The sequence below is a fragment of the Triticum aestivum genome, chromosome 1A (assembly GCF_018294505.1).
Source record: "Triticum aestivum cultivar Chinese Spring chromosome 1A, IWGSC CS RefSeq v2.1, whole genome shotgun sequence".
Lineage (NCBI taxonomy): Eukaryota > Viridiplantae > Streptophyta > Magnoliopsida > Poales > Poaceae > Triticum > Triticum aestivum.
Genome location: NC_057794.1, coordinates 487,753,692 through 487,821,703, shown reverse-complemented (window position 1 = coordinate 487,821,703; position 68,012 = coordinate 487,753,692). Strand labels below are relative to the sequence as shown.

The 68,012-nt window shown below is 44.9% G+C and overlaps 1 long non-coding RNA gene across 1 annotated transcript; it reads left to right on the top strand.

Moving 5' to 3' along the window:
- The first annotated feature begins 40,343 nt into the window (after positions 1 to 40,343).
- On the top strand, positions 40,344 to 40,835 carry LOC123153824 (uncharacterized). Its single transcript, XR_006476583.1, has 3 exons — positions 40,344 to 40,426; positions 40,585 to 40,662; positions 40,747 to 40,835. It is a non-coding gene; the product is annotated as an uncharacterized lncRNA (long non-coding RNA).
- The last annotated feature ends 27,177 nt before the right edge of the window (positions 40,836 to 68,012 follow it).

Here is a 68,012-nt window from a genome sequence, read left to right as displayed (position 1 = left end):
GCCCCCACCCTCGTGGACAGGTGGAGGCCCCCCTGACGTGGATCTTCCTTCCAATATTTTTTATATATTCCAAAATAATTCTCCGTTGATTTTCATGTCATTCTGAGAACTTTTATTTCTGCACAAAAATAACACCATGGTAATTCTGCTGAAAACAGCGTCAGTACGGGTTAGTTCCATTCAAATCATGCAAGTTAGAGTCCAAAACAAGGGCAAAAGTGTTTGGAAAAGTAGATACGACGGAGACGTATCAACTCCCCCAAGCTTAAACCTTTGCTTGTCCTCAAGCAATTTAGTTGATAAACTGAAAGTGATAAAGAAAAACTTTTACAAACTCTGTTTGCATCTTGTTGTTGTAAATATGTAAAGCCAACATTCAAGTTTTCAGCAAAGATTATGAACTAACCATATTCGCAATAACATTTAGGTCTCATGCTTACTCATATCAATGACATAATCAAGTAGCGAGCAATAATAATAAATCTCGGATGACAACACTTTCTCAAAACAATCATGATATGATATAACAGGATGGTATCTCGCTAGCCCTTTCTGAGACCGCAAAACATAAATGTAGAGCACCTTTAAAGATCAAGGACTGACTAAACATTGTAATTCATGGTAAAAGAGATCTAGTCAAGTCATACTCAATGTAAACTAACAGTAATGGATGCAAATGACAGCGGTGCTCTCCAACCGGTGCTTTTTAATAAGAGGATGATGACTCAGCATAAAAGTAAATAGATAGGCCCTTCGCAGAGGGAAGCATGGGTTTGCAGAGGTGCCAGAGCTCGGTTTTGAAATAGATGTGAATAATATTTTGAGCGGTATACTTTCATTGTCAACATAACAACCGAGAGATGGCGATATCTTCCATGCTACACACATTATAGGCGGTTCCCAAACAGAATGGTAAAGTTTATACTCCCCCTCCACCAACAAACATCAATACATGGCTTGCTCGAAACAACGAGTGCCTCCAACTAACAACAGTCCCGGGGGAGTTTTGTTTGCAATTATTTTGATTTGATTTTCATAAAGCATGGGACTGGGCATCCCGGTGACCAGCCATTTTCTCGTGTGTGAGGAGCGGAGTCCACTCCTCTTGAGAATAACCCGCCTAACATGGAAGATACAGACAACCCTAGTTGATAGATGAGCTATTCGAGCATACAAAACAGAATGTTTATTTGAAGGTTTAGAGTTTGGCACATACAAATTTACTTGGAACGGCAGGTAGATACCGTATATAGGTAGGTATGGTGGACTCATATGGAACAACTTTGGGGTTTATGGAATTGGATGCACAAGAAGTATTCCCGCTTAGTACAGGTGAAGGCTAGCAAAAGACTCGGAAGCGACCAGCTAGAGAGCGACAACAGTCATGAACATGCATTAAAATTAATCAACACCGAATGCAAGCATGAGTAGGATATAATGCACCATGAACATAAATATCGTAGAGGCTATGTTGATTTTGTTTCAATTACATGAGTGAACATGTGCCAAGTCAAGCCACTCGAATCGTTCAAAAGAGGATACCACCCTATCATACCACATCACAACCATTTTAATAGCATGTTGGCACGCAAGGTAAACCATTATAAGCTCCTAGCTAATTAAGCATGGCATAAGCAACTGTAATCTCTAATTGTCATTGCAAACATGTTTATTCATAATAGGCTAAACCAGGAACGATGAACTAATCATATTTACAAAAACAAGAGAGGGCGAGTTCATACCAGGTTTTCTCATCTCAATAAGTTCATCATATAATCATCATTGTTGCCTTTTGCTTGCACGACCGAATAGTGTGGATAATAATAATAGTGCACGTGCATTGGACTAAGTTGGAATCTGCAAGCATTCAATTCAAGAGAGAAGACAAGGTAATATGGGCTCTTTGTTAGATCAGCAATAATGCATATGAGAGCCACTCAACATTTTAATTATGGTCTTCTCCTCTCGACCCCCAAAGAACAAGAAAAGAAATAAAACTATTTACACGGGAAAGCTCCCAACAAGCAAAAGAAGAACGAGAAATATTTTTGGGTTTTCTTTTTAATTACTACTACAAGCATGGAAAGTAAACTAATTAAAAGCTACAACTATTTTTTTGTTTTTCTTAAGGTTTATTAAACACACAAGAAGAAAGCATAAAAAAGGAAAATAAACTGGCATGGATGATATAATGAAAAAGTATGAGCACTGACACCTAGCATGAGTGTGTGAGCATGAATGTAATGTCGGTGAGAGATACGTACTCCCCCAAGCTTAGGCTTTTGGCCTAAGTTGGTCTATGGCCACGGCTGGCCTGGCGGATATCCAAAGTAATAGTTGGGGTCGTACTGTGAAGAAGCCTCGGATTGCCACTGGTTGGCAATCACCTCTGGATCCCACTGGTAATCAGACTGTCATGGAGGATCAAATTGTGGTTCCGGCTCTGGCTCTGTAGCTGATGTAGGGTTCCGGTAGACGTGAATGGCCACCAACGGAACAAGGTACTTGCCTGCAGATAAATCAAACAAGGAAGGAGCAGGCAAGGTAATAGTGTTAGGATGATTTTTACCAAATATTAATTTGTACTTAAGCGCATTTTCCCCATTCTTAACAATAAAATCATGTGCTACCATACTCTTATAATCTAAATAAACAGGAGGCAGCAACTTCTCTTCCTTCTCATAATGCCTAATAGTTATGTTAAAGTGTACAGCGAGGCGTGAGGCAAAGATGCCTCCAAGGACGGGGCCCTTAGTACGGTTAATATTTAACCGCTTTGCAACAATAGCGCCCATACTGAATGTGTCATCACGAAATAAGGCATGGCACAAAATAACAATATCAGGGGCACTCAGGTTTCCACAGTTTCCGCGCCCAATTAAGCATCTACTAGCAAATATAGCAAAGTTACATAGAACAAGAAAGTGTATGCTAGTAATTCGTGCGTCGGAAACCTTCCTCGTTTCCACTACAGTAATGGTATCAATAAACCCATCCATATCATCACGATGTGGTTCCTCTATGCTGCCCTTGAAAGGGATCAAACAAACCCGACAAAAATCACGAAGTGACATCTCCTTATGCTCATCACAAATAAATAAAATTCCACCGTAGGTGGTGAGCTCCTAGCATGGAAATGAAAGTTTTGCACAAAGATATTGGTGAGTAAGAGATACTGTTCGCGTTGGTCCTGGAGGAAGGCGGTGAGGCCTGCATTCTCAGCCAGTTCATAGAAATCATCATAAATCCCGGCTGCTCTCAAGAAATGATCACAAGGCCATTCACATGGCCGAACACCCGCGGTGCGAGGAAGATTATATTTGGGCCTCTTATCCTCCTCAATTTGCTTATACTTCGAGCTTCGGCTCGATGAGCCCCTCAAAAATCTCTTCATATTTTTCTGGAAATTTCTGAAATTTTTAGTAACTTCAAAATAAAAGTGAACCAAACTCAACAAGATTGATAGTAACTACTCCTACAAGTGCCTAGAGGCAATATCATGCATCAAAACTACTTTTGACCATATAAATTTGACATGCAAGCTCAAGAACAGGGTCATCTAAGCAGCAAAAATATTCAATGAATAAAGCACTAGAACAAAAACTAATTGGACCATTGGAGGAGTCACATACCAAGGAACAATCCCCCAAAGCAGTTTTTTGAAAGGAGCTTTGAGCAAGGAGATCAAAAATGGCAGCAAAATGAGCCTGGACTCGGGTTTGAGATGGTTAGTGATGTTTGTGGGAGGAAGAAGGAGTATGTGGTAGATGGAATAAGTAGAGGGGAGCCACCGTGGGCCCACGAGACAGGGGGTAGAGCACGCCCTCCACCCTCATGGACAGGTGCTTGCTCCCCCCTACTATGTTCTTAGTGCCAGATATTATCAAATATTCTAGAAAAAAATCATATTTAAGTTTCAGGGCATTTGGAGAACTTTTATTTTCGGGGTATTTTTTATTGCACGGATAATTCAGAAAACAGACAGAAAATACTATTTTTGCTTTATTTAATATAAATAACAGAAAGTAAAAAGAGGGTACAAAGAGTTGTGTTTTCTAAATTCATCCATCTCATGCTCATCAAAAGGAATCCACTAACAAGGTTGATCAGGTCTTGTTAACAAACTCATTCCGAATAACATGGAATCGGAGAATTTTCGAATAAGTAGGTTACCTCAACGGGGATATGCACATTCCCAACAATAAGAATATCATATTTCTTCTTGACAGTAGGAATAGGAAATTCAAAACCTCCAAAAATAATCGATGGAATTTTTCCAATAGAGTTTATACTATGAACTTGAGGTTGCTTCCTCGGAAAGTGTACCGTATGCTCATTGCCATTAACATGAAAAGTGACATTGCCTTTGGTGCAATCAATAACAGCCCCTACAGTATTCAAAAAGGGTCTTCCAGGAATAATAGACATACTATCGTCCTCGGGAATATCAAGGATAACAAAGTCCATTAAAATAGTAACGTTTGCAACCACAACATGCACATCCTCACAAATACTGACATGTATAGCAGTTGATTTATCAGCCATTTGCAAAGATATTTTAGTAGGTGTAAACTTATTCAAATCAAGTCTACTATATAAAGAGAGAGTCATAACACTAACACCGGCTCCAAGATCACATAAAGCAGTTTTAACATAGTTTCTTTTAATGGAGCATGGTATAGTTGGTACTCCTGGATCTCCAAGTTTCTTCGGAATTCCGCCCTTAAAAGTATAATTAGCAAGCATGTTGGAAATTTCAGCTTCCGGTATCTTTCTTTTATTTGTAAAAACTTCTTTCATATACTTAGCATAAGGATTCATTTTGAGCATATCAGTCAAACGCATATGCAAGAAGATAGGTCTAATCATTTCAGCAAAGCGCTCAAAATCGTCATCATCCTTTTTCTTGGATGGTTTAGGAGGAAAAGGCATGGGTTTCTGAACCCATGGTTCTCTTTCTTTATCGTGCTTCCTAGAAACAAAGTCTCTCTTGTCATAACGTTGATTCTTTGATTGTGGGTTATCAAGATCAACAACAGGTTCAATCTCTACTTCATTGTCATTACTAGGTTGAGCATCAACATGAACATCATTATTAACATTATCACCAGGTTCATGCTCATTACCAGATTGTGTTTCAGCATTAGAAATAGAAATATCATTAGGATTCTCAGGTGTGTCAACAACAGGTTCGCTAGAAGCATGCAAAGTCCTATCATTTTCCTTTTTCTTCCTTTTAGAAGGACTAGGTGCATAAATATTATTTCTCTGAGAATCTTGCTCAATTATCTTAGGATGGCCCTCAGGATACAAAGGTTCCTGAGTCATTTTACCACCTCTAGTCATAACTCTAACAGCATTATCATTTTTCTTACTATTCAATTCATTGAGCAAATCATTCTGAGCTTTGAGTACTTGTTCTACTTGAGTGGTAACCATAGAAGCATGTTTACTAATAAGTTTTAGTTCACCTTTAACATTAGCCATATAATCACTCAAGTGTTCAATCATATAAGCATTGCGTTTTAATTCTCTACCAAAATAAGCATTGAAGTCTTCTTGCTTAACCATAAAGTTATCAAACTCATCCAAACATTGGCTAGCAAACTTAGTAGGAGGGATTTCACCTTTATCATATCCATAGAGAGAATTTACCTTTACTACCTATGTCGGGTTATCAAGACCATGTACTTCTTCAACAGGCGGTAAATTAAGACCATGTATTTCTTCAATAGGAGTAACATCTTTAGCTTTAATACCTTTTTCTTTCATAGATTTCTTTGCCTCTTGCATATCTTCAGGATTGAGAAATAGAATACCCCTTTTCTTCGGAGTTGGCTTAGGAGTTGGTTCAGGAATTGGATTAGGAAGTGTCCAATTATTTTCATTGGTCAACATATTATTCAATAGAATTTCAGCTTCATCTGGTGTTCTTTCCCTGAAAACACAACCAACACAACTATCCAGGTGGTCTCTGGAAGCATCGGTTAGTCCATTATAGAAGATATCAAGTATTTCATTTTTCTTAAGAGGATGTTCAGGCAAAGCATTAACTAATTGGAGAAGCCCCCCAAGCTTGTGGGAGACTCTCTTCTTCGATTTGCACAAAATTATATATTTCCCTTAAAGCATCTTGTTTCTTATGAGCGGGGAAATATTTAGCAGAGAAGTAATAAATCATATCCTGGGGACTACACACACAACCAGGATCAAGAGAATTAAACCATATCTTAGCATCACCCTTTAATGAGAATGGAAATAATTTAAGGATATAATAATAGCGAGTTTTCTCATCATTAGTGAACAGGGTGGCTATATCATTTAATTTAGTAAGATGTGCCACAACAGTTTCAGATTCATAGCCATAGAAAGGATCAGATTCAACTAAAGTAATGATCTCAGGATCAATAGAGAAATCATAATCCTTATCAGTAACAAAGATAGGTGAAGTAGCATAAGCAGGATCATATTTCATTCTAGCATTCAAAGTTTTTTGTTTCAGCTTAGCTAATAATTTCTTAAGATCACTCCTATCATTGCAAGCAAGAAAGTCTCTAGCAGTTTCTTCATCCATAACATAACCTTCCGGAACAACATGCAATTCATATCTAGGGGGAGAATCTTCATCATCACTTTCATCAATATTATCAGTTTCAATAATTTCATTTTCTCTAGCCCTAGCAAGTTGTTCATCAAGAAATTCACCAAGTGGCACAGTAGTATCAAGCATAGAAGTAGTTTCATCATAAGTATCATGCATAGCAGAAGTGGCATCATCAATAACATGCGACATATCAAAATTAATAGCAGAATCAGGTTCAGGTGTCGCAAGCTTACTCAAAATAGAAGGTGAATCAAGTGCAGAGCTAGATGGCAGTTCCTTACCTCCCCTCGTAGTTGAGGGATAAATATTGGTTCTTGAATCTTTCAAGTTCTTCATATTGATAAGCAGATATAAATCCCAAATGACTCAAATAATAGAGCTATGCTCCCCGGCAACGGTGCCAGAAAATAGTCTTGATAACCCACAAGTATAGGGGATCGCAACAGTTTTCGAGGGTAGAGTATTCAACGGTGCCCAAATTTATCGATTCGACACAAGGGGAGCCAAAGAATATTCTCAAGTATTAGTAGCTGAGTTGTCAATTCAACCACACCTAGAAACTTAATATATGCAGCAAACTATTTAGTAGCAAAGTAATATGATAGTAGTGGTAACGGTAGTAGAAGGTAACAGTAGCAAAAGTAATATTTTTGGTGTTTTGTAGTGATGATAACAATAGAAATTGTCGGTGGGAACGACGCCTATGGGATCACAAGAATCCCAACTGTGGTTAGCGGGGCGCGGGGTCGTGAGAAGAGCGGATCAAACAGATAGCACATGGTTCGTTTATCCAGGTTCGGGCCGCGAGGATGCATAAAACCCTACTCCTGCTTTGGTGGATTGTATATCTGTGTTCTTGAGCTAGCTATGGGGTGTGAGGAGCTCCAAAAAGCCGAATCCTTCCCCTGGTTGCCTCGGGCCTCTTTTTATAGAAAAAGGGGTTGCCACAGTGGCACACAGGAGGTGAAAGGGTACAGTGCTGCGAGGTTATCCATCGCATCACATGGCAAGGCGCATTTAATGCGTCTTACTTAGGTGTCCTTGCTTTATCGGGGACGGGGGAGAAACCTGTCTCGTCCGTTGCTGCTCCTTCTTGTGTTGACACGCGCCCTGGCCAGCGACGCCTGCGATGCCATGTAGGTAGGCAGGCAGCTGAGGTGGCGCAGTGGTGGGTCTTCACGAAGATCTGCATGCCGCCACGCAGGTGCCTGCCCAGCTGGTTGGGTCGGCAGCTGCATGCATGCGGTGGTGGAGGTTTAGTCGGCGTGGGCCTGATGGTGGCCCAGCGGGTGTCCTCAGTAAGGGCCTTGCCGGGGCCTCGGCAAGGGTCTTGCCAACGCGCCTGCTGTCATCCCCGGCAAGGCGCTTGCCGGGGGCCTTATGGTCTTCCTCGGCTGGGATCCTGCCAAGGGTTGTCGTCTCCTTAGTGCGTATCTGATCTTGAATGTCTTCACAAAGATCTGCATGCCGCCACAGGGATGTCTCCCGAATCCTTGCCCTTTGGGGGCAGTGGACTCAAGGGTGATTTGCTCCGTAGGCGCGGGACGAGTCGCCGTGGCAAGGGTCTTGCCAGGGCTGCTAGAACTGTCCCCCGGAAAGGATCTTGCCTGGGGAGTCCACTTCGTCCCCTTTGCTCTTCGTGGTCTTGGCCTTGGTGTCGTTCTAGTTCTCTTGAGCTTTGGTCTTACCCTGGCTCACGTCCCTTGCCTTGCTTGGTGTGGTGGTATCGCGGCTCAGACTGCCCATGCAGAGTTATAGGGGTACAAAAAGTGTACCCCTCTTTTTGTACACCGACAGGAGCCCCCGGGCCTGGGCCACACATAAGCGCATCGCGTTGTTGGGCTAGGCCCAAAAACGGTGCGCGGACAGGCGGGGCAGTTTTTACCACGGTAAGATTCTTTGCGCGCTGCGCTTCCCACGATTCCCGCGCGTGGCGCAGCATGGGGAGGCGCGTGTGACGTGGGCGGCATGCGTGGGGTTGGTTCCCGCAGGCATGCGTCACATCGTAGTAAAGGGGCGGTTCGCGCCTTCCCCATAAACGGAGGGAGGCGTGGAGGCGCGGCCCATTTACTGAATGGGGCTGAGGCGCGATCTTCAAGGTCTCCACTCCCCATGATCACGGGGTGGGGAGTGGTCACCTCACCCGTCCCCTCGGTTCTGCATGTCCGCCATGTGTCTCCCATGCGCCTGGGGTGGCAAACAGTGGAGGCGGGAAACCGGGCCGTCGCTGGTTGGGGCGGCGGGTCGGTCCTGGCTCCCTGCGCCTTCCATATCTTGGTTGGCCGAGCGGGGCGGCCGAGCCCCAACCCCAATCCTTTATAAAGAGCGGGTGGGGGGATGGCGTCCCGCATTCTTTCATCTTCTTCTTCCTTCAGCTTCTGCTCCTCCCTTCCATCCGTCATGGAGAGAAGGAATCCCGGTCCTTCAACAATGGCGGCGAGGGTCGCCGCTCGACAACGCGTCCCTCCTTCTCCTGCGCCTGCGGTGGCAGAGCCAGCCGCGAGCGGAAGGGGGAGGGGGCGAGGCCGTGGGCGAGGCCGGGGTGCTCGGGGAAGAGGAGGACGGGGTGGTGCGCCGGCCTCGCCTCCGCCAGCAGCTCCTCCTCCAATGGAGGGCCATGTTGGGGATGACCCTTGTGAGTTCTTCGTCAGGCTGCGCCAGCCGCCGCGCCGTCGCCTTCGTCTCCCGACTCCATTTGCGCGGGAGATGGAGCTGGATCCGCCGGAGTCGTTGCGGCTGCACATGAGGGGCGGCGGGGTCAGTGGCACGCGGGTCCGCGTCGACTCCCCTGCCCCTCACGTGATGTATCTTCGTCAGGGATGGAAGACGTTTGCTCATATCCACCGCTTGACGGAGGGGCTCACTCTCCATTTTAAGCTGATGGAGGGTGGCCTTCTGATAGAGGCAAAGGTGTCCCGATGTTTCGATGAGATGGTGGCTATCATTTTCTCTGGGAGTCGACCTTGACGATCCGACTATGAATGTGTGAGACGTCGCGGCTTAGCAATCGCTAAACCAACTTCCGTGGGTTATTGACCACGCCGGAGCACGATCAACTTGACCACGAGGGTCTGTTTCCTGCGAGCAAACAAAGAACAAGCAAGAAACTGAGATTGCAATCTGGATATTGCGAATATAAGATGAAAGCTTTATTGATCAAGGTGGGGTTCTGTGACGTCTTGGTCTGGTCGTTGGATACAAACGAAGTACGCGAAGTTGCAGCTATGGCAAATTTTAATCTAAACAAAACCCAAAGCCTAAACGATGCCCTAAGGGTTGTATATATGGAGGAGAGAGGGGGAATTTCGTGGCCCTTGGTGGAGGGGTCCGAAACCAACCCTAACTCTTGTTTCCCCACACATACGAACTCTAAAAATAGCCTATACTTAAGTACTTCGAAAATACATGGGCATGGCCCAATAATAAGGTGACGCAGCACCTAAAATAGCCTCTGGACGAAATTTATGAAGTGGCATCTTGTATATTTCGTCCCATGCTTCATGCACTCATTATGGTGCCTTCAGAGTCCTGGAATCATCACTTGTAACTCCGTTCTTGTTCCCCTTGCGCATGCCATCATCTCCATGCTTGAACTTGCTCCAAGGTTCATCTTTCTTGTCCAAGCTAGGCCCTTCATTTGTAAGCAAAACAAATGTATCCAATTTAGGCAGCATCATATTCTCATGAACATTAGAATCATTACCAAGAAACGAAAGTACCTGATAATTCAATTGGCGTGCGCGAGCTCTAGTAATCGGTCCAGTATGTATAGCAGCAGGGGCTGTGGGTGTAACAATGGTATTGATGTCCTCATCACCTTCTCTCCGTCAAGGTCTTCGGGCTCTTTGGGACCCATGCAAGGTGCTGCGTGGAGAGCTCTTCTGATAGTGAAGACTCCTCCTCGGGCGGGAGTGACGAGGAGGACAGCGGCAGCGACGACGAGGGTAGTAGGCGGCAGGATGACGGGTCCGACTAGGTGTCGGGTGCCGCTCCGTGCGGCACCGGCAACCCCATCATCCATGTCGCCAGCTCTCTGAACTTCTCGGGGTCGTCTCCTTGGGCGGCTGGTGTTGGGAGGCTGCGGAAGAGGAAGAGGGCGGGCGGCAAGGCCGTCAAGTCGGAGTACGCGGGCACCAACGCCTTCGACGCATGCTGACGTCCTGCCGCCTCGTCTTCGAGCTCTGCTTCCGGCGCCGCCATCACCATCCAGCCTTTGGACGGCCACCAAGATGTTCTCTTGGTGTCTTCTGCCACCCATAGCTCGCCTAGGCTCTCCTTTTGTCCCTTTCGCCTCCTTGACCTGCCTCCTAAGGAGAGGGACAAGAAAGGGATTACGGGCACCTTATCTCTTTTTAGTTTGTAAGCCCCTTTGTTGAATTTAAAACTTGTAATCCCATCATTCATGTTTTTCATTCCCTATGGACTGTACCTGAGTGGAATGTTTTTTTAATGAAAAAGGGATGCTTGCCAGGTCATTTATTTGCGGGTGGAACCCACGACAAGGAGTAAATCCTTGATATCTTCAAGATAAACATTTCCTTGCCCGGCAATAGGCCTTGCCGTCTCCCCACTTCGCTCGACCTTCCTCACGCCTTTGGCAGAGGCAGGGATGAGGCGGGTTCAGGCTCCTTGTTTCATCCTTTCGCTGCCGCAACTACGACCAAACTTGGCCCCAGGAACGAGCCCTAGGGCCTAGAGTTATGGGAGCATGGTAGCTTAGGGGAAAACGAGGTTTCACATACCTCAGTCCATAATGGAATGCATGATAAGGGATGAAGAACTTATCTGAAGCTGCAGTCCCCGGCAACCCTGGTTCACCGTGGGTGAATCTTTGCTCTTGCATCCCCCGGCAATACTGGCTTGCCGGGGGCTAGATGCCGGTCTGTTCCTCTCTTTTTTTTCTCCCCAAGTGGTTTGACACGGATATCTGTGTGTCCTGTGAACCAAAGAAGACAAAAGAAAGACAAAGAGACTCACACTCGACCTCTAAGCTAGGGGTTAGTCGCCGCTAAGCACTATCAACCCTAACCAAGGACGAGACTCGACCTAGCATGCATGCTATAACTTAGGGCGCCAGCGCTTCATTTATTTATGCTCAGGGTCTGCGCCTGGCTTTGTACAAAGGGTTACATGCGTCATCGACAAGGCTCGTACAAAAGGTGGCTTGCCGGGGGGGCCCGGCAAGCCGCGCCTCATGGGTAAAACTTGCAAAGATGCTCAATGTTCCAGGAGTTACTCACCTAAACGGCATCTTCGGTCTCCAGGCGGACTGCGCCGGGCCTGGTGACTCGTATTACCCGATAAGGGCCTTCCCACTTTGGCATCAACTTGTAGGAATTCTTGGCCGATTGAACGCGCCGAAGAACAAGGTCGCCTTCCTCAAAGCTTCGGGCATGAAACTTGCGGCTATGGTAGCGGCGCAAGGCTTGCTGGTAGCGCGCTGCTCTCACAGCCGCCTGAAGACGATCTTCCTCAAGGAGCGTTGCGTCATCTTGCCGCAGTTGCTCTTGCTCAAGATCGTCATAAGCGAGTACTCGAGGTGACCTGTATATGAGTTCCTTGGGGAGAACTGATTCTGCCCCGTATACCAGGGCAAAGGGTGTCTGGCCGGTGGCTCGATTTGGTGTCGTTCTGATTGACCAAAGAACCACCGACAATTCATCAATCCAGCGCCTTCCACTCTTGTGCAGTCTGTCAAAGGTCTTTGTCCTCAGGCCTCGTAGTACTTCAACATTTGCCCTCTTAGCTTGACCATTGCTTTGTGGGTGAGCAACGGAAGCGAAACAGACCTTGCTGCCGAGGTCTTGAATATATTGCATGAAGGTGTGGCTTGTGAACTGTGTGCCGTTGTCGGCGATAACCCTATTGGGTACACCAAAACGGCACACCAGTCCTTTGAAGAACTTGACGACTGACTGTGATGTGACCTTCCTCACTGCTTCCACTTCTGGCCACTTTGTGAACTTGTTGATTGCAACATACAAGTACTCAAAGCCCACGACAGCATGGGGGAAAGGGCCCAGTATGTTGAGCCCCCACACCGAGAAAGGCCAGGAGAGAGGAATGGTTTGAAGGGCTTGAGCTGGCTGATGAAGCTTCTTTGAATGGAACTGACACGCTTCACACCTGGTGACTAGTGTCGTTGCATCCTGGAGGGCGGTGGGCCAGAAGAAGCCTTGCCGAAATGCTTTGCCGGCAAGGGCCCTTGACCCGATGTGGGATCCACATATGCCTCCATGTATCTCCGCCAACAGCCCCAGTCCTTCCTCTCGAGGGATACACTTCAATTTCAAGCCGTTCGACCTCTTTCTGTACAGGACGTCATCAACAAACTGGTACATAGTAGAGCGACGGGCTACTTTTTCCGCTTCTTCCTGCTCCTCAGGAAGTTCCCCTGTTTGGAGGAATCAGACGGTATGCTGTGCCCACGCTGGAGCCTGGGGCTCGACGGCGAGGACTAAAGGCATTTCCTCTGCTATCGAAGCGGCTGTCTCCATGGCAAGAGCTTGATGCTCTGTCGGAGCTAGCCGTCCCGTGGCGGGCTCAGTGTCTCCGGCAACATCTGAAAGTGCATTATATCGACTAGAGGGGGGGTGAATAGGCGATTTTTATGAAAGTCTTCAAAACATGGAAGTTTCAAAGACAAACAATTGAAATAAACCTATTACCATGCAGCGGAAGGTAGACTACACTAGGCAAACCATAGTCAAGTATTCAATGGAGTGAGAGCACAATGACTAATGGCAGCAATGTAGTAAGGATCAGGTAGGAAGATATTATGAAGCCAAACAGAACACACAGTCACTCAGTGAAGACAAAAGATAGTGCAAACATATAATGACTTCACAAGGAGTAACAGTAAGTAAGGGGAAGGGAAGGATGAAACCAGTGACTCGTTGGAGACAATGATTTGTTGGACCAGTTCCAGTTGTTGTGACAACTGTACGTCTGGTTAGGGCGGCTAGGTATTTAAACCTGAGGACACACAGTCCCGGACACCCAGTCCTGAACACGCAGCTCAGGACACCCAGTCCTCACCATATTCCCCTTGAGCTAAGGTCACACAGACCTCGCCCAATCACTTTGGTAAGTCTTCGAGGTAGACTCCCAAACCTTCACAGACTTCGTTCACCGACGATCCGCAATGTCTCTTGGATGCTCAGAACGCGACGCCTAACCGGCTGGAGGATTCACAGTCCTCAAGTGTAATAAGTCTTCAGATCACACAGACAAGAAGACTTAAGTGATGCCTAATTCTCTTTGGCTCTAGGTGGTTAGGGCTTTATCCTCGCAAGGAATTCTCTCTCAAAGGCTTCGAGGTGGGTTGCTCTCAAACGACAAAAGCCATACACTAACTCTGAGCAGCCAACCATTTATGGTTGTAGGGGGTGGGCTATTTATAGCCACTAGGCAACCCGACTTGATTTGTCCGAAATGACCCTGGGTCACTAAGGAACTGACACGTGTTCCAATGGTCAGATTTCAAACTCACACGACAACTTTACTTGGGCTACAAGCAAAGCTGACTTGTCCGACTCTGGACAAGATTCGCTCTCATAGTCTTCACTCGAAGACATAGGTTTTGGTTAAGCATCACTTTAGTCATTCTGACTGGTTCTCTTGGACCCCACTTAACAGTATGGTGGTTCCTATGACTCAACAAAGAAGAAAAAAGAACTACGAAAGATCTAAGTCTTCGAGCTCCATAGGCTTCATGCGATGTCTTCTCTTGTCATAGTCTTCAATGTGAATATCTTCATATACCACCTTTGACATCAATGTCTTCATACATTTTTAGGGGTCATCTCTGGTAGGAAAACCGAATCAATGAGGGACTTCTACCTGTGTTATCCTGCAATTCTCACAAACACATTAGTCCCTCAACTAGGTTTGTCGTCAATACTCCAAAACCAACTAGGGGTGGCACTAGATGCACTTACAATCTCCCCCCTTTTGGTGATTGATGACAAACTAGTTGAATTTTCAACGGGGAATATAATATGTGAAATTGTAAAGGATAAGGAATTGTCTTCATAAGTTGCAAGGGCTCCCCCTGAAGATGTGCATATAAGTAATTTGCTTTTGGAATGCAAATGCACATGGCAGGTTGTGCTTGTGGAGATCCTCTTCAACTTATGATGACAATCCACTATGCATGTGAAGGTATGTGAATATAATGACATGCATAATGGAAAATGGACGTCTGCAAAATGATCTAAGTGCGGAATTTATCGTCGCACATGCGGAATTTATCATCGCATCACAAAGTGGCAAATAAGTAGCAGACGACCATCGAGTTTAAGTGTTACAACTCAAAGAACCAAATGTATCAAAACAAGAGTTGTAAACACGAAGCAAAATATGAAGCACCCGCCCATATGGACCCGCTTGAAGACTATCAAACTCATATGCTTCTCCCCCTTTTGTCAGTAAGGACCAAAAAGGTTTGAATACATAGAGCATCTACTCGTTCCCATGAAGAGTAGGTGAAGCAGCAGGGTCGTCGGTGGTGTTCGACGGTGCAGAAGAACTTGGAGTAGTGTCAAAGCATGCTGAAGGAGGTGGCGGTGAAGTAGCATCGTCTTCATCCTCGATCACTCTGGCATTCACAGTTGCAGCAGAGGAAGAGAACTCAGAGTCTTCAAGAGATGGAGTTCGTCGCAGCACTACCCTTCGAGGAGGTGTGGAGTCAAACTTGAAGCGCTCAGAGAAGCCATCCTCTTGAAGATCATCTTCAGAGCACATCAGCGTCAGCCCTTTCCATGTGCGTCGAGAGGTTTCATGGGCAACAAAGGCATTCTTGGTGGCAAGATTGCAAATGCGATTAACATCCACCAAGAGGCTTTGCATTTGACGCTTCAGCCAGTCATGATGCCTATCCTGTTTCTGATGAAGAGCCACAAGAAGCTCTTGGTCATTGAGAACACGAGTGCGCTTCTTGGGTCGTAGGGCAATTGTGCTATTAGTGGCTTCAGTGAGAGCAGGATGCGATGCACGTGTAGTGCCAGCCAAAGGATACACACGAGTGACTGCTTCAACTCCTTCAATGTTCTGAGAAAAACTTTGTTGCTCTGCATTCTGAAGACTTAGAGGTTCCTTGGCAGGCTCAGGATAGATGGCTTCAATAGACATATCCACATCAGGCAGAAAGATCCGATGATTGCGAGAAGATGGCTGATATGAGATAGCGGAGTGAAGTTTGATCAGCCGCATTACCCATGGGGCATAGAACTTCAAGCCAAAAAGATCAGAGCCTGATGCAGCAAGTTGGTGAATGAAGAAGTCATGTGCATTGAAGCATTTGCCATGAAGAATATAGAAGACCAAAGTCTTCATTGCACCTTCCAGCTTGGCATGTGGAGAGTGCCCTTTGATGGGCCAGAGAGTTCGCCTTATGATGTGATAAATAGTCCTTGGCAGATACTCTAGGTCTTCAACAAAGAACTCTTTGGGATATGCAGCATCTTGGGGCAATGGCTTCATCATACTGAGCATCTGACTCATGTTAGGTTCAGGCTTCTGAAAGATGCTCTCCACAGCTTCACTGTGAAGTTGACAGCCAGATTCGTAGAGATCGCCAGGAGTGGGTAGACCAGTGAGCTCAATGATGTCAATGGCTTTGGCTTCGTGATGAATATTTCCTGTCATCCACTCCAGGACCCAAGTCTTCGGATCTCTGTTATACCCGTGGATGTGAAGTATGGCATAGAATTGGAGCAGCAACTCTTCATTCCAATGCTCTTGGTCGGTGACGAACGACAGCAGTCCAACCTCTTTGAAGCAATCTAGAGCTTCTTCCAGATAGGGCAGACCAGCTATTGCTTCAATGTCAAGACGCTTGTGTGGGAAGATGCGACCTTGATTGTATAGAATGCAGGAGTAATAGCTTCGCTGCGGATAGCTCCAGAACCGATCAGATGATATTCTTTCCCTTGAGTAGGGGTTCCTGGAGCTATTGAAGAATGTGTTGTCTGTTCTGAAGCCATTGACATTGAAGGATCCAGGTGCTGATGCAGGACCTGGAAACCTGGGCAATCCTGGGATTGGCTTCTGTACCTGAGGCCTGTGCTCAACATGATAGTCGAACTGAGGACCGGCAGCAGGCGCAGGAACAGAAGCAGTGGGATCAGTGGCTTCGCTGACTTCTGGTGCTTGGGTTGGTGAAGGCTCCACATTAGCTTCAGCCATGACAGCGTCAGTGGCTTCATTGGTGTTGATGATGGCAGCCTCAAGATTTTCAACCTCCACTTGACGAGCTGGAGGGTCGGTTACAGTCACATTCTCCTCGAGAACCGCTTCTTGGTGGGACAGGGGAGTAGCAGCTTGTGGGGCTTCTTCTTCATCGGCTGATGCAGCCGGAATGTCTTCAGCAGCTTTAGCTTCAGACTCAGAGACTGGAGGCCTTGGTCCTTTGCGAAGCCTACGCAACACTGGCGACGCCTGTGGAGTTGGAGTTGGCTGGGCCTCAAAGTCTTCTTCCTCTTGTGGGCGATCAGCCCATGAAGTATCCCGAGCAATTGGCGTCAGAGGACGACTAATGATGAGTTCGCTGTGCGTTAGCACAGGCGATGATACCTGTTGGTGCTCGAGCTGAGGAAGGACCGCATCATCTTCAACATGGTCATGGTGACCAATGTCTTCAGCACCAATAGGATCAGCTGCTGGAAAGTCTTCAGCTTCATGAGCCTCTGTGAAAGCAGGCTCATGGACCGTCAGTTGACGTTCTTGCGGTTTAGCGTCAGGGTGAACCATGGAGATGGGTTCAACAATCAAGGGCTCTGTGGGAGCATCCCGTTCCTTCTTGGTCTTCCTCTTTTTCTTGGAGGGGGCAGTAGCAGAGGTTTCAGGATGTTTCCTCTTCCTGGCTTCAGCCTCAGCAGTCCTCGTCTTCTTCAGCTCTGAAGCGGTTGACCGGGCCTTTGGCTTCGAGCCAGTCATGCTAGTTGGGAAGACAATGGGATCTGCTTCCTGCCTTGGTGCGTTGGGTTCGGCCACAATGGGCTTCTTCTTCTGCTTAGCAGCCATCTTGGGATCAATGCCCGGACACCCAAGGGCCATGCGCTTCTCAGCTTCGTTGTAGCCTTGCACACACTTGTCAGCCAGGCTCTTCATGCGCTCCCGAGAACCCTGAGCTTCTGTGCGTTTCTTGAGAAAGGCTTCTTTGAGCTCGTGCAGCATAATCTTGAAGTTTTTCACCTCTTGCACATTGAGTTTGGCCATATGCTTCTTGAACTGAGCCTTTTCATAGTCAATCTTTTGCTTCAGTTCGACGATGCGCTGAGCGAGAGCTAGCTCTAAAGCAATGGCGCCATGGAAGGCGACACTGAGGCCAATGGGTAGTTGCAGATCTTCGAAGCTGATGTTTGGCGTGTCAAACCACTCATCAATGAAGTTGTGGATGACTGTCACGTCAAAGAGATGCAGATCATTGAAGATTTCTGCTTCTTCTTTGCTCTTGATGAGTTGCTCAAGAGCGTCATCTGCAAGATCTTCATCACTAGACAGATCAATGGCATCGTTGCGTAGAATGGCAGCAACTGTCAGCTCTTGGCCGGTGTGTGGCAGAGGCATCTTGACCTTCTGGGGCTTGGAGATGCGTGACAAATCTTCAGACTGCACACTGTCTTCAGGAGGTGCAGTTGCCAGTGGCTTCGCCCGTGAGATTTTTGGTGCAGAGGCAGGCTTTGAAGCTTTTGGCTACTTCAGCTTCTTTGGCTTCAGCGCTGCAGGCGCTTCATCTGATTCAGCGTCATCTGCAGGCTCATTCACTGCTGTCCCTTGAACCACGATGTGAGTGATGAGACCTTCCAAGTTGTAGAAGGGCCCAAGAAGATTGGGTTCAGCTTCGCGAGTTCCATCGGCACGGGGAGCAGAGGGACCAGGGTTGAAATCTAATCCCAAAGACTTCTTGTTCTGCTTCGCTGAGTTCTGGGCAAACTGGAAGTTGCGCTTAAACAGAGTGTTGTCACGACACCATAGCAGGGACGATGGGTCAGCATCCGTAGGCTGTGGTCCACGGACCATGCAGGGATCGAAGCCTTGTTCAATGGCTTCATCTCTGGTCCTGGGTTGAAGATTTTTGTAGAGGATGTCTCCCCATGGTCGCTTGATGGCATTTTTTTCAGCATATTCCTTTGTCACAAATCTGTACTTGAACCACTATTCAGCCCAATAGCGTCGAATCCATTGGATTCGTGTCTTGCGCTGATTGTAATCCTCTTCAAGATCTGTCTTATACAGCTCTGAGAGGTCATCGGGCAGATCTCTTGATGTTTCTCCTTGATGCTTTCTGCCACCCTTCCTTGCTGATTTCTCTGAAGCCATGAACTTTAAACTGAAAGGCTTCAATATGTTCAAAGGCTTCAAAGGTTTTTGCTTGCTGGACAAACAGGAACTGGCTTCGGGAGAATTTATATGATGCTGTAAGAATTCTGCAAATGAATGCAGACTATGAGAACCAAGGGATTCTCCCACGGACATGTACCTGTGACAGCATTAAGGTGCGAGGGAAGGGGAAGAGGTCATATGCATTCTCAGAAGATTTTGAAGATAAATCAGTTTAGAAGACATTGACCTCATCGTGCGAAGACATTCACTCATAGATAAGGAGTTGGTTCCAGATTTGTACGAATCCAGAGATCAGTGCAAGTGAGGAATCTAACTACTTTGTGAAGCATAAGTGAATATACTAGGCATATTATGAGATGCAGTATGTAAGAGATCCAACTTGTGTGAACAGAAACTGCTTGTGGTAGAATGTGACGAAGCTATAGGATCAAAGGGGCTGTAAAAAGGAAGTTTTATTTACCACACGAAGAACTGCTAGACGGAGTGGAAGAGGAGGCCGAGCAGTTCGATTGTCCGTGCCCTAACTTGGTGACGGCGGAGAAGATGATGTCCGCGGTCGGCGTGAAGACGGTGTCGGAGAGGTTGCGGCAGCGAAGCGCTTCGTCGCCGGTGTCGTCGAGGGCTAGCGGTGGCACTAGGGTTCGTGCGAGAGTGGAAGAAGAGATAATGACTGCGGTGAGGCGTGTATTTATAGGGACAGGGGCGGCTCAGTGTTATTACATAGGTGCCCCTGGCGATTCACATTTGAGGAACACATGGCCATCATGCAGCATGTCGGAGGTTGTTCCACGTCCCACGCACGCCTGGATTGTCGGGTGGTCGTTCCCACTTCTCCGGGTTTCAGGTGAAGGAATGAGCATTGAAAACGGACTTAATGTTTGTCTCTGTATCTTCTGCTGACAAGGACGCAGAGAAGACATTCGACAGTTTCAATAGAATGCATATGATTTGGAGAGATAGAGTTTGAGATAGAAAGCATAGAGAGGTTAGGGTCCGATCACATTCACTTAGTTCAAAAGATTCAACAAGAAGACATAGCTATAAGTGAATGTTGTAGAGGACAGAACACTAGTATATATATATATTCAACATAGTGAAGATAATCATGAAGACATGTTGAGATTGAAGCCAAACCAAATGTGAAGACATAGCAAATGTAATGCCATGAGTGAAACACTTCAAACAGAACCTTTGGTGGTGGCGTTACCCACCGTATAGGAAGTATTAGACCCAGACACGACGCACAATTATCGTGGCGCTCCGAAGTCAAATTCCACATTAATGTATTCACACTTAGAATGTATGTCTTCATTGATTGAAGATATACTTTACTTCGTGTGTTGCACATCTAAGTCATTAATATGCATAACTGTTAGGATGTGTGCCTGATCACAGGACATTTGAGGATTCCAAGATATTTAGCTCACACCGTAACTTGCAAAATCTCTTCTCATCCAAGGGCTTGGTGAAGATATCTGCCAATTGCTCTTCAGTGTTGACGTGTATGATATCAATATCTTCCTTCACAACATGATCTCTGAGAAAGTGATGACGAATTTCAATGTGCTTTTCTTCGAGTGCTGAACTGGGTTGTTGGCAATCTTGATGGCGCTTTCGTTGTCGCAGTAGAGTGGCACTTGCTTCAGATGAATGCCATAGTCCTTGAGTGTTTGATTCATCCATAGAAGCTGAGCGCAGCAAGATCCAGCAGCAATGTATTCAGATTCAGCAGTGGAGAGAGATACACAGTTCTGCTTCTTTGAAGACCAACATACAAGTTATCGTCCCAGAAAATGACATGTGCCTGATGTAGACTTGCGATCCACCTTGTCACCAGCATAATCAGCATCCGAGAATCCAACCAGATCAAACTCTGAGCCCTTTGGATACCATAATCCTAGAGTTGGGGTGTGAGCCAAATATCAAAGAATTCGCTTCACAGCTAAGTGATGCGACTCCTTTGGTGCCGCTTGGAATCGAGCACACATGCAAACACTAAGCATAATATCTGGCCTAGATGCACATAGATAAAGCAAAGAACCAATCATGGAGCGGTATACCTTTTGATCGAACTCTTTACCATTGTCGTCGGGACCCAGATGATGTTTGGCTGGCATTGGCGTCGTGAAGCCTTTGCAGTCTTGCATACCGAACTTCTTCAGGAAATCTTTGAGATACTTCTCTTGAGATATGAAGATGTCGTTGCGTTGCTGTCGTATTTGAAGACCGAGGAAGAACTTCAGCTCTCCCATCGTGGACATCTGATATTGCTCTTGCATCATATATCCAAACTCTTCACTGTACTTCTGATTGGTGCAGCCAAAGATAATGTCATCCACATATATTTGGCACACAAACAGTTCACCATCATATGTCTTCGTGAAGAGAGTGGGGTCGAGGGAACCAGGTATGAAGCCTTTGCTCTTCAGGAAGTATTTGAGTGTGTCATACCAGGCCCGAGGGGCTTGTTTGAGGCCATACAGTGCCTTGTTGAGCTTGTATACCATGTCAGGATGTTTTGGATCTTCAAAGCCAGGCGGTTGTGCAACATACACTTCTTCTTCAATCTTGCCATTGAGAAAGGCGCTCTTCACATCCATTTGATATAGAAGTATGTTATGATGATTTGCATAGGCTAGCAGTATGCGTATGGCTTCCAGTCTAGCCACAGGAGCAAATGTTTCATCGAAGTCAATGCCTTCCACTTGAGTATATCCTTGAGCAACAAGACGAGCTTTGTTTCTGACAACTTGACCATGCTCATCTTGCTTGTTGCGGTATATCCATTTGGTGCCTATTATGTTGTGCTTCCGAGGATCAGGACGCTTAACCAGTTCCCATACATTGTTCAGCTCAAACTGTTGAAGCTCTTCTTGCATAGCTTGAATCCATTCAGGTTCCATGAAGGCTTCTTCAACTTTCTTGGGTTCTATTATTGAGACGAATGCGAAGTGCCCACAGAAGTTTGCTAGCTGAGTTGCCCTTGAACGAGTGAGCAGACCGGGTGCATTGATGCTATCAATTATTCTCTCAATCTGCACTTCATTGGCAACACGAGGATGTACAGGGCGAAGGTTTTGCTCTTGCTGATCATTGTCATTGTTAGTGGGATTGTCTTTAGGCTGAGCATTGTCTTCAGGTTGATCAAGTGCGGAGATGATAAGTTCCTCTTCAGGTTGAGCTTCAGAGGGTATGATTTCTTCGGTTCCCATAAGCTTGATTGATTCGCTGGATGGAACTTCATCTAGCACATTTGGGAGGTGCTCTCTTTGTGAACCGTTAGTCTCATCAAACCGCACATCCACTGTTTCAACCACTTTATAATGAAAGAGATTGAAGACTCTGTAGGAGTGCGAATCCTTTCCATATCCAAGCATAAAACCCTCATGTGCTTTTGGTGCAAATTTTGAAGTGTGATGTGGATCCTTGATCCAGCACCTGGTGCCAAATACTCTGAAGTAACTAACATTTGGCTTCTTGCCAGTAAGGATCTCATAAGATGTCTTGTTCAGAAGCTTGTGAAGATAAACACGATTGATTGTATGGCATGCAGTATCAATGGCTTCAGGCCAGAATTTTCTTGGAGTCTTGTATTCATCAAGCATCGTTCGGGCCATCTCAATGAGTGTTCTGTTCTTGTGTTCGATGAAGCCATTCTGCTGTGGCGTGTACGGGGCTGAGAATTCATGTGTGATGCCCAAGGTATCAAGATATGTATCAAGGCCGGTGTTCTTGAATTCAGCGCCATTGTCACTTCTGATGTGCTTTATCTTGGCGCCATAGTTGTTCATTGCTCGATTGGCGAAGCGTCTGAAGACATCCTGCACTTCAGTCTTGTAGAGGATTATGTGCACCCAAGTATATCTAGAATAATCATCAACAATGACAAAGCCATAGAGACAAGCAGTAGTAGTAAGAGTTGAGTAATGAGTGGATCGAAAAGATCCATGTGGAACGGTTCGAAGGGTCGAGTAGTTGTCATGATTGTCTTCGAGGGATGTTTGGCCCTCGTCATCTTTCCTGCTTCACAGGCACCGCATAAGTGATCTTTCTTGAACTTGACGCCCTCGATGCCTATGACATGCTTCTTCTTTGCAAGGGTGTGGAGGTTCCTCATGCCAGCATGCCCTAGCCTCCGATGCTAGAGCCAGCATTCTGAAGCTTTTGCTAGAAGACATATGGCAAGCTGTGGTCCTGCTGAGAAATCTACCACCTACAAATCATCTTTCCGATACCCTTCAAACACTAGAGACTTGTCAGATTCCCTTAGTACAAGGCAGCAATATTTTCCAAATATTACGATCATGTTCAAATCTCAAAGCATTGAGACAGACATTAAGTTGAAGCCAAGGGATTCAACAAGTATGACTTTATCCATGTGTTGATCCTTTGAGATTGCAACTCTACCTAAACCCAATACCTTACTTTTACCAGTGTCAGCAAATGTGATGTGACTCTTGTCGGATGGACGTAAGGTTGAGTCCATTAGAAGGCTTCTTTTGCCAGTCATGTGATTGGTACACCCACTATCAATAATCCATTCTGAAGACGCTGGTGTCGTACCCTATAGTGCAGTTAGGGGGATAGGCTTCACGAAGAGAATTGTGAAGCAAAAACATTTGACGAACCAGTGGGTTATGAAAGCTTAGATCCAGATTAGAACTGATAGGGAGAGTAGCAAGCGATTCAGGAACGAAGTACATAATAAGACCACTCGGGCATTTGATCTTGCGCCCTACAAGATGTTTAAGGTCCCCAGCAATAGCGTTAGACGATTTTGGTTTTCTGCTGGGGACCCTTCCCTGCAAAAGAGAGTTAAGCTTTCTTAGCCACCCACATCTTCAAGGGTGGCTTAGAAGCAATAAGTCTAAGTGCAGCATCTGAGAACTTTGGCTTTGGAGCCCTAGCAAACAGTCTTGCAGGTGGACAATAGTACTCATAAGAATAAGCAGAATAGTTCTTGGTCTTATGAACATGGTGGTTTGATGAACCGCGCTCATATTCATAGGCCTAAGTATGGTTTCCCTGCAAAACATTTGCGTTAGTGCGACTTAGGTGAGTCCTCTGTCTGTATGAAGCCTTTGGGCCATATGAAGCCTGTGGTCTGGGGTTTGTCTTCTTCACCCGTGGTGTCATGATGACATTCACAGGAAGATTTTCCAAACACTTTTTCGGCACCCAGATCTTCTTCATAGGCGGTCCATTCCTGCAGTTAGTACCAATGTACCTGGCAAACACTTCACCATTCTGATTCTTAAACAGTTTATAGTTTGCATCAAAGGATTCATCAATGACAATGGGGTTAGCACAAGTGAAGCCAGATAGATTTGATGGATCTGCTGAAGGTTCCTTTGCAGCAACGCATGTGGTTTTGGGGTACTGCACAGGTTTCCAGTAAGAGCCATCAGCATTCATTTTCCTTACGAACCCAACACCCTCTTTCCTAGGGTTTCGGTTCAGGATCTGCCTTTTGAGGACATCACATAGTGTCTGATGCCCTTTGAGACTTTTGTACATCCCTGTTTCAAGCAATGTCTTCAACCTAGCATTCTCATCAGCAATAGCAGTGGTATCCTCATCCGAGGGGTTAGTTACCACATCAACAGTTGAAGATATTGCAACAGTAGTAGCAGTAGAACATTCAGCAACAGAAGTAGCATTATCACGCTCAATGCATTTAAGACATGGTGGTTCAAATCCTTCCTGAGCGGAGCTGATCTATTCGGCGCGAAGTGACTCGTTTTCCTTTTGAAGATCTTCATGAGCCGCTCTCAATTTCTCAAGATCTTGCTTCCTTTGAAGATAATCATAGGAAAGCTTTTCATGAGTTGTTGAGAGCGTTTCATGATGACTTTCAAGTTCCTCATACTTAATGTGAAGATTTTTTATGTCTTCAATTAAGGACTCAGATCGAGTCATTTCAGCACCTAACAGATCATCGCTTCTGTCTAACAGTTTTTGAATATGTTCCATAGCTTTCTGTTGTTCAGTTGAAATTTTAGCAAGTGTTTTGTAGCTGGGTTTTGAACCACAATCAGAGTCATCGTCACTAGTTGTTTGATAGTGAGTAGTGCGTGTGTTTACCTTGGCACCGCGTGCCATGAAGCAGTAGGTAGGAGCGGAGTAGTCCTTGTCATTTGCATCGGTCTCGGTGATGAAGTCATTGTCTTCAGTGTTGAAGATGGACTTGGCAACGTATGCTGTAGCCAGACTTGCGACGCCAGAATCGGACTCCTCCTCTGAATCCATTTCCTTGCCAACAAACGCACGTGCCTTGCCAGATGAGCTCTTCTTGTGTGATGAAGACTTTGAGGATGACTTGGAAGAAGACTTTGAGTATTTCTTCTTCTTCTTGTCGTCAGAGTCATATTCCTTGCTCTTCTTCTTCTTTTTGTTCTCATTGTCCCACTGCGGACACTCAGAGATGAAGTGGACAGGTTTCTTGCACTTGTGACATGTTTTCTTCTTGTAGTCATGAGGAGAAGCTTCATCATTCCTTGAGCTTGATCGGGAAGACTTTCTGAAACCTTTCTTCTTGGTGAATTTTTGGAACTTCTTCACAAGCATAGCAAGTTCCCTTCCAATGTCTTCAGGATCATCCGAACTACTGTCAGATTCTTCTTCAGATGAGGAGACAGCTTTTGCCTTCAAGGCACGAGTTCGCCCATAGTTTGGACCGTAGATATCTCTTTTCTCAGAAAGCCGAAACTCATGTGTGTTGAGCCTCTCAAGTATGTCAGACAGATCGAGTGTCTTGAAATCAGGACGTTCTTGAATCATCAGGGCTAGGGTGTCAAATGAACTGTCAAGTGATCTCAGTAGTGTCTTGACGACTTCATGCTTGGTGATCTCAGTAGCGCCAAGGGCTTGAAGCTCATTCGTGATGTCAGTGAGTCAATCAAATGTGAGCTGGACATTCTCATTGTCATTTCTCTTGAAGCAGTTGAAGAGGTTGCGAAGGACATTGATTCTCTGATCTCTCTGGGTTGAGACGCCTTTGTTGACTTTGGAGAGCCAGTCCCAGACTAGCTTAGATGTTTCCAAAGCACTCACGTGGCCATATTGTCCTTTGGTCAGATGGCCACAGATGATATTCTTGGCAGTAGAGTCTAGTTGAATGAACTTCTTGACATCAGCAGCATTGACACCTTCTCCAGCCTTGGGAACATCGTTCTTGATGACATACCATAGGTCGATGTCAATGGCTTCAAGATGCATGCGCATCTTATTCTTCAGTAGGGATATTCAGTTCCATCGAAGACGGGGCACGTAGTGGAGACTTTAATTATCCCTGCAGTCGACATACCTAAAACTCCAGGTGGTTAAACCGAATCACACAGAACAAGGGAGTACCTTGCTCTGATACCAATTGAAAGTGCGTTATATCGACTAGAGGGGGGGTGAATAGGCGATTTTTATGAAAGTCTTCAAAACGTGGAAGTTTCAAAGACAAACAATAGAAATAAACCTATTACCATGCAGCGGAAGGTAGACTACACTAGGCAACCATAGTCAAGTATTCAATGGAGTGAGAGCACAATGACTAATGGCAGCAATGTAGTAAGGATCAGGTAGGAAGATATTATGAAGCCAAACAGAACACGCAGTCACTCAGTGAAGACAAAAGATAGTGCAAACATATAATGACTTCACAAGGAGTAATAGTAAGTAAGGGGAAGGGAAGGATGAAACCAGTGACTCGTTGGAGACAATGATTTGTTGGACCAGTTCCAGTTGCTGTGACAACTGTATGTCTGGTTAGGGCGGCTAGGTATTTAAACCTGAGGACACACAGTCCCGGACACCCAGTCCTGAACACGGAGCTCAGGACACCCAGTCCTCATCGTATTCCCCTTGAGCTAAGGTCACATAGACCTCGCCAATCACTCTGGTAAGTCTTCGAGGTAGACTCCCAAACCTTCACAGACTTCGTTCACCGGCGATCCACAATGTCTCTTGGATGCTCAGAACGCGACGCCTAACCGGCTGGAGGATTCACAGTCCTCAAGTGTAATAAGTCTTCAGATCACACAGACAAGAAGACTTAAGTGATGCCTAATTCTCTTTGGCTCTGGGTGGTTAGGGCTTTATCCTCGCAAGGAATTCTCTCTCAAAGGCTTCAAGGTGGGTTGCTCTCAAACGACAAAAGCCGTACACTAACTCTGAGCAGCCAACCATTTATGGTTGTAGGGGGTGGGCTATTTTATTTATAGCCACTAGGCAACCCGACCTGATTTGTCCGAAATGACCCTGGGTCACTAAGGAACTGACACATGGTCCAACGGTCAGATTTCAAACTCACACGGCAACTTTACTTGGGCTACAAGCAAAGCTGACTTGTCCGACTCTGGACAAGATTCGCTCTCATAGTCTTCACTCGAAGACATAGGTTTTGGTTAAGCATCACTTCAGTCATTCTGACTGGTTCTCTTGGACCCCACTTAACAGTACGGTGGTTCCTATGACTCAACAAAGAAGAAAAAAGAACTACGAAAGAGTCTTCGAGCTCCATAGGCTTCATGCGATGTCTTCTCTTGTCATAGTCTTCAATGTGAATATCTTCATATACCACCTTTGACATCAATGTCTTCATACATTTTTAGGGGTCATCTCTGGTAGGAAAACTGAATCAATGAGGGACTTCTACCTGTGTTATCCTGCAATTCTCACAAACACACTAGTCCCTCAACTAGGTTTGTCGTCAATACTCCAAAACCAACTAGCGGTGGCACTAGATGCACTTACAACATCCTTGCCGGCGGCTTCGGGAGCTCGGCGGGAAAGTACTTGCCGTTGTACTTTTCGCCAACGTCAGGTTTGAAGGTGCGGTGAGTGGGCCACTGGAACTGCCGCAGCTCACGGGTAAAAGCCGGACAGCCTACCTCGTAAGGTAGGCCTCCAGGGCTCTCCGGGGCCGGGTGGTTCACAGCAGGCCCTGCTCGCCTGTCTGACTGGTGGCGCGCTCCGCGCCGGCGCTCGATAGTGGTTCGAGCATCTTCATGGGCTCGTTCCCGAAGAACTTGGCGCTGGTCACAGTGGGTCCGCGGGTCAGACGATGTTATGGAGATGTCGTCGCCCGCGACGTCGCGACGAGCCGGTGTCCGTGGTACCGGATGGGGAAGAGGTGAATGCACCATGGTCGCGGCGCCGCTGGCTTTTCCGCCACTGGTCCGCGGGGCTCCATCGGAGCGTCGACCCCGGGGCCCCACCGGACTTGGTTCGTCTTTGTTGGCCACCGCAACAAGGCTTCGGATAGTGGCTCTCCATTCGTCGAGTTTCCCCATAGTGGGAGGAAAGTCGAGGAGCAACTGCGCGCGCGCCAGGGCCTCTGCTGGCGTCGGTGGCGGCGAAACCTGCACGGATCGCGACGCGCTTCGACTTCTGACCATGTCAGAAGGAGCTCTATCATGACCCCGCGGTCGCATGCCATTTTCACCAGCGCCTCGGCGAGTGGGCAGGTCTTCTACGTCCCAGGAGTGGCGCTCGGGGCTCTTCCCGCAGCGACGCCCGGGATCTTTGGCGTGATTATGCCGTTCGTCGCGCGCTGTTGGCGCCAGCGTGGGAGTCTTGGAGGCCCTTGCGTCGCCTTCGGGCGGGGCGGCGATGACCTTGGAAGGCCCCGCTCCACCCGCGAAGGGCTTGGCTCCGCCTTTGGATTTGGCGACGTGTGGCCCGTTACCAGGCGCGCAAACATCGCCGCCTCCCAAACTCCGGCTACTGGGATGGTGTTGGTGTTCGTGAGCAGCGCCCCGGGTCCTTTCTGCGACCGGTCCGCTGCTCGCCCGTGTCGGGACGGGCTGTCCAGCTTCCGACTGGCCAACCGCCACCGTCGTCTTCTTCTTGGGCGCCATGATGATGAAGAAGCGCCGAACTAACTGCTAAAGCCGATTCTCACAACTGCGTTCCCCTACCTGGCGCGCCAAAGATGTCGGTGGGAACGACACCTATGGGATCACAAGAATCCCTACTATGGTTAGCGGGGCGTGGGGTCGTGAGAAGAGCGGATGAAACAGATAGCACACGGTTCGTTTATCCAGGTTCGGGCCGCGAGGATGCGTAAAACCCTACTCCTGCTTTGGTGGATTGTATATCTGTGTTCTTGAGCTAGCTATGGTGCGTGAGGAGCTCCAAAAAGCCGAATCCTTCCCCTGGTCGCCACAGGCCTCCTTTTATAGGAAAAAGGGGTTGCCACAGTGGCACACATGAGGTGGAAAGGGTACAGTGCTGCGAGGTTATCCCTCGCATCACATGACAAGGCGCATTTAATGCGTCTTGCTTAGGTGTCCTTGCTTTATCGGGGACGGGGAAGAAACCTGTCTCGTCCGTCGCCGCTCCTTCTTGTGTTGACACGCGCCCTGGCCAGCGATGCCTACGATGCCATGTAGGTAGGCAGGCAGCTGAGGTGGTGCAGTGGTGGGTCTTCATGGAGATCTGCATGCCGCCACGTAGGTGCCTGCCCAGCTGGTTGGATCGGCAGCTGCATGCATGCGGTGGTGGAGGTTTAGTCGGCATGGGCCTGATGGTGGCCCTGCGGGTGTCCTCGGTAAGGGCCTTGTCGGGGCCCCGACAAGGGTCTTGCCGAGGCGCCTGCTGTCATCCCCGGCAAGGCGCTTGCCGGGGGCCTTGTGGTGTTCCTCGGCTGGGATCCCACCAAGGGTTGTTGTCTCCTTAGTGCGTATCTGATCTTGAATGTTTTCACAAAGATCTGCATGCCGCCACGGGGATGTCTCCCGAATCCTTGCCCTTTGGGGGTAGTGGACTCAAGGGTGATTTGCTCCGTAGGCGCGGGACGAGTCACCGCGGCAAGGGTCTTGCCAGGGCTGCTAGAACTGTCCCCTGACAAGGATCTTGCCGGGGGAGTCCGCTTCATCCCCTTTGCTCTTCATGGTCTTGGCCTTGGCGTCGTTCTAGTTCTCTTGAGCTTCGGTCTTACCCTGGCTCACCTCCCTTGCCTTGCTTGGTGTGGTGGTATCCATGGCTCAGACTGCACGTGCACAGTTATAGGGGTACAAAAGGTGCACCCCTCTTTTTGTACACCGACAGAAATGGAAAAGTAAATAAGCGAAGAACAATATATGGAAAGCTCATAGGCAATGGATCGGTGATAGAGAATTATGACGGATGCGGTTCATCATGTAACAGTCATAACCTAGGGTGACACAGAACTAGCTCCAGTTCATCAATGTAATGTAGGCATGTATTCCGAATATAGTCATACATGCTTATGGAAAAGAACTTGCATGACATCTTTTGTCCTACCCTCCCGTGGCAGCGGGGTCCTATTGGAAACCAAGGGATATTAAGGCCTCCTTTTAATAGAGTACCGGACCAAAGCATTAGCACATAGTGAATACATGAACTCCTCAAACTACGGTCATCACCGGGAGTGGTCCCGATTATTGTCACTTCGGGGTTGCCGGATCATAACACATAGTAGGTGACTATAGACTTGCAAGATAGGATCAAGAACTCTCATATATTGATGAAAACATAATAGGTTCAGATCTGAAATCATGGCACTCGGGCCCTAGTGACAAGCATTAAGCATAGCAACATCAATCTCAGAACATAGTGGATACTAGGGATCAAACCCTAACAAAACTAACTCGATTACATGATAAATCTCATCCAACCCATCACCGCCCAGCAAACCTACGATGGAATTACTCACGCACGGCGGTGAGCATCATGAAATTGGTGATGGAGGATGGTTGATGATGACGATGGCGATGGATTCCCCTCTTCGGAGCCCCGAACGGACTCCAGATCAGCCCTCCCGAGAGAGTTTAGGGCTTGGCGGCGGCTCCATATCTTAAAACGCGATGAATCCTTCTCCTTGATTTTTTTCTCCCAGAAAGTTAATATATGGAGTCAGGGTTGAGGTCGATGGAGCGTCAGGGGGCCCACGAGGCGGGGGGGGGGCGCCCAAGGGGGGTAGGGCACGCCCCCACCCTTGTGGACAGGTCGAGGCCCCCCTGACGTGGATCTTCCTTCCAGTATTTTTTATATATTCCAAAATAATTCTCCGTTGATTTCCAGGTCATTCCGAGAACTTTTGTTTTTGCACAAAAATAACACCATGGTGATTCTGCTGAAAACAGCGTCAGTCCGGGTTAGTTCCATTCAAATCATGCAAGTTAGATTCCAAAACAAGGGCAAAAGTGTTTGGAAAAGTATATACGACAGAGATGTATCATGCCACTAGGTGAATTTCTTGATGAACAACTTGCTAGGGCTAGAGAGAATGAAATTATTGAAACTGATAATATTGATGAAAGTGATGATGAAGATTCTCCCCTAGATATGAATTGCCTGTTGTTCCTGAGGGTTACGTTATGGATGAAGAAACTGCTAGAGACTTCTTACCTTGCAATGACAGATCTGATCATGAGAAATTATTAGTTAAGCTTAAAGAAGAGTGTTTGAATGCTAGAATGAAATATGACCCTGCTTTTGGTACTTCACCTATCTTTATTTGTGATAAGAATTATGATTTCTCTGTCGATCCTGAGTTAATTACTTTGGTTGAATCTGATCCTTTTTATGGCTATGAATCTGAAACTGTTGTGGCACATCTTACTAAATTAAATGATATAGCCACCCTGTTTACACATGATGAGAAAACTCGCTATTACTTTATCCTTAAGTTGTTTCCATTCTCATTAAAGGGTGATGCTAAAACATGGTTTAATTCTCTTGATCCTGGTTGTGTGCGTAGTCCCCAGGATATGATTTATTACTTCTCTGCTAAATATTTCCCCGCTCATAAGAAACAAGTTGCCTTGAGGGAAATATACAATTTTGTGCAAATTGAAGAAGAGAGTCTCCCACAAGCTTGGGGAGGCTTCTCCGATTACATAATGCTTTGCCTGATCATCCTCTTAAGAAAAATGAAATGCTTGATATCTTTTATAATGGACTAACCGGTACTTCCAGAGACCACCTGGATAGTTGTGCTGGTTGTGTTTTCAGGGAAAGAACTGTTGATCAAGCTGAATTGCTATTGAATAATATGTTGACTAATGAAAATAATTGGACACTTCCTGAACCAACTCCTAAGCCAACTCCGAAGAAAAGGGGTATTCTATTTCTAAGTCCTGAAGATATGCAAGAGGCAAAGAAATCTATGAAAGAAAACGGTATTAAAGCTGAAGATGTTAAGAATTTACCACCTATTGAAGAAATACATGGTCTTGATAACCCGACACGGGTAGTAAAGGTAAATTCTCTCTATAGATTTGATAAATGTGAAATCCCATTTACTAAGTTTGCTAGCCAATGCTTGGATGAGTTTGATTACTTTATGCTTAAACAAGAAAACTTCAATGCTTATGTTGGTAGACAATTGAAACACAATGCTGATATGCTTGAACACTTGAGTGATTATATTTCTAGAGTAAAAGGTGAACTTAAACTTATTAGTAAACATGCTTCTATGGTTACCACTCAAGTAGAACAAGTACTTCAAGCTTAGAATGATTTTCTCAATGAATTAGATAATAAGAAAAATGATAATTCTGTTAGAGTTATGACTAGAGGTGGTAAAATGACTTAGGAACCTTTGTATCCTGAGGGCCATCCTAAGAGAATTGAGCAAGATTATTAGAGAATTAATATTGATGCACTTAGTCCTTCAAGAGGAAGAAAAAGTAAAATGATAGTACTTTGCATGCTTCTAGTGAACCTGTTGTTGACACACTTGAGAATTCCAATGATATTTCTATTTCTAATGCTGAAACACAATCTGGTAATGAACATGAACCTAGTGATAATGTTAATGATGATGTTCATGTTGATGCTCAACCTAGCAATAATGATGATGTAGAAATTGAACCTGATGTTGATCTTGATAACCCACAATCAAAGAATCAATGTTATGATAAGAGAGACTTCGTTGCTAGGAAACACGGTAAAGAAAGAGAACCACGGGTTCAGAAACCCATGCCTTTTCCTCCCAAACCATCCAAGAAAAAGGATGATGGGGATTTTGAGCGCTTTGCTGAAATGATTAGACTATCTTTTTGGGTATGCGTTTGACTGATATGCTTAAAATGAACCCTTATGTTAAGTATATGAAAGATGTTGTTGCAAATAATAGAAGATACCGGAAGTTGAAATTTCCACCATGCTTGCTAATTATACTCTTAAGGGTGGAATACCAAAGAAACTAGGAGATCCAGGAGTACCGACTATACCATGCTCCATTGAAAGAAACTATGTTAAAACTGCTTTATGTGATCTTGGGGCTAGTGTTAGTGTTATGCCTCTCTCTTTATATCGTAGACTTGATTTGAATAAGTTGACACCTACTGAAATATCTTTGCAAATGGCTGACAAATCAACTGCTATACCTGTCGGTATTTGTGAGGATGTGCGTGTTGTGGTTGCAAACGTTACTATTTTAACGGACTTTGTTATTCTTGATATTCCCGAGGACGATAGTATGTCGATTATCCTTGGTAGACCCTTTTTGAATACTGCAGGGGCTGTTATTGATTGCAACAAAGGCAATGTCACTTTTCATGTTAATGGTAATGAGCATACGGTACACTTTCTGAGGAAACAACCTCAAGTCCACGGTATAAATTCTATTGGAAAAATTTCAACAATCACTATTGGAGGTTTTGAATTTCCTCTTCCCACTATCAAGAAGAAATATGATATTCTTATTGTTGGGGATGTGCATATCCCCGTTGAGGTAACCTAGTGTTATTAGAAAATTCTCCGGTTTCATGTTATTCGAAATGAGTTTGTTAACAAGACCTGATCAACCTTGTTAGTGGATTTCTTTTAATGAGCATGAGATAGAAGAATTTAGAAAGCACAAGTCTCTGTACCCTATTTTTACTTTCTGTTATTTATGTTAAATAAAACAAAAGTAGTATTTTTTGTCTGTTTTCTGAATTATCCTTGCAATAAAAAATACCCTGAAAATAAAAGTTCTCCAAATGTCCTGAAAATTTAATATGATTTTTTCTAGAATATTTGAGAATATCTGGCACTGAGAACACACCAGGGGGACCCACCACGTGCCCACGAGGGTGGAGGGCGCGCCCTACCCCCTGGGCGCGCTCCCTGCCTCGTGGACCCCACGTGGGTCCCCTCCACTTATCCTTGCACCCACACACTTCGTCTTGCTCCAGAAAAAATCATCAACCAGCTCAAACCCTAGTTCTTGCTCATCTTGCTGCCATTTTCGATCTCCTTGCTCAAAGCTCCTCTCACAAAACTGCTTTGGGGGATTGTTCTTTGGTATGTGACTCCTCCAATGGTCCAATTAGTTTTTGTTCTAGTGCTTTATTTATTGCAAATTTTTGCTGCTTAGCTGACCGTGTCTTGAGATTGCATGTCAAATTTATGTGGTCAAAAGTAGTTTTAATGCATGATATAGCCTCTAGGCACTTGTAGGAGTAGTTAGTATCAATCTTGTTGAGTTTGGTTCACTTTTATTTTAAGTTACTAAAAATTTCAGAAAAAGATGAAGAGATTTTTGAGGGGCTCATCAAGCCGAAGCTCGAAGGATAAGCAAAGTGAAGAGAACAAGAAGCCCAAGTAATAATCTCCCTCGTACTGTGGAGGTTCGGCCATGTGAATGGCCTTGTGATGAGCTCTTGAGAGAAGCTGGGATTCATGAAGATTTTTATCATTTGGCTGAGAATGTAGGCCTCACCGCCTTCCTCCACGACCAGCATGAACAGTACCTCTTACTCACCAATATCTTTGTGCAAAATTTTCATTTCCATGCTAGGAGATCACCACCTTCGATGGAATTTTATTTATATGATGAGCATAAGGAGATGTCACTTTATGATTGTTGCCGGGTTTGTTTAATACCCTTTGAGGGCAGCATAGAGGAACCACATCATATTGATGTGGAGGGATTTATTGATATGATTGCTGTAGGGGAAACAAGGAAAGTTTCCGATGCGAGAATCACTAGCATACATTTTCCTGTTCTGCGTTACTTCTCAATATTTGCTAGTAGATGCTTAATTGGTCACGGGAACTGTGGAAACCTTAGTGCCCCTGATATTGTTATTTTGCGCCATGCCTTGTTTCAGGACACTACTTTTAGTTTAGGCACTATTGTTGCTAAACGGTTAAATCTTAACCGTACTAAGGGCCCCGTCCTCGGAGGCATCTTTGCCTCGCGCCTTGCTGCACACTTTAACATACCTATCAGGCATTATGAGAAAGAGGAAAAGTTGCCGCCTTCTATTGCTCTAGGTTATAAGAGTATGGTAGCACATGAGTTTCTTGTTAAGGATAAGAATAAGACACTTAAATATAAATTTATGTTTAACAAAAATATTGTGAGTTTATTACCTTGCATGCGCCCTCTTTATTCAACATATTTTCAGGCATATACCTTGTTCTGCCGGAGGCCATTCATGCCTACCGGAGCCAGATGCCAGCTGCAGAGCCGGAGCCACCATCTGACCCTCACCGTCACTCTATTTATCAATGGAATCAGGAGGAGATTGCCAGCCAATGGCAATCTGAGGACCCTTCTCAGTATGACCCCAACTACAGTTTTGATCCATGGGCATAGACCAACTTAGGCCAAAAACCTAAGCTTGGGGGAGTACGTATCTCTCACCGACATTACATTCATGTTCACACACTCATGTCAGTTGTCGGTGCTCATACTTTTTCATTGTATCATCCATGCTAGTTTAATTTTCTTTTTAAGCTTTCTTCTTGTGTGTTTGAAAAACCTTAAGAAAAACCAAAAAAATAGTTGTAGCTTTTAGTTAGTTTACTTTCCATGCATGTAGTAGTAGTAATTAAAAAGAAAACCCAAAAATATTTCTCGTTCTTCTTTTGCTTGTTGGGAGCTTTCCCATGTAAATAGTTTTGTTTTATTTCTTTCCTTTGGGGGTCGAGAGGAGAAGACCATAATGAAAATGTTCAGTCGCTCTTATATGCATTATTGTTGATCTAACAAAGAGCCCATATTGCCTTGTCTTCTCTCTTGAATTGAATGCTGGCAGATTCCATCTTAGTCCAATGCACGTGCACTATTATTATTATCCACACTATTCGGTCGTGAAAGTGAAAGGCAATAATGATGATATATGATGAACTGATTGAGATGAGAAAAGCTGGTATGAACTCGACCGCGCTTGTTTTTGTAAATATGATTAGTTCATCATTCCCGATTCATCCTATTATGAAAGAAACATGTTTACAATGAAAATTAGAGATTGTAGTTGCTTATGCCATGATTAATTAGCTAGGAGTTTATAATGGTTTACCTTGCGTGCCAACATGCTATTAAAACGGTTGTGATGTGGTATGATAGGGTGGTATCCTCCTTTGAACAATTCGAGTGGCTTGACTTGGCACATGTTCATGCATGTAGTTGAAACAAAATCAACATGGCCTCTACGATATTTATGTTCATGGTGCATTATATCCTACTCATGCTTGCATTCGGTGTTGATTAATTTTAATGCATGTCCATGACTGTTGTCGCTCTCCAGCTGGTCGCTTCCCAGTCTTTTTCTAGCCTTCACTTGTACTAAGAGGGAATACTGCTTGTGCATCCAATTCCATAAACCCCAATGTTATTCCATATGAGTATCTACCTGCCGTTCCAAGTAAATTTGTATGTGCCAAACTCTAAACCTTCAAATAAACATTCTGTTTTGTATGCTTAAATAGCTCATGTATCAACTAGGGTTGTTTGTATCCTCCATGCTAAGCGGGTTATTCTCAAGAGGAGTGGACTCCGCTCCTCATTCACGAGAAAATAGCTGGTCACCGGGATGCCCAGTCCCATGCTCAAATCAAATCAAAATAATTGCAAACAAAACTCCCCCGGGATTGTTGTTAGTTGGAGGCACCCGTTGTTTCGGGCAAGCCATGGATTGATGCTACTTTGTGGTGGGGGAGTATAAACTTTACCATTCTGCTTGGGAACCGCCTATAATGTGTGTAGCATGGAAGATATCGAGATCTCTCGGTTGTTATGTTGACAATGAAAGTACACTGCTCAAAATATTATTCATCTCTATTTCAAAATCGAGCTCTGGCACCTCTACAAATCCCTGCTTCCCTCTACGAAGGGCTTATCCATTTAGTTTTATGCTGAGTCATCATCCTCTTATTAAAAAGTACTAGTTGGAGAGCACCGCTTTCATTTGCATCCATTACTGTTAGTTTACGTTGAGTATGACTGTGACTAGATCTCTTTTACCATGAATTACAATGTCTAGTCAGTCCTTGATCTTTAAAGGTGCTCTGCATTTATGTTTTGCTGTCTCAGAAAGGGCTAGCGAGATACCATCTTGTTATATCATATTATGATTGTTTTGAGAAAGTGTTGTCATCCGAGATTTTTTATTATTGCTCGCTAGTTGATTATGCCATTGATATGAGTAAACATGAGATCTAAATGTTATTGTGAATATAGTTAGTTCATAATCTTTGCTGAAAACCTGAATGTTGGCTTTACATATTTACAACAACAAGAGCAAACAGAGTTTGCAAAAGTTTTTCTTTATCACTTTTAGTTTATCAACTAAATTGCTTGAGGACAAGCAAAGGTTTAAGCTTGGGGGAGTTGATACGTCTCCATCGTATCTACTTTTCCAAACACTTTTGCCCTTGTTTTGGACTCTAACTTGCATGATTTGAATGGAACTAACCCGGACTGACGTTGTTTTCAGCAGAATTGCCATGGTGTTTTTCTTATGCAGAAATAGAAGTTCTTGGAATGACCTGAAAATCAACGGAAATTATTTTTGGAATATATAAAAAATACTGGAAAAAGAATCCACGTCAGGGGGCCCACACCCTGTCCACGAGGGTGGGGCGCGCCCCCTGCCTCGTGGGCCCCTTGACGCTCCACCGACCTCAACTCCAACTCCATATATTCGTGTTCGGGGAGAAAAAAATCAAGGAGAAGGATTCAGCGCGTTTTACGATACGAAGCCACCGCCAAGCCCTAAACTCTCTCGGGAGGGCTGATCTGGAGTCCGTTCGGGGCTCCGGAGAGGGGAATCCATTGCCATCATCATCATCAACCTTCCTCCATCACCAATTTCATGATGCTCACCGTCGTGCGTGAGTAATTCCATCGTAGGCTTGTTGGACGGTGATGGGTTGGATGAGATTTATCATGTAATTGAGTTAGTTTTGTTAGGGTTTGATCCCTAGTATCCACTATGTTCTGACATTGATGTTTCTATGACTTTGCTATGCTTAATGCTTGTCACTAGGGCTCGAATGCCATGATTTCAGATCTGAACCTATTATGTTTTCATGAATATATGTGATTTCTTGATCCTATCTTGCAAGTCTATAGTTACCTATTATGTGTTATGATCCGTTAACCCCAAAGTGACAATAATCGGGACCATTACCGGTGATGACCGTAATTTGAGGAGTTCATGTATTCACTATGTGTTAATGCTTTGGTCTGGTATTCTATTAAAAGGAGGCCTTAATATCCCTTAGTTTCCAATAGGACCCCGCTGCCACGGGAGGGTAGGACAAAAGATGTCATGCAAGTTCTTTTCCATAAGCATGTATGACTATATTCGGAATATATGCCTACATTACATTGATGAACTGGAGCTAGTTCTGTGTCACCCTATGTTATAACTGTTGCATGATCGATCGCATCCGACATAATTATCCATCATTGATCCAATGCCTACGAGCTTTTCATACATTGTTCTTCGCTTATTTACTTTTTCGTTGTTACTGTTACAATCACTATAAAAACAAAAATATTACTTTTGCTACCGTTACCACTACTATCATATTACTTTGCTACTAAATACCTTGCTGCAGATATTAAGTTTCCAGGTGTGGTTGAATTGACAACTCAGCTACTAATACTTGAGAATATTCTTTGGCTCCCCTTGTGTCGAATCAATAAATTTGGGTTGAATACTCTACCTCTGAAAACTGTTGTGATCCTCGAAAACTTGTGGGTTATCAGCAGCGAGGAAGCGACAAGGCAGGAGGGCGCACCCAGGGGGCCAGGCGCGCCCCCACCCTCATGGGCCCCTCGTAGCTCCACCCACCTACTTCTTTCGCCTATACATACTCTTATACCCTGAAACCATCGGGGAGAGCCAGGAAACACCTTTTCCACCGCCGCAACCTTCTGTACCTGTGAGATCCCATATTGGGGCGTTTTCCGGCACCCCGTCGGAGGGGGATTCGATCATGGAGGGCTTCTACATCAACACCATAGCCTCTCCGGTGATGTGTGAGTATTTTACCACACACCTTCAGGTCCATAGTTATTAGCTAGATGGCTTCTTCTCTCTCTTTGGATCTTAATACAAAGTTCCCCTCGATCTTCTTGGAGATCTATTCGATGTAATTCTTTTGCGGTGTGTTTGCCGAGATCCAATGAATTGTGGGTTTATGAACTTGATTATCTATGAATATTATTTGAATCTTCTCTGAATTCTTATATGCATGATTTTATATCTTTGCAAGTCTCTTCGAATTATCGGTTTAGTTTGGCCTACTAGATTGATCTTTCTTGCAATGGGAGAAGTGCTTAGATTTGGGTTCAATCTTGCGGTGCTCGATCCCAGTGACAGAAAGGCAAACGACATGTATTGTATTGTTGCCATCGAGGATAAAAAGATTGGGTTTATATCATATTGCTTGAGTTTATCCCTCTACATCATGTCGTCTTGCCTAATGCATTACTCTGTTCTTATGAACTTAATACTCTAGATGCATGCTGGATAGCGGTCGATGTCTGGAGTAATAGTAGTAGATGCAGAATCGTTTCGGTCTACTTGTCACAGACGTGATGCCTATATTCATGATCATTGCCTTAGATATCATCATAACTTTGCTCTTTTCTATCAATTGCTCGGCAGTAATTTGTTCACCCACTGTAATACATGCTATCTTGAGAGAAGCCACTAGTGAAACCTATGGCCCCCGGGTCTACTTTACATCATATAAGTTTCCAATCTACAATTCTAATTTACTCAAGAGGTAGCAACAGACTGCATAGTAAAGGTCCATATCACAAGTGGCAATATAAAGTGATGTTCTTTTGCATTAAGATTTCATGCATCCAACTGTAAAAACACATGACAACCTCTGCTTCCCTCTGCGAAGGGCCTATCTTTTATTTTTGTCTTATGTCTTATGCAAGAGTCGCGGTGATCTTCACCTCTCCTTTTTATACTTTATCCTTTGGCAAGCACTGTGTGTTGGAAAGATCCCGATGTGTCCGTGTGTCCGGTCCGTTTCAACCCCACGATTTTAATCCTGAGCCTCACGTGCAGCCAAGAGACTAATTGCATTTACCTGCCTGCTTTGTAACTTACAACCAATTTTATTCACAAAAAAACCCCTGAAGCCTCTGATGCAAGACTCCCCAGATTGCTTCTCTGCGTCGTGCGCCGCCGCCGCCGCTGTCGTGTGCCTCCGATATCTGTCGACTTGATCCTGACGTCTGCCGGCACCCACCAGATGCAGATGCAGGTACTGCCCCATACAAGTCTTGTACGTGCTCCTCTGCTCCCATGTCAACACGAACCTGGCAACCATCGCCCCATGCATGTTCCCCGATCAACCATCGCCCCATGCATGTTATTCCCTGATCTAGACCTATCTCTATAACTGGCAATACTTTTCTGCAGTGACAACAACGGATGAGCGACTAGCAAGTAGTACAACATCTCTTTCAACCAGCAACACGAGGGCATCAAAAGTTTGAGGTAAAACAACACACAATTTCAGTCCTTGTGTATACACGTGTGTATGTAGGTTGAAAGGCTAATCATGTGGCCATGTGTGTGCAGCAATATGGATCCAATCAACAACGTTCAAATGCATATGAGCCATGGGGGATTTAATACACCCAAAAAGAATACAAACATGGCAGACATACCTCTCTTTGTAAGTTCAATTTGCACTAACAACTAAAACTATGGATGAAGTGCTTATTATAGTTTATTCTTGACATTGCAGTCTTCGTCTTTTATAGCTGAACGTGATGAGCAGTTGAAGCCTAAAGTGGGTATGACATTTAAAGGACTAGAGGCAGTGGAGAAGTTCTACAAGGCATATGCACATGAATCAGGTTTTGGTGTTCGTATCGGACAGCAGAAAAAGATTGAGAATAAGGTGGTCCGACTAAGCGTTTCATGTGTAATTGGGAAGGATTCAAGTCAAAAGATTGTAAGGAGATAGATGACCCCTTGAAGAAAATGCATAAGCAGACAAATACGCGATGCGGTTGTGATGCCCATATCTTTGTTAGACTTCGTGGAGACAACACCTACAAGATAGACTCATGGGTTGAGCACCACGTTCATGATCTTGTATCGCCTAATAAGCGTCATTTGATTAGATCGAATCGCAGAGTTAGTGAGAGAGCAAAGAATACTTTATACACATGTCATAAGGCAAGCATTGGAACCTCCCAGGCATACAGGCTGCTGCAAGTCAGTGAGGGTGGAATTCCTTATGTCGGGTGCACAAAGAGGGACTTGCAGAATTACTGCCAGGCTCTCAGGTATAAAATCATAGACGCAGATGCTCAAATGTTTGTTGCCCAATTAGCTAGAAAGCAGGAAGTGAATTCATCATTTTTCTATGATTTTGAAGTGAATGATGAAGGGAAGCTAGTGTGTGTGTTCTGGGTGGATGCCACAAGTAGGAAGAACTATAGTCACTATAGGCATGGACTTCTTAACATTAAGTGTGATGAACATTGAGGCGCCTTTGGAGCAGATGATCCCAGCAGCCGCCCAAAGCACTAGGCAAGAGGAGTATGAGGCTTTTATTTGTTGCAACATTCCCGCCGAAGTTCATATACATCTGCCGACTGATGTTCGTACCGTGGGGAGATGCAAAAGAATAAAGCGAGGAAAGGAGATCAAGGAGGGGGGTCAAAAAAGTAAGGACAAACAAGGGAAGGTAAAGGTTGCACGCTTGTGCAAGACGTGCAAGCAACACGTGTTTCATGATAGTCGTAATAGTCCAAGCAAAAAAGGAAATGGGAGTGTGATTCTGCAAGATATGCAGCTAAATGGTGATTGCTGATACAGTCCAAGCAGAGAATGATTTTATCTATGTTATATTCATGTAATGAACGAGAATTTGCATTGTCTCGAATTAAACTTGACTTGATTTCTGACAAGTTTGATGCTTGTCAAATTCCTAAAGAATAAAGAACATATTCAGACTTTTTACCAGCTATTCAAGCATGAGTAATTTCTGGTTTTTATGAAAACTTGTAATGTTGTGTAGTGGAAATACATGCATGTCTATTTCCTCTTCATTTTTGGTCAGACTTGCATCGTCCAGGAGCACACAGTGAAGTTTATAGATATTCAGAAAACTTATGACGGTGACTTTTGCTTACAGCTTTGATCACAAAATTGGACAAAGCCATCCCAGGCCGCTTCTGTAGTTCAAAAGCTTTACTGAAAAATACATTCTTTCACAAGATGACTGAAAAAGTCACCTATTTTTCCAACCGCATAACTGAATTACTCACTGGACTTTTGGCAACAGCAAATAGGATATTTTTACCAAACGACAAGCAAATTAACAAGGAAAAGTTCGACCAAAGCCTCTAATCTGAACCTGCCATTGCCATTCATTATCCTGCAAATATATAGTATACTGATATGAGCATTGCACTAGTAATGTGCATGTCACTCGGCCAAATACAACATGCCAGTATTTGCACTAGCGGGCGCCTAAATGTAAATCTTCAGGAAACACTTTCACAGTGAGTCATTGCTTATACTAGTATGTATCTCAAAACTGGACAATGCTGTCACAGGGCACTTCCTGTAAGTAAAAAGGTTTACTGAACAAAACATGTTTCGACCACATGAAGTCACTTATTTTTTTCATGATTTAACTGAACTAGTCAGTGATTTTTTTTGCAATAACAAAGAAGGTATAAGCATTGCACTAATACATCTGGTACATGCAACAAGATACAGCTTCCTCGAAGGAATTACACTAATATGAGCACCACACTAACACTGTAATACATGTGCTACAGACATACAGTCTACAGCTTCCTACGGACGACAGGCTACAACTTTCCATGAAGTAATTGTCGTAGTTGCAGGAGGCCACGCAGGGGCTGTTGACGCCTCAGCATAGACGAGTCGTCACTCGTCACAATCGCAGACCGTCGTCAATTAGCCATGGCTTCACCATTGAGACGGCCGTCCGGACCTTTGTTGCTGTCGCCAGTGGCCGCCGGGTACCCGTCGTCGCCGCTGCTTGGTTGTCGTCTCCGGAAGACTTCAAGGAGTCGTACAGGCCAAGGTTCCCGTCATACGAGGCCTTCGGATTCGAATTTAGGTTTTGGAGGAACGGCGGCAAGGATTTGGCAAGAGAAGATCGAGAGGATTTGGGGCGACATGAAACGACAGGTGGCCTCGACTCACGATCATGGACGAGAGACTTTAGGGGTGGGGGTGTTTTGCCAAAGAAACCATTCTCAAGTAGGAAAGCGGGCGGCTAAGTGTAAATTTTTGTTTTGGTGCATGTGAGGCGATGGATTTAGAGCGAGAGGTTGAGATTGCACGGACACACGGACACACGATAGGTAGTGGATTCACGAAATATGTTGCCATATATATATATATATATATATATATATAGCTAATTGGATGTGGGTTTTCATAAACTATTATTGTTGACATTACCGTTGAGGTAAAAGGTTGGGAGGCAAAACTATAAGCCCCTATCTTTCTCTGTGTCCGATTAAAGCTTCATACCCATAAGTATTGCGTGAGTGTTAGCAATTGTGAAAGACTAAATGATAGTTGAGTATGTGGACTTGCTGAGAAGCTCTTATATTGACTATTTCCGATGTTATGATAAATTGCAATTGCTTCAATGGCTGAGATTATAGTTTGTTAGTTTTCAATGAAGTTTCTGATTCATACTTTACATTGTGAATAAGATTGTTACTTTAGCATAAGAAATCATATGACAATATATATATATATATATGTTGTTGTTCTAAGAATGATCATGATGCCCTCATGTCTGTATTTTATTTTATCGACACCTCTATCTCTAAACATGTGGACATATTTTTCGATATCGGCTTCCGCTTGAGGACAAGCGAGGTCTAAGCTTCGGGGAGTTGATACGTCCATTTTGCATCATGCTTTTATATCGATATTTATTGCATTATGGACTATTATTACACATTATGTCACAATACTTATGCCTTTTCTCTCTTATTTTATAAGGTTTACATGAAGAGGGAGAATGCCGGCAGCTGGAATTCTGGGCTGGAAAAGGAGCAAATATTAGAGACCTATTCTGCACAACTCCAAAAGTCCAGAAACTCCACGAAAGTCAGTTTTGGAATATATAAAAAATATTGGGCAAAGAAAGTACCAGAGGGGGGCCACCCACCATCCACGAGGGTGGGGGGCGCGCCCACATGTCTCATGGGCCCCTTGGCAGGCCTCCGATGCCCATCTTTTGCTATATGAAGTCTTTTGCCCTGGAAATAATTAGAAGGAAGCTTTCGGGACGAAGCGCCGCCGTCTTGAGGCGGAACCTTGGCGGAACCAATCTAGGGCTCTGGCGGAGCTGTTCTGCCGGGGAAACATCCCTCCGGGAGGGGGGAAATCATCACCATCGTCATCACCATCGATCCTCTCATCGGGAGGGGGTCAATCTCCATCAACATCCTCACCAGCACCATCTCATCTCAAACCCTATTTCACCTCTTGTATCCAATCTCTGTCTCAAAACCTCAGATTGGTACCTATTGGTTGCTAGTAGTGTTGATTACTCCTTGTAGTTGATGCTAGTTGGTTTATTTGGTGGAAGATCATATGTTCAGATCCTTTGTGCATATTAATACTGTTGGGGAACGCACTAATTTCAAAAAAAATCCTACGCACACGCAAGATCATGGTGATGCATAGCAACGAGAGGGGAGAGTATCGTCTATGTACCCTCGTAGACCGTAAGCGGAAGCGTTTTGACAACGCGGTTGATATAGTCGTACGTCTTCACGATCGATTGATCTAGCACCGAAGGTATGACACCTCCGCGATCTGCACACGTTCGGCTTGGTGATGTCCCACGAACTCATGATCAAGTAGAGCTTCGAGGGAGAGTTTCGTCAGCACAACGGCGTGATGACGGTGATGATGATGCTACCGGAACAGGGCTTCGCCTAAGCACCGCTACGATATAACCGAGGTGGATTATGGCGGAGGAGGCACCGAACACGGCTAAAAGATCAATGATCAACTTGTGTGTCTATGGGATGCCCCCTCCCCCGTATATAAAGGAGCGGAGGAGGGGAGGGGCCGGCCCTCTCTATGGCGCGCCCTAGGGGAGTCCTACTCCCACCGGGATTAGGATTCCCCCCTTCCATGTAGTAGGAGTAGGAGAGAAGGAAGGGAAGGAGAGGAGAAAGGAAAGGGGGGGCCTCCCAATTAGGATTGGGCTAGGGGGCACGCCTCCCACCTTTTCCTTCCCTCTCCTCTTTTCCACTAAGGCCCAATAAGGCCCATATACTCCCCGGGGGGTTCCGGTAACCTCCTGGTACTCCGGAAAATGCCCGAACTCATCCGGAACCATTCCGATGTCCAAACACAGGCTTACAATATATCGATCTTTATGTCTCGACCATTTAGAGACTCCTCGTCATGTACGTGATCAAATCTGAGACTCCCAACTACCTTCAGGACATCAAAACACATAAACTCGTAATACCGATCATCACCGAACGTTAAGCGTGCGAACCCTACAGGTTCGAGAAATGTGTAGACATGACCGAGACATGTCTCCGATCAATAACCAATAGCGGAACCTGGATGCTCATATTGGTTCCTACATATTCTACGAAGATCTTTATCGGTCAAACCGCATAACGATATACATTGTTCCTTTTGTCATCGGTATGTTACTTGCCCGAGATTCGATCGTTGGTATCTCAATACCTAGTTCAATCTTGTTACCGGCAAGTCTCTTTACTCGTTCTGTAATGCTACATCCCGTAACTAACTCATTAGCTACATTGCTTGCAAGGCTTATAGTGATGTACATTACTGAGAGGGCCCGAAGATACCTCTCCGACAATCAGAGTGACAAATCCTAATCTTGATCCATGCCAACTCAACAAACACCATCGGAGACACCTGTAGAGCACCTTTATAATCACCCAGTTACGTTGTGACGTTTGGTAGCACACAAAGTGTTCCTCCAGTATTCAGGATTTGCATGATCTCATAGTCATAGGAACATGTATAGTTATGGAGAAAGCAATAGCAACAAACTAAACAATCATCGTGCTAAGCTAATGGATGGGTCAAGTCAATCACATCATTCTCTAATGATGCGATCCCATTAATCAAATGACAACTCATGTCTATGGCCAGGAAACTTAACCATCTTTGATTCAACGAGCTACTCAAGTAGAGGCATACTAGTGACACTCTATTTGTCTATGTATCCACACATGTACTAAGTCTTCGGTTAATACAATTCTAGCATGAATAATAAACATTTATCATGATATAAGGAAATATTAATAAAAACTTTATTATTACCTCTAGGGCATATTTCCTTCAGTCTCCCACTTGCACTAGAGTCAATAATCTAGTTCACATCGTCATGTGATTTAACACCAATAGTTCACATCTTTATGTGATTAGTTCACATCTCCATGTGACTAACACCCAAAGGGTTTACTAGAGTCGATAATCTAGTTCACATTGCTATGTGATTAACACCCAAAGAGTGATGATGTTTTGCTTGTGAGAGAAATTTAGTCACCGAGTCTGCCACATTTAGAGCCGTAAGTATTTTGCAAATTTTCTGTGTCTACAATGCTTTGCAAGGAGCTACTCTAGCTAATTGCTCCCACTTTCGATATGTATCTAGATCGAGACTTAGAGTCATCCAGATCGGCGTCAAAGCTTGCATTGACGTAACTCTTTACGATGAACTCTTTGTCACCTCCATAACCCAGTAACATTTCCTTATTCCACTAAGGATATTTTTGACTGCTGTCCAGTGATCCACTCCTGGATCACTATTGTACCCTCTTGCCAAACTTATGGTGAGGTACACAATAGGTCTGGTACACAACATAGCATATTTTATAGAACCTATGACTGAGGCATAGGGAATGACTTTTCATTCTCTTTCTATTTTTTGTCGTGGTCGGGGTTTGAGTCTTTACTCAACTTCACACCTTGCAACACAGGCAAGAACTCCTTCTTTGACTGTTCTATTTTGAACTACTTCAAAATCTTGTCAAGGTATGTACTCATTGAAAATATATCAAGTATCTTGATCTATATCTATAGATCTTGATGCTCAATATGTAAGTAGCTTCACCGAGGTCTTTCTTTGAAAAAATCCTTTCAAACACTCCTTTATGCTTTCCAGAAAATTCTACATTATTTCTAACCAACAAGATGTCATTCACATACACTTATCAGAAATGTTGTAGTGCTCCCACTCACTTTCTTGTAAATACAGGATTCACTGCAAGTCTATATAAAACCATATGCTTTGATCACTTTATCAAAGCATATATTCCAACTCCGAGATGCTTGTACCAGTCCATAGATGGATCGCTGGAGCTTGCTCACTTTGTTAGCACCTTTAGGATTGACAAAACCTTCTGGTTGCATCATATACAACTCTTTAAGGAATGCAGTTTTGACATCCATTTGCCAGATTTCATAAAATGCGGCAACTGCTAACATGATTCGGACAGACTTTTAAGCATCGATACGAGTGAGAAAATCTCATCGTAGTCAACACCTTTAACTTGTCGAAAACATTTTTGCGACAATTCGAGATTTGTAGATAGTAACACTACTATCAGTGTTTGTCTTCCTCTTGAAGATCCATTTATTCTCAATGACTCACAAATCATTGGGCAAGTCAATAAAAGTCCATACTTTGTTCTCATCATTGATCCCATCTCAGATTTCATGGCCTCAAGCCATTTTGCGGAATCTGGGATCATCATCGCTTCCTCATAGTTCGTAGGTTCGTCATGATCTAGTAACATGACTTCCAGAACAGGATTACCGTACCACTCTGGTGCGAACCGTACTCTAGTTGACCTACGAGGTTCGATAGTAACTTGATCTGAAGTTTCATGATCATCGTCATTAGCTTCCTCACTAATTGGTGTAGGAATCACTGGAACTGATTTCTGTGATGAACTACTTTCTAATTTGGGAGAAGGTACAATTACCTCATCAAGTTCTACTTTCCTCCCACTCACTTCTTTCGAGAGAAACTCCTTCTCTAGAAAGGATCCATTCTTAGCAACAAAATATCTTGCCTTCGGATTTTTGATAGAAGATGTACCCAATAGTTTCTTTTGGGTATCCTATGAAGACGCACTACTCCGATTTGGGTTTGAGCTTATCAGTTTGAAACTTTTTCACATAAGCATCGCAACCCCAAACTTTAAGAAACGAAAGCTTAGGTTTCTAGCCAAACCATAGTTCATACGGCGTCATCTCAACGGATTAGACGGTGCCGTATTTAACGTGAATGTAGTTGTCTCTAATGCATAACCCCAAAATGATAGTGGTAAATTGGTAAGAGACATCATAGATTGCACTATATCCAATAAAGTACGGTTATGACATTTGGACACACCATTATGCTATGGTGTTCCAGGTGGCATGAATTTGTGAAACTATTCCACATTGTTTTAGTTGAAGACCAAACTCGTAACTCAAATATTCGTCTCCGTGATCAGATCGTAGAAACTTTATTTTCTTGTTACGATGATTTTCTACTTCAATCTGATATGACCAGATCGTAGAAACTTTTCAAATGTTTCAGACTTATGTTTCATCAAGTAGATATACCCATATCTGCTCAAATCATCTGTGAAGGTCAGAAAATAATGATACCCTCCGCGAGCCTCAACACTCATCGGACCGCATACATCAGTATGTATTATTTCCAATAAGTCAGTTGCTCGCTTCATTGTTCCGGAGAATGGAGTCTTAGTCATCTTGCCCATGAGGCATGGTTCGCAACCATCAAGTGATTCATAATGAAGTGATTCCAAAAGCCCATCAACATGGATTTTCTTCATGCGCTCTACACCAATATGACCTAAACGGCAGTGCCACAAACAAGTTGCACTATCATTATTAACTTTGCATCTTTTGGCTTCAATATTATGAATATGTGTATCACTATGATCGAGATTCAATAAACCATTTATATTGAGTGTATGACCATAGAAGGTTTTATTCATGTAAATAGAACAACAATTATTCTTTGACTTAAATGAATAACCGTATTGCAATAAACATGATCCAATCATATTCATGCTCAACGCAAACACCAAATAACATTTATTTTAGGTTCAACACTAATCCCGAAGGTAAAGGGAGTGTGTGATGGTGATCTTATCAACCTTGGAATCACTTCCAACACACATCATCACCTCACCCTTAACTAGTCTCTGTTTATTTTGCAACTCCCGTTTCGAGTTACTACTCTTAGCAATTGAACGAGTATCAAATACCAAGGGGTTGATATAAACACTAGTAAAGTACACATCAATAACATGTATATCCAATATACCTTTGTTCAGTATGCCATCCTTTATCCACCAAGTATCTAGGGCAGTTCCACTTCCAGTGACCATTTCCTTTGCAGTAGAAGCACTCAGTTTCAGGCTTGGGTCTAGCTTTGGGCTTCTTCATGGGAGTGGCAACTTGCTTGCCATTCTTCTTGAAGTTCCCTTTCTTTCCCTTGCCCTTTTACTTGAAACTAGTGGTTTTGTCAACCATCGACATTTGATGCTTTTCTTGATTTCTACCTTAGTCGATTTCAGCATCACGAAGAGCTCGGGAATCGATTTCGTCATCCCTTGCATATTATAGTTCATCACTAAGTTATAGTAACTTGGTGATAGTGACTAGAGAACTTTATCAATTACTATCTTATCTAGAAGATTAACTCCCACTTGATTCACGCAATTGTAGTACCCAGACAATCTGAGCACATACTCATTGGTTGAGCTATTCTCCTCCATCTTGTAGGCAACATACTATTAGAGGTCGCATACCTCTCGACACGGGCATGAGTACGAAATACCAATTTCAACTCTTAGAACATCTTATATGTTTTGTGGCATTCAAAACGTTTTTGAAGTCCCGGTTCTAAGCCATAAAGCATGGTGCACTAAACTATTAAGTAGTCATCATACCGAGCTTTGTCAAACATTCATAACGTGTGCATCTGCTCCTGCAATAGGTCTGTCACCTAGCGGTGCATCAAGGACATAATTCTTCTATGCAGCAATGAGGATAACCTCAGATCATGGACCTAGTCCGCATCATTGCTACTATCATCTTTCAACATAGTTTTTCTCTAGGAACATATCAAAAATAAACGGGTAGCTACATCGCAAGCTATTGATGTACAACATAGTTATGCAAATACTATCAGGACTAAGTTCATGATAAATTAAAGTTCAATTAGTCATATTACTTAAGAACTCCCACTTAGATAGACATCCCTCTAGTCATCTAAATGATCACGTGATCCAAATCAACTAAACCATGTCCGATTATCACGTGATGGAGTAGTTTTCAATGGTGAACATCACTATGTTGATCATATCTATTATATGATTCACGCTTGATCTTTCGGTCTCCAGTGTTCCGAGGCCATATCTGCATATGCTAGGCTCGTCAACTTTAACCCGAGTATTCCACGTGTGCAAAACTGGCTTGCACCCATTGTATGTGAACGTAGAGCTTATCACACCCGATCATCACATGGTGTCTCGGCACGATGAACTGTCGCAACGGTGCATACTCATGGAGAACACTTATACCTTGAAATTTAGTGAGGGGTCATTGTAGGATCGAAAGTATGTCTAGAGGGGGGGTGATTAGACTACTTGACCAAATAAAAACTTAACCTTTTCCCAATTTTAGTTCTTGGCAGATTTTAGCTATTGTAGGACAAGTCAAGCGATTATCACACAATTCAAGCAAGCATGCATAGAGTATATTGGCAGCGGAAAGTAAAGCATGCAACTTGCAAGAATGTAAAGGGAAGGGTTTGGAGAATTCAAACGCAATTGGAGACACGGATGTTTTTCCCGTGGTTCGGATAGGTGGTGCTATCCTACATCCACGTTGATGGACACTTCAACCCACGAAGGGTAACGGTTGCGCGAGTCCACGGAGGGCTCCACCCACAAAGGGTAACGGTTGCGCGAGTCCACGAAGGGCTCCACTCACGAAGGGTCCTCGAAGAAGCAACCACCCACAAAGGGTCCACAAAGTAGCAACCTTGTCTATCCCACCATGGCCATCGCCCACGAAGGACTTGCCTCACTAGCGGTAGATCTTCACGAAGTAGGCGATCTCCTTGCCCTTACAAACTCCTTGATTCAACTCCACAATCTTGTCGGAGGCTCCCAAGTGACACCTAGCCAATCTAGGAGACACCACTCTCCAAGAAGTAACAAATGGTGTGTAGGTAATGAACTCCTTGCTCTTGTGCTTCAAATGATAGTCTCCCCAACACTCAACTCTCTCTCATAGGATTTGGATTTTGTGGAAAGAAGATTTGAGTGGAAAGCAACTTGGGGAAGGCTAGAGATCAAGATTCATATGGTAGGAATGGAATATCTTGGTCTCAACACATGAGTAGGTGGTTCTCTCTCAGAAGATATGAGTTGGAATTGTGTATGTGTTCTGATGGCTCTCTCAACGAATGAAGAGGGGGTGGAGGGGTATATATAGCCTCCACACAAAATCCAACCGTTACACACAGTTTTCCAATCTCGGTGGGACCGAATCAACAAACTCGGTCGGACCGAAAAGGTAAACCTAGTGACCGTTAGAGATTTTTGGTGGGACTGACATGCAACTCGGTGGGACCGATATGGTTAGGGTTTGGGCATAACGTAATCTCGGTGAGACCGATTACACAAACTCGGTGAGACTGAATTCGATAATTAGCTAACCAGAGAGTTGGTCAGGCAAACTCGGTGGGACCGATTTGCTCTTTCGGTGAGACCGAAAAGTTACAAAAAGGAAACACTGAATTTACATTGCAATCTCGGTGGGACCGATCCGCTCTTTCGGTGTGACCGAAAAGTTACGAAAGGGAAATAGATAGTTTGCAATCCCATCTCGGTGAGACCGAGATCCCTATCGGTAGAACCGAATTGCTAGGGTTTGGTAGTGGCTTATGACAAGTGAAACTCGGTGGCGCCGGATAGAAAGAATCGGTATGACCGAGTTTGGCTTAGGGTTTAGGTCATATGTGGATATGAGAAAGTAGTTGAGGGTTTTGGAGCATATCACTAAGCACATGAAGCAAGAGGCTCATTAAGCAACACCTCATCCCTCCTTGATAGTATTGGCTTTTCCTAAAGACTCAATGTGATCTTGGATCACTAAAATATAAAATGAAGAGTCTTGAGCTTTTGAGCTTGAGCCAATCCTTTGTCCTTAGCATTTTGAGGGTTCCACTTTCACATCCATGCCATGCCAATCATTGAGCTTTCCTGAAATAGTCATCTTGGAATAGCATTAGCTCAATGAGCTATATGTTGTTATGAATTACCAAAACCACCTAGGGATAGTTGCACTTTCAATCTCCCCCTTTTTGGTAATTGATGACAACATATAGATCAAAGCTTCGACAAATGATAATAAGCATGAAATATATCGTCGCTTTGAGAAGTATGTGATAAGTAAGAGCTCCCCCTAAATTTGTGCATATTTAAAATTTGCTTTGGACTGCAAATGCACAAAGAGTTAGAGTCATGGGTTACTCTTCCATGTCACATACATCCTGGTGGAGTGCTTAAAATGATAAGAATGAAATACATGCACTCATCACCAAGAATAGTGAATGATCACATAAGATAGATAAGATGATAACATTAGGCAAACATTAAGTGTAGCTTATGATCAAACACATGATCATCAATGTCTCACGAGCAATGACATAGTATCTCAAGCACTCAAAAGCAAACAAAGTTAGAAAAAACCACCAAATATAGCAAGAGAGAAAAAAGCAACACTCTCTCTCTCTCTCGAAGCCTATGATCTATACATTTTTCTCCCCCTTTGGCAACAAGTTACCAAAAGGTTCCTAGAAAATGCATAGTGCTAGATCGACGCTCAGGCTTGATCTTCAGGTTGTGGTGGAGTCCGAAGCACTCCAAGGACGAAGCCTTCTGTAGACGTGGTCGGAGTCGAGGCTGAAGTGGATGCTGGAGCTGGTGGAACTGAGGCTGTAGCTGGTGCAGAAGTGGTGGCTCTGGTGTCAGCAACTGGCACTGCAGATGACCTCGGACCTCGTGGCACTCTGGCAAAGGCATCAGTTGTAGTCCTGCCTCTCCTCTCCTGCATGTCATGTTGGAGCTGCTCCACTACAGTCTGAATCTCTGTCACCTTGACATCCAAGTCATAGAACTTTTGTTCCATGATTCTCTCTAGGCTTGCCTGGTTCTGAGTTAGGGTGGCTAGTCCTTTCTCAATCCGCAGGGTGGATGCAATCAGGTAACCAAGCTGCTCTTGTTTGGTTTTCAGGAAATATTCAGATGCCTCCTCTTGAGTAGGCATCTTGGCAGCTTTCTCCTTCCTCGCCTTCTCCTTCTTTGATTGTGCTTGTGCAGATGATGGTTCATTCTCAGTCATCACAACTTGATTGTCCTCAAAATCTGGACGGATGGGCAGGTGTTCCTTGTCCAATAAGTATATGCCCGTGCCCATCTTGGAGTTAATGAGCTCCTGAATTTGTGGGGCATACCCACAGCTCCTCTTCCGGTCTGCTGCTGTCCTCTTGATTGTCTCTACCATGAGGCTCATCACCTTGAACTTCTGTGGCACATCAAAGATATGTAGCAAGTTGATTGCATGGCCTCTGATCATCTTGTGATCTCCAGACTTGGGCAATAAGGTGTGCCTCAGTATTCAATTTATGGTTGGCAGTCCTGACAGAAGATAATGCACTGAGCCAAATTTGAAAGTTTCAAGAGCTTCATTTGGAATTTCCTTGTACATGTTTGACATTGAGTTATGATCCATCTTCTTCTTGGAATAGATATCCAAGTCATCCTCATTTTCCTCTAGGGCATTGATCAACTTTGCCCATTCCTCAACAGTTGATTGGTACCTTGTACCTTCAGACATCCATGTGATCTTTCCATCTGGGTAAAAATGTGTTGTGGAGTAGAACTGCATAATGAGCTCCTCATTCCACTTTGTGAGCTTCTGCCCAACAAAGTCTGCTACTCCACAAGCATTGAAGCTGTCATACACTCCAGGATAGTGTTCCTCATTGTCCTTGATGTACTCCCAATCAACCCATCTCATGTCACAAACTATGGGCTTCTTGTCCAACAAAACTGTCTCATAGAAGTCCTGCTATTCCTTAGTGTGGAACCTGTAATCCACAGCAGTTCTTCTCCTTGAAGCATATGGATCTGCTTCTCTCCACTTCCTCAGCCCTGAGTCTCTCCTGAGCTTCATGTCCTCAGCCACAGGATGAGCATCGTTGTGGTTTGGGATCTTGGGCTTGAGTTTTCTGAGAACTTGCTCTTCATCATCTTCTTCAACAACAGTCTCAGGCACTGGGGCCATGTTCTTCTCAGTTGCAGGTATGCTCCTTGTATTTCTCTTTGGTGCAGACTTGGGCTTGGAGGCAGCTTTGGGTGCTTCTTTGGGCTTAGATGTGGCAGCCCCTAATATTATAGCATCACCCATAAGCTTAGGTGCCTTAGGTGCTGGTGCAGCAACCTCTTCTTCTTCCTCTTCTTCCATGATGGAAGCCTTTCCAAGCACTCTGGCTACGGTCTTCTTCACCCTTTCCTTTCTTTTCTTGCCTTCAGCAGCAACTGGCTCTATGGGAGTGGGCTTTTCAGGAATCTGAGTTGAAGCTCTGGCCTTTGGCATAGGCTGCCTACCTGCTGGCCTTTTGACTTTCAAGCCTGGCTTTGTGCCCTGTGCTGGCTCAATTCTCTTGGAAGTTGCTTCCTCTTCTGCCACATAATCTTCATCCTCAGAATCTGAAGTTCTTTTCTTCCTTTGTCTGGTGGCAGCTTTTGGCAAATTGCTTGGGGTGCTCCTGCTGCCATCATCTGAAGAGCTGGAGGGACTAGTGCCCTCACTCATGTGCACTTGCTATTCTAACACATTCTGGCTGTCACTCTGGTCTGACATGATGAACAAGCTGACTGTTGACCCTGTGAACAGTTTATAGATGAGGTAGAATAGATGAGCATCACAGAATGCAGAGATTTTTGCAAAAGAATGATCCAAAAACTTAGTTTTAGTTTCCCACTGAAATCATCTCGGATCTACCGATTTTTAAACTCGGTGATACCGAAGCAGATTTGGAACCTAAACTAGTGAACTCGGTCAGACCAAGTCATCGTTCGGTGGCACCGAGACTGCTAGGGTTTCACAAAGTTCCAAAATCGGTCACACCGATAAGTAATTCTTGGTCAGACCGAGTCTCACTTGTGCAATGGCATAAGCCAAATCGGTGGGACCGAGTTTTTCAACTCGGTGGGTCCGAGATGGTTTCGGCGGAAACCTAACCCTAAATTTTTTGAATCAAACCTAATCTATGAATGCATTGACTGGATAGGAGTGTTTCAATCGTGGCAAGAATCATGATGATCACAATGTGCTAAGAATCGGATTGGGGAATAGCACAAAGATTGAGTCCATACCCTAGTTCGGCGGAGACTCGCTACGGCGGCAACGGCGGGGTAGAATTCCGTTAGCGGTGATGGAGACCAGCGACTGGAGGCGGCTGGCGGCAAGGAGACGATCCGGAGACCAAGTTGGCAGAGCAGGCTATCACGCGGGCGAAGGGGTTTGGAGAAATTTCCAAATTTTTGCCCATGACTATATATAGCCTGACCCTGTCGGTGTGACCGAGTGGAACAACTCGGTGGCACCAAGATTCATAACTGCAAGCAGTTACTGAAACTCGGTGTGACCGAAAGGTTCAAATCGGTTGCACCGAGATCGAAAACCTAGATCAACTTAATGATCTCGGTAGGACCGAAAGTGGGGTATCGATCAGACCGAGAATCATAAAGAGGTTTTGGAAGTTTAAGTCTATGACGAATCGGGGACTCCAAGCGCTCCTCACACAGAGTGGTTCGAATCTGACTTGATCAAATTTTGTGATGTAGCATGAATAGAGTTTGGGACGAGAAAAGCATAGATAGCTAGAGGAGGTTCTTAGGCACTCTTGTCCATCCACTTGGCAAAAGGAAATAAAACCAAACAATCAAAACAACAAGTGGATGTCCTTGAATGAGTAAAATATGCAACCAGCATGCTCACACAATAAGATGGCAAATGAAATATGTGACAAGGCATGCACAACCAATTCTAGCATCTATCAAGCAATTTGCAATGACAAGGTCATCTATATATGAGTATATTGACCTAGGAGTCAAGTGAGAACACTTGATCATAGGTCATACTCATCGTTTAAGCTCAAGTGGGGTTACCACTTTTACATAAAGCATTGTTGTGTTCACATCTTTAGAGTTGCTTTAGCTCAAGTCTTAGAGTAAAGCTCCCCCTAGATGTGATATCCCCCCTTTAGAGGGATGAACTAACCTCAGGTTTTGTCGGTGATGACTTCATGTAGATGTTGAAGATGTGGATGCTCAATGTTGATGTAGATCACTTGGAGCTATCCATTTGAGTGAATTGCACTTTCAATACCTACATGGGTTAGTCCCACAAGGAACAAACAAGGATATCCATAGACATAGAGTGATGCACACACAAGATCATGTCCATGAAAAATTTTAGGTTACCTTGTCCCTTGTCTTACCAACAAGAGGGTTTGTGACTCCTTGAACTAGTGCAAGATGTGGAAGTTGATTGCACTTGTTCTTGCCAAAATGATAAGAGTGAAGTATGTTGGCGGAGTCACCCTCAAGAACTCTCTAGTTCTTCTTCTTTTGGATCCACACCATCTTGATGGGAATCCTTGGAGTTGTAGTCGTACTTGATGAAGTGGAACTTGAAGTAGTCTTGGGAATCCACTTGACTAAGGTCTTAGGAGCTTCTTCAAATGCATCAATTTCCTCTTGAAGCTTGTCCTTGCCTTTTTGCTTGTAGTCTTGTGGTGGAAGATCATCTTGAGCTTGTGTCCCCTTGAAAGAAGTATCATACTTATCTTGTTGAGGAACAAACTTTGTCTTGGGGTATTGATCTTCTTCCCACTCAACTCCATTGGCATTGAACTTTCGTTCAAAACCAACACCTTGATTCTTCCGGTGCATTCCTTGCTTGCGCACAATTTCCTCGAATTGCTTACTCCCGACAAGGCTTTTGTACACTCCTTTCTCTATAATTCCCTTCAATAAGCTATTTTCTTGCTCAAGTGTAACTTGGCTAAGAGAATCATTAGTGGAATCAAGAGAACTACTAGAAGCAACAATATTGGATTTAGCATGATCATTGTTACTGCTAGAGGAAGAATCTTTCTTGTTCTTGTTACTAGACTTGACTTGAGGCATGTAAGTGGATAAGAGTAAACGCTTGGCAATGTAAGAAGAACTTTTCTTGCGGAGATCATCATTGATTGCTTTTAAGAACTCATGCTCTTGCTCAAGATTGAGCTTTTCAAAGCGTAATTTCTCATGAGCTCTTAAAAGTTCTCGATGATCTTCGAAGATAGTTTCATGAGCTAACTTAAGAGTGTTTAGTTCTTTAGTTAGAGCCTCAATCTTCTCCTTATCATTGTCATTCGTTTTATCTTGATTAGCATGATTAATTGATGTTTCATCATAGTATTCATCACTAGAGTTGTCATCAAGCAAATCATCACCTAACAAGTCATCTCCATCACTATTGAAATCAACATACTCGGGGTGTGTTATCTTAGGACCTTTGGCCATGAAGCATCTTCCAATTCCTTCATTTGGTGAGTCAAATATGTCGTAGGAGTTGGTTGACATAAGTGCTAGACCGACAACACCTTCATCTTGAGTATCTTCGGAGTTGGAGTGATAACTTCTCTTGGAGTTGCTATCGGAGTCAGAGCCGGATACCCATTCACCAACATGAGCTTGATGTCTTCGTTTTGTGTAGCTCCTTGATGATTTTTCCTTCCTTTCTGAATCCTTGCTTCTCCGTGAGTATCTTCGTTCATAACGATCATCTCTACTCCTTCTCTCTCTTGGTGGTGATTCTTTGCTTCTTCTTTTTGGAGAATCTTCTCTTCTCTTGTAGGGAGCCGTACACTCATTGGAATAGTGTCTGGGTCTTCCACAACTGTAGCAGTTTCGCTCTCGACTAGAAGATCTTTTGTCATTGTAGGACCTTGACTTGAAGCTTCTATCTTTGCTTCTACTCTTGTAGAACTTGTTGAAGTTCTTCACCATTAAGCTCAATTCTTCATTGAAGTTTTGTTTCTCACTTGATGATGTAGGGGCTTCACATGAGGCTTTGTAGGCACCACATAATTTGTTGTGAAGTTCCTCTTTATCCTTAAGTGACATCTCATGAGCAACAATTCTTCCAATCACCTCCGTTGGCTTGAGATCTTTGTAATTGGGCATCATTTGGATCAATGTGCACATGGTATCATATTTTCCATCCAAGGCTCTTAGAATCTTCTTGATGATGAATCTATCGGTCATCTCTTCACTTCCTAAGCTGGCAATCTCATTTGTGATGAGAGCAAGCCTAGAGTACATTTCAGCGACACCTTCACCATCCTTCATCTTGAACTTGTCAAGTTGACTTTGAAGCACATCCAACTTGGATTCCTTGACGGAGTCGGTACCTTCGTGCATATCAATCAAAGTGTCCCAAATTTCCTTTGCATTCTCAAGACGGCTGATTTTGTTGAATTCTTCGGGGCACAATCCGTTGAAGAGAATATCACAAGCTTGAGCATTGTATTGCAACATCTTCAACTCATCCGCGGTAGCTTCACGATTTGGTTCTTTCCCATCAAAGAAGTCACCTTGCAAACCAACACACACAATAGCCCAAACGGCGGGGTTATGTCCAAGAATATGCATTTTCATTTTATGCTTCCAACTAGCAAAATTAGTACCATCAAAGTAAGGACCTCTACGGTGACAATTTCCCTTGCTAGACGCCATACTCTCCTAGGTTGTGAAACCAAGGCTATAACCACCAAAAGCTATGGAGATCAAAGCAAATGGAGACCAAAGCTCTGATACCACTTGTAGGATCGAAAGTATGTCTAGAGGGGGGGGTGATTAGACTACTTGACCAAATAAAAACTTAACCTTTTCCCAATTTTAGTTCTTGGCAGATTTTAGCTATTGTAGGACAAGTCAAGCGATTATCACACAATTCAAGCAAGCATGCAAAGAGTATATTGGCAGCGGAAAGTAAAGCATGCAACTTGCAAGAATGTAAAGGGAAGGGTTTGGAGAATTCAAACGCAATTGGAGACACGGATGTTTTTCCCGTGGTTCGGATAGGTGGTGCTATCCTACATCCACGTTGATGGAGACTTCAACCCACGAAGGGTAACGGTTGCGCGAGTCCACGGAGGGCTCCACCCACAAAGGGTAACGATTGCGCGAGTCCACGAAGGGCTCCACCCACGAAGGGTCCACGAAGAAGCAACCACCCACAAAGGGTCCACGAAGTAGCAACCTTGTCTATCCCACCATGGCCATCGCCCACGAAGGACTTGCCTCACTAGCGGTAGATCTTCATGAAGTAGGCGATCTCCTTTCCCTTACAAACTCCTTGGTTCAACTCCACAATCTTGTCGGAGGCTCCCAAGTGACACCTAGCCAATCTAGGAGACACCACTCTCCAAGAAGTAACAAATGGTGTGTACGTAATGAACTCCTTGCTCTTGTGCTTCAAATGATAGTCTCCCCAACACTCAACTCTCTCTCATAGGATTTGGATTTTGTGGAAAGAAGATTTGAGTGGAAAGCAACTTGGGGAAGGCTAGAGATCAAGATTCATATGGTAGGAATGGAATATCTTGGTCTCAACACATGAGTAGGTGGTTCTCTCTCAGAACATATGAGTTGGAATTGTGTATGTGTTCTGATGGCTCTCTCAACGAATGAAGAGGAGGTGGAGGGGTATATATAGCCTCCACACAAAATCCAACCGTTACACACAGTTTTCCAATCTCGGTGGGACCGAATCAACAAACTCGGTCGGACCGAAAAGGTAAACCTAGTGACCGTTAGAGATTTTCGGTGGGACTGACATGCAACTCGGTGGGACCGATATGGTTAGGGTTTGGGCATAACGTAATCTCGGTGAGACCGATTACACAAACTCGGTGAGACCGAATTCGGTAATTAGCTAACTAGAGAGATGGTTAGGCAAACTCGGTGGGACCGATTTGCTCTTTCGGTGAGACCGAAAAGTTACAAAAAGGAAACACTGAATTTACATTGCAATCTCGGTGGGACCGATACGCTCTTTCGGTGTGACCGAAAAGTTATGAAAGGGAAACAGAGAGTTTGCAATCCCATCTCAGTGAGACCGAGATCCCTATCGGTAGAACCGAATTGCTAGGGTTTGGCAGTGGCTTATGACAAGTGAAACTCGGTGGCGCCGGATAGAAAGAATCGGTATGACCGAGTTTGGCTTAGGGTTTAGGTCATATGTGGATATGGGAAAGTAGTTGAGGGTTTTGGAGCATATCACTAAGCACATGAAGCAAGAAGCTCATTAAGCAACACCTCATCCCTCCTTGATAGTATTGGCTTTTCCTAAAGACTCAATGTGATCTTGGATCACTAAAATATAAAATGAAGAGTCTTGAGCTTTTGAGCTTGAGCCAATCCTTTGTCCTTAGCATTTTGAGGGTTCCACTTTCACATCCATGCCATGCCAATCATTGAGCTTTCCTGAAATAGTCATCTTGGAATAGCATTAGCTCAATGAGCTATATGTTGTTATGAATTACCAAAACCACCTAGGGATAGTTGCACTTTCAATCTCCCCCTTTTTGGTAATTGATGACAACATATAGATCAAAGCTTCGACAAATGATAATAAGCATGAAATATATCATCACTTTGAGAAGTATGTGATAAGTAAGAGCCCCCCCCCCTAAATTTGTGCATATTTAAAATTTGCTTTGGACTGCAAATGCACAAAGAGTTCGAGTCATGGGTTACTCTTCCATGTTACATACATCTTGGTGGAGCGCTTAAAATGATAAGAATGAAATACATGCACTCATCACCAAGAATGGTGAATGATCACATAAGATAGATAAGATGATAACATTAAGCAAACATTAAGTGTAGCTTATGATCAAACACATGATCATCAATGTCTCACGAGCAATGACATAGTATCTCAAGCACTCAAAAGCAAACAAAGTTCGAAAAAACCACCAAATAAAGCAAGAGAGAAAAAAGCAACACTCTCTCTCTCGAAGCCTATGATCTATACATTTTTCTCCCCCTTTGGCAACAAGTTACCAAAAGGTTCCTAGAAAATGCATAGTGCTAGATCGACGCTCAGGCTTGATCTTCAGGTTGTGGTGGAGTCCGGAGCACTCCAAGAACGAAGCCTTCTGTGGACATGGTCGGAGTCGAGGCTGAAGTGGATGCTGGAGCTGGTGGAACTGAGGCTGTAGCTGGTGCAGAAGTGGTGGCTCTGGTGTCAGCAACTGGCACTGCAGATGACCTCGGACCTCGCCAACTATTGCTTCTACGACTATCGCTACCGCTTAGTGATAAAGTAAAGAAATTACACGGCGATTGCATTTCATACAATAAAGCGACAACAATATGGCTCCTGCCAGTTGCCGATAACTGTGTTACAAAACATGATCATCTCATACAATAAAATTTAGCATCATGTCTTGACCACACCACATCACAACATGCCCTGCAAAAACAAGTTAGATGTCCTCTACTTTGTTGTTGCAAGTTTTACGTGGCTGCTACGGGCTGAGCAAGAACCGTTCTTACCTACGCATCAAAAACCACAACTAGGTATAGTGATTGCTTTTTGATCTTCAGAAAGAACCCTGTTCATTGAATCTGATTCAATTAAAGCTAGAGAAACAGACACCCACTAGCCACCTATGTGCGAAGCATGTCGGTAGAACCAGTCTCGCGTAAGCGTACGCGTAATGTCGGTCTGGGCCGCTTCATCCAACAATGCTGCTGAATCAAGAATCAACTAGTGACGGTAAGCAATATGTATATACCCACGCCCACAACTCCTTTTCGTGCATATAACATCTACGCATAAACCTGGCTCGGATGCCACTGCTGGGGAACGCGGTAATTTCAAAAAAATCCTATGCACATGCAAGATCATGGTGATTGTCAGTGTCAAAACCGGCGGATATCAGGTAGTGGGTCCTGAACTGTGCGTCTAGGCCGGATGGTAACAGGAGGTAGGGAACACGATGTTTTACCCAGGTTCGGGCCCTCTTGATGGAGGTAAAACCCTACGTCCTGCTTGATTAATATTGATGATATGGGTAGTACAAGAGTATATCTACCACGAGATCAAGGAGGCTAAACCCTAGAAGCTAGCCTATGGTATGATTGTTGTATATGGAGTTGATTGCCTATGGACTACAACCCTCCGGTTTATATAGACACCGGATAGGGTTAGGGTTACATAGAGTCGGTTACAATGGTAGGAGATCTTGAATATCCGCATCGCCAAGCTTGCCTTCCACGCCAAGGAAAGTCCTATCCGGACATGGGACAAAGTCTTCAATCTTGTATCTTCATAGTCCTGGAGTCCGGTTGAAGGTATAGTCCGGCTATCCGAACACCCCCTAATTCAGGACTCCCTCAGTAGCCCCCGAACCAGGCTTCAATGACGACGAGTCCGGCGCGCAGATTGTTCGGCATTGCAAGGCGGGTTCTTCTCCAAATCTTGTGTACCTGTAGGAATAATGTCCGATTTTTGTAATGTAGTGCTCCTTGGCTTCCACGCCCAATAATGGCCGTCTTCCACGTGTTAAACGAATGCGAAAAGCCGGGGCGTTTTTACACCCACACCCCTAGCCGTATAAACAAGACGCCTATTTAACGTTATGGGGATTTAGGTCCAAACCACATCTTCTCCTTTCCGCGAGTTATCATCAGAGCGCTTCCAGCAAAGGTTCATTCCAACATGACCAGCCGTCGCAGCTCCTCCCCTCGCCCCTCCGGTCCCAAACCCGTGGACTGGGAGAGTTGCACCATCCCGCATTGCAAGTTAGTGTCGCTTCAGGCCAAGGGATTTCTCCCTCAGGCATACATGGTCCCGGTCCGAGCCGGTCTCGCCACCTACAATGGCGGAAAACAAGCGGAGAGCACCCCCAATCCTTATAAAGGAGAGCGGGTGTGCCTCGTCCCCTATCTAATAATAGGACTAGGATTTCCAATTCATCCATTTCTCCGCGGGCTTCTGGAGTTCTACGGCCTCCAGCTGCACAATCTCACGCCCGCCTCCGTATTGCATATTGCGGGTTTCGTCGCCCTTTGCGAGCTATTTTTAGGCGTTGAGGCTCATTTCGCGCTATGGAAGAGGTTATTCTGCCTGGTGCCCCGTTCTCAAGAGGGGTCTATATACCAAGTGGGCGGAGCCGAAGTATGGCGCATCGCCGGGACCGGATACCTATGCGGAACCCCAAAGAAGGCGTCCAAGGACTGGCCTTCGGAATGGTTTTACATAGATGACGTCCCGCTACCGGACCCTATCCGGGTCGGTCTCCCTGAGTTCAACAGTGCTCCATTGAATAAACACTTGAGCTGGCGTCCGCGGAGCTCTCAGAGAGAAAGCGACAGAGACGTCCTTTACCTGATGGGCCGGATAAGACTTTTGGCTCATTCCGGACTAACTATGATTGGAGTCATGGCCGCATGCATTATGCGGGGGGTGCAGCCACTTCAATATAGAGGCCACCCCATGTGGGATTTCAACGGGGAGGATGACGCCACACGTTACGGTCGTAAGGGGCCGGCCTCAGCCGCCGCCTTAATAAAGATCTTATCCTCTTTGTACAAGGGAGAAAAGGAGGAATTCCTCCGCGTCAACCCGCGGGCCGGATTCAGTATGTACGATCCTCCAAGTTGGGTAAGTGAACAATTGCGCTTGCCCGTTTGTTTTATACTTCCATGGTTAGATAGGTAGTCTAACGACTTCAATGCAGGAACTGCGACAGGAGGTAAAGGATATAAACAGCCGCCCTCCACAGCCCGAGGACCCAGAACGGTCCCTCAATCCGGACTCCAAAGAGGATCCGGACATATCAGTGGAGCTTATCGACGGGGTGTTCCATCAGCTAAGCAAGGACAATACCTTGGTAGCCATTACGGCTGATTACCCAGGGTTAATCCCGGCCTCCCAGGTGACAGAAACCGGAGTCTCGTTCCCTTGAGAGAGATTCCATTCTCACGTATTCCGGTGTTTCTGACGACAACCGTGTTTTGCAGGGGAGATTTCCGAGGCGGGAGGCCGAACCTGCGGCGGCTAGCCAACGAGGGGCCTCAGGGCCCCGTGGGGCAAAAAGGAATGTAGTCCGTACTAAGATGTCGGCGCAAAGGTATAGCGCACCCTCTGTTTCCCTGGTGTTATTCTGTCAGGGCATATTAACATTCGTGCTATCTTCAGAACGAAGAGACCTCGCTGGACTACATCCGGAGAGGTTGCCAATCGCGCCTCCACCAGCCAGGCTCCAACGTCTGGCCAGGAAGCGGAGGCGAGCACAAGGCGCGCACCGGATGCTCCTCCGACAGAGGATGCGGACAGGCTGTCTGCCACAAATTCTGAGGTGGACAGTGCCATGAACCATAGGCATCGCCGGACAGTTCTGCGTGACGCTTGTTTCTCCCAAGAGGCTTTAGATGCCTTTAATTCGGGAGATGCGTACCTCCGTGCCGCTCAAAATGGTTTAGCCAGAGCCACGGAGCAGTATGTAAAAGACATACGGGTAAGAAAATTTTGGTTAAATATATATATATGCCAGTAGCCCCCGAGACTTGAAGCAGTTAGAGCAACTGATTTAAGGATCATTTAATATGCAGCTTCTTACAGAGAAGAATACCGTACTGTCCCAGGAGCTGGAAAAGTGCAAGGCCCAACTAGAGGCCGCACTAGCCGCATCAGGGGAGCCCAAAGAGACCCCCTCAGGTAAGATACACTTTGAAAGATTAGTATTGTGCGGTGTGGGTGCAAATCTGACAAATCATATTGCAGATGGCGCCGGACTCGATCCGGATAAGCAACAACTCTTACGCCGGCTAAAGGTCGGTGAGAGTACGTTGACAAAGGTGAGGCGAGAGAAGAATGAGCTTCAGGATGCCAACACCAAGCTGGACGTCGAACTTAAAGATGTTCTGGCCAGCTGTCGGACTCCACGAAGGAGAATCAGCGGCTTCGACGCGGCATTTTTAGTAAGTGCTTGAACGAACTTTGAAAAAAGAGTTCGGCGAGGAAGTCAACTAACAGAGTAATGTCTGTAGGTATGCTCACAGGTCGTCCTGCAGAGGAGATGCCCGGTTCTAGGGGTGACCTTCTTCCCGAACTCTTGCAACTGCACGAGCGAATTCGGCAGGCGATGCGGGGTATTGCCCAAGCCTTATGGCCTGCCCACTCCGTGCCCGAGGGCCTTGGAGAGCTTGCGGAGAAGCTGAAGGGAGCTTGGCGGCGCTTCCGGTTGTGGAAGATATCGGCCTGCCGACAAGGCGCTAGGGAGGCCTAGGCCATGGTGAAGACCTGTTTTACAAAGTCTGACCCAAACCACATGGCCGAGGTCGGACCAGTGGGGCCTGACGGGAAGGAGATCCCTGTAAGCTTAGTATACTGCCAAGTAGAGTTGGCCGCGAGGTATTCCCAGCAGGACTGTAAAATAGACAGCCTGTTAGATGGTATAGAAGAGGAATACAATCAGTCAGAATGACTGTGTAATTTTGAATTGACATGTGTAATGCCTTCTAGCCGGATTGTAGATCGTTTGTCGTTGCCGACCTTTTCGCTTCAACCTCGGGACCTGACGGTCCGGAGTGTGTCCGAATACCCTAGCGGTTATATAAGAACCGGGTATGCATGGAGACCAGGCGTAGGGGTCATCAGTGCTTTATCATACAAGTGCCCAACTAGTTATGTTATATTACATGTTTAGTAAGAAACATCTTCCAGAGAGAATAGTTCCGTTAAGGGTTCCTTTCGCTGGGAGGCATGCCCTAAGGTGCATGTCTGGACTGTGTGAAGAGACGTAGAAAAAGCATCTGGGGGCGCATAAAATGAGTAAAAAGATCATCTTTTATTTCACCGACCGAATATTCCCTTAAGAATGCTAGCTTTCGGCTTCACCCAGTCTGAGGTACACATCCGGCTGACCCGGCAGTAACAATCGCAGAGGTGCTCCCTTTACCGCCTAGCCAAACAATCGGGAACGTAGGGGTAAGAACAGGAGCCAGGCAACCCAGCTTGGCCAAAACTTAAGTCATATCGATGCATATAATGGTGAATAAAAAGGTACATGCGGAAGTTTGACTCATGTGTTGGGCGTGAAGCCCGTATAAATAAGCTTCTGTTAAAGAAGCCCCCAGGTTTAATGAGCGCGAGTGGCGCATCACTAGATGAGCCTTTAAGGGCTATAAAAGAAAAGAGGGGAAGGAGAGAAATGTAAGAAAGAAAAATGCAAAAAATGGACAGAGGAAGGAGACGAACTCAGAGTCCGGCGCTAGGCATAGAATCTTCGGAGGCGGGTGGCGTTCCACGGGTTCGGCTCGAGTCGGTTATCCAACGCATCTCATAGGCGGTACGCCCCACCAGTCAGGACTTGGTCGATTATGAATGGACCTTCCCTCTTGGGCTTGAGTTTGTCCTTTTTCTTATCCGGTAGGCATAGAACTAGTTCGCCAACATTGTAATTTTTGGCCCGTACTTCTCTGCTTTGATATCTTCGGGCCTGCTGTTGATAAAATGCAGAACGGGCTTTTGCCACGTCACGCTCCTCCTCCAAGGCGTCCAAGTTGTCCTGCCGATCGAGCTCGGCTTCTCTTTCTTCGTACATGCGCACTCTAGGTGAGTCATGAATTATGTCACAGGGCAGAACTGCCTCTGCGTCGTACACCATAAAAAATGGTGTGTATCCGATGGTGCGATTTGGCGTGGTCCGCAGCCCCCATAGCACGGAGTCGAGCTCCTCGACCCAGTGCGTGTTAGATTCCTTGAGGGACCGCACCAGTCTGGGTTTAATGCCGCTCATGATAAGACCATTTGCACGTTCGACCTGGCCGTTTGTTTGTGGGTGATAGACGGAAGCATAATCGAGCTTGATGCCCATGTTTTTGCACCAGAGTTTTACCTTGTCAGCGGTAAAGTTTGTACCGTTATCGGTTATGATGCTGTGGGGACGCCATAACGGTGTACAACCCCGGATATGAAGTCTATCATAGGTCCGGATTTGGCCGTTTTAACAGGCTTGGCTTCTATCCATTTGGTGAACTTATCCACCATGACCAGTAAGTATTTTTTCCTATGGGTCCCACCTTTAAGGGGTCCGACCATGTCAAGCCCCCAGACCGCAAAAGTCCAGGTGATGGGTATAGTTTGGAGTGCGGTGGGTGGCATATGGCTTTGGTTGGCAAAAAGTTGGCAACCAACGCATCGTTGGACTAGGTCCTGAGCGTCTGCCCGGGCCGTCGGCCAATAAAAGCCTGTACGGAAAGCCTTGCTAACAAGGGACCGAGCAGCAGCGTGGTGACCACCGAGTCCGGCATGAATTTCAGCCAGAAGGTTCCGCCCTTCCTCTTCGGAGATGCACCTTTGAAGGACTCCGGTAGTGCTTTTCTTATAAAGCTCTCCCTCATGGACTCTATAGGCTTTAGATCGCCGCACTATGCAGCGGGCCTCGTTTTGGTCCTCTGGGAGTTCCTGCCTAGTAAGGTAGGCTAGTAATGGTTCTGTCCATGGGGCGATAACCGCCATTACTACGTGGGCTGAAGGTGTAATTTCATTGGCAGAGCCTCCAATTATGTCAGATTGTTCGGCGTCGAGTGGTGCGGCTGGGTCCGGGCTATTATTTGCGGGTTCCCCCTCCCATGCTACGGATGGCTTGAACAATC